A 72,089-nucleotide genomic window follows, 5' to 3' on the forward strand; every position below is an offset into this window, starting at 1 on the left:
TGCCGTATATTAGTGTACAAGGATTCTACATCACATGATACCAGTAACGTATCATCATCAATGCACAGTCCATCTACTTTCTTCAAAAATTCAGTTGTGTCCTTTATAAATGATGGTAGTTCTTCTACCAGTGGCTGTAGTTTAGCCTCCACAAACTTGTTTATATTTTCAAGATAGTTTCCACAACCGGAAATAATCGGCCTACCTGGGGGTGTCATTTGATTTTTATGGACCTTTGGTAATAAATATAACGTTGGTACCATAGGCTCAGAAACTTGGAGTGCTGAAAAAAGCTCCTTGGTAATCACTCCATTGTCCCATGCCGTTTTCAAAACACTTATAAGCTCCGATTTAAATTTGTCCAAGGGATTAAATGTTAGTTTTTTGTAACACCTCACATCTCTCAACTGTCTAAAAGCCTCACTCTCATATAGTGACTTCGGCCAAATAACTATGTCCTCCTCTTTTTTGAGGTATTATTCTTTTTATACACATATTTTATATTTATATATAAAAAATTCTTTCATAATTTTTTCCTTAAGTGCTAAAACAATTTTGTGTCTAAACTTATACTGTGTTCTGCACAGGCTTCTTTCCATAAACCGGAGAATGGACTTCAAGGCCAGAGAGATTTCCTGGCAGGGACAAATCAATTCGGTATTCTCTAGTGGTGATACCATATCAAGTACAGATAATGGTTTACAGTTTAATGATATGTTTAATACTATTAAAACTCTAATATATAAAAGAACCCGATCATGGTGGAGTCGGGCCTTCTTGGAAAATTATATTCAAAGACAGTTGATACCTAGAGGATTGCGGATTCAAGTCACCCCTTCTTTCCCGGTAGATGATGACGAGTTCGTTAAAAACTGGGAAGAGATTTGTAATGGAACATCCAGGAAACTGATGGAACTACTGATCAAATATAATTTGGGAATATTGACCAAAACTGATGCACTTCTGGAGGAGGCATTAACAAGAGCTAAGGCTAACTTTACAGTAGAACAGTTTCAATCTATTAACCTACAAATGGATAAACACATTGACCAATGGGTGAAAGATATTCAAGTGAAGCAATCAAATAAACTCCTGAGGGATCAAAAAGATTTCCTGAATGGGAAGATATACAGATGGCGTAAATATCAACCCAAAGAAAGTGTGAGGGATAAAATCCCATCAACCTCATCCAACCCACAAATATGTGATGTGTCTGGTGCCTCCTCCTCCGCCTTGTCTATGTCCTCAATTATTTCTACACCAAAGCGAAAAAGAGAACCACGCTACACAGCTGCGAAAAGACCATATGGTTATTCTCCAGAAAAATCGAGAAATAATTTGAAGGTAATCAATCTAAGTTCATACAATCTATCATCTACTGAGATTGATATCTTAGGCCGAGGTCTAATGTTTTGCCCAACAGCGCGATTTGATTGCTTTACTGCAGTCAAGGATTTACATTTATTTGCGAGAAAGTTGATATTCAAAAAATACTTTCATAATGAGAATTTGTTACAAATGTTCCCAACAGAGGCGGAGCAGGAGGCACTAACTATTCTACATGAACTGGCACAAGAACACAATGAGACAGAGGAAGGTAAGATCCCTAAGTCAATTAAACCTAAGTCTAAGAAATTTCCACCCTTGTCAGCTTATCCGGCAATTGAGGTATTTGTTAAAACGGTAAGTAGAGAATTTGAAAAGATACCCTTATATCCTAATTTGGATAATCTTAATAGAGAGGAGAGATCGGCTCTAAAAAAGTTGCGGGAAATGGATGATGTAGTAATCAAACCGGCTGACAAGGGTGGGAACATAGTTATTTGGCCGAAGTCACTATATGAGAGTGAGGCTTTTAGACAGTTGAGAGATGTGAGGTGTTACAAAAAACTAACATTTAATCCCTTGGACAAATTTAAATCGGAGCTTATAAGTGTTTTGAAAACGGCATGGGACAATGGAGTGATTACCAAGGAGCTTTTTTCAGCACTCCAAGTTTCTGAGCCTATGGTACCAACGTTATATTTATTACCAAAGGTCCATAAAAATCAAATGACACCCCCAGGTAGGCCGATTATTTCCGGTTGTGGAAACTATCTTGAAAATATAAACAAGTTTGTGGAGGCTAAACTACAGCCACTGGTAGAAGAACTACCATCATTTATAAAGGACACAACTGAATTTTTGAAGAAAGTAGATGGACTGTGCATTGATGATGATACGTTACTGGTATCATGTGATGTAGAATCCTTGTACACTAATATACGGCACACTGATGGGATCAATGCCGTCCGGCACTTCGTAGCAACCTCATCTATGTCTACTCCCATGAACAAACTGGTGGTTCAACTGCTTGAATTTTCGCTATCACACAACTTTTTTCTATTTAAGGGGTCCCTCTACCTACAGCTCCAGGGCACCGCAATGGGTGCTTCTTTCGCACCGGCATATGCTAATTTATTCTTGGGGCTGTGGGAGAGGGACCTCTTTATGTCAGGTCAGATGCAGTCGATGGAGCGTGTCCTTATGTGGACACGCTACATCGACGATATTTTTCTGATCTGGCAAGGATCAGTTGACACTTTGAAGGAGTTTATGAGGGTGTTAAATCTGAACAATTACAATATACATTTGACCTACAGATTTGATCAGAAATTGATTGAATTTCTGGATGTCAGTATTCAAAAGAGGGATGATGGGTGTCTGCATACTAATCTCTATAGGAAGACTACTTCGGTAAATTCTTTTCTCCATGCAACCTCAGCACACCCTCCAGCTATGATCCGGTCCATACCAACTGGACAGTTTTTACGTCTAAGGAGGATCTGCTCTGACGAGACAGATTTTGAAACGCAAGCCAAGGATTTAAAAATGAGGTTCATAGAAAGAGGTTATAGTAAACGTTCTATAAAAAAAGCATATAATCGTGCCAGACATACAACCAGACATCAAGCACTATATTCGAATAAAAACCCTGTCTCTAACCAACTGGTGAGGTACATTACGCAATACCATGGCCAGGCCGACGTAATGCGGTCCTGTATAGCCAAAGCATGGTCAATTTTACGGTCAGATCCCATTCTACATAACTATATTGGGGAGGAACCTAACATCACTTATAGGAGGTCTAGAAATTTTAGGGATTGCCTTGTACAAAGTCACTATATATGCAAGACTACCCTCCTTCCCCCCTTTACATCCTGTCCCAGGACACAAAGAGGTTGTAAGCCTTGTGGGAAGTGCGTGGCTTGTCCCAATATTCAAAGAGCTCAGGAATTCAGTAATTCAAAGGGTACGGTCAGTTACAAAATTAAGCACACTATAAATTGTAATTCAAAGGCCGTTGTATATTACGCGACCTGTCCTTGTTCTCTTATTTACGTGGGACTTACTAGTCGACAACTAAAGATTCGAACCAGAGAACACGTTTTGGGTATTTTGGCCGCTAAGGAGGTTGAGGAGATCTCACTATTGAAAACTATCCCTAGGCACTTTAAAATCCACCATAATTGTGATGCCTCACTTTTGAAAGTGATAGGCATCGATATGATTAAACAAAATGAAAGAGGTGGCAAGGTAAGTATACCCTTGGCGAAAAGGGAGGCCAGGTGGATATGGGTGTTAGACACTGTTTCCCCACTTGGCCTCAATGAGAATTTAAGCTTTGCCCCCTTTCTGTAATCCATTATATTTTAATCAAGGTGTTTTAATAATTTTAGCTTTTTATCTTTTTAATTTTAATATACTTTATATTTTATATTTTATTTATTTTTATTTATATATATGTGGGTATATAATTTTTGTAAAAATGTAGATGTGAATATACAGGTGTATATATACCATATGTACAGATATGAATAGGTAAATTTGTACAGCACTTCATCTCACTTTGAAATTTTGAAATTTTAGATAATATTTACCTTCATCGTAGCTGTCACGGTTGTGGTGTTGGTCCATCTGCAAGTGGAAATTCATCTGTGATTGTACTTACATAATATGCATCTTATACACGGATGGAGGATTTGACCACCATCTTCTGGATCTGAAAAAGGAAGATGAAAATGAATATTGTCATTTGCGTTTGAATATGTTTACTTTAGGATCGAACATTGGACTTTCTTTATGATTAACATTGTTGATCCTGATATATGATATGCTATTTGAAGGTTTATATATAATGTCAGTTGTTACCATTTAGCAACCAATAATTTCTTTTGGAAGACTTACTCTTTCCCCTTCCCCCCCCCCCCCCCCCCACCCTTCCCTCCCATTCCTCTTCCCCTTCCTCCTTTCCCTCCTGTCCCCCCCCCCTCTCTTCGTTTCTTCTCTTTTTTTCCCCCCCTCTTTTTATTTTTAATTTTATCACTATTTACAATTTATTATTTTTTATATATGCTTTGGCAAGGTTGTATATTTTCCAGTCACCTGGAGATGGTGATAGCACTTTTCAGATTAATGTAATTCGGTGGTGTTATACTACCCCTCCTATAATATGATTAACATATATGATAATTTCTTGCATATTTCTGCTCTTCTTCTTTTCTTTTTCTTCCCCCTTTTTTTGACTTATGGGGGCACAATTATTAGGCACATATTTTATTTGTATTTTTTTATTATATTTTCTTCGATATAATGCAGATCATTTTTTGATAGATTACTTTATACCTGTAATTTGTACTATTGTATAAATACTATGTTCGAGGCACTTTTATCCATAAATATCTTTCTTTCTCTTTTTTTCCCTTGTTTTTCCATATAATTTTATATTTGTCTTGGCTCATCCAGTACTTCCTGATACACGTAAATTATTTACTATTTATGGTCGACTCATCAGTACTCCTTATTCTATGTTGTACAAGTATCTTTATTTTCATTTTTCTATATCGAGTGCTATGTTCATCCAGTACTTTCTGATTCATATTGTGGTATAGTATGGTACTGATGTCCTTCCTATATTTATTAGTTTTCCTTTCTTTTTTCTTTTGTCTCCCCTAGTGGTTGCAATTTTAATTGTACAAATTCTCCTTTCCTTTTTGTATGGGACTTATGGGATTAGTTTGCACTTTAATAAGAAATATTCTATATATGATCAATATAGTATTGTATGTCCATCTATTTGGTAATTTCCACCGTATACATTTAGTTTCTCCCTCTGTTTTTCATATAGTCCGATCGGTTTTATCCTATACATCTTTCTGATGTTCTTTATTTGGCTTTACTTACCCACATCAGTATGCCGTTGTTGTGCGCATGCGCCTTCGTCGATTCGCCGTCCCTGCTCTTTGTATCACTGTGGCCTTGGAAACGCCGGGTACTCAGTTCCTGTGCGTCCGACCACGTGATGCGGTGGGCGGGGACTCCCGGATCTGTTCGTCGGCGCCTGCGCCGCACATTACTTCGGCGTCTGACGTCGGCTTACTTTAACAATATATAAACTCCTTGGATCTACTATTTGCCACCCCCTGACGAAGGATTCTAAAATCCGAAACGTGCGTTGGGGTGCGCATTGTTTGGAGCCAGGTGACGCCATTTAGGATACAGGTACTGCCATATAATTCGGGACCATTGTATTATTTTGCACTCAGCACTTTATTCAGTTTCGTTCCCTTGCACATTTGCACGTAGCACTATTGCACATATTTACCATCCACGTATTCAGTTGTGGGAATTTTATTCTATTCTTATCGCACTGCTTATTTTATTGATTTTTTATCACGTGTTACACATTAATTCATTGTCCTATATATGAGTCCCGCTATTAATCTTTCCTTATGTGGCACACCTGAGGCTTATTTATTTTTTATATATTGGTGACTAAGTTATTTATATATTTGTCATCTCTGTTATTGTTTTTAATTCTTTCCAACATGTGCACATGAATATATGTTATTACCAGCTTTAATAAAGTAATTTTAAATCTATATCCTTGCCTTTTAATTCCTTGGTTTTTGGTCTTAAACTCTGGTGGTTGGTACTTGCAGGTTCTAAAAATGTTAAGGCGGATGCCCTTTCTAGGAGTTTTGAGCCTGATTCCCCTGGTGATTCTGAACCTACAGGTATCCTTAAGGATGGGGTGATATTATCTGCTGCTTCCCCAGACCTGCGACGGGCTTTGCAGGAGTTTCAGGCGGATAGACCTGATCGTTGCCCGCCTGGTAGACTGTTTGTTCCTGATGATTGGACCAGTAGAGTCATCTCAGAGGTTCATTCTTCTGCGTTGGCAGGTCATCCTGGAATCTTTGGTACTAGGGATTTGGTGGCTAGGTCCTTCTGGTGGCCTTCCCTGTCTCGAGACGTACAAGTTTTTGTGCAGTCTTGTGATGTTTGTGCTCGGGCCAAGCCTTGTTGTTCTCGGGCTAGCGGATTGTTGTTATCTTTGCCTATTCCGAAGAGGCCTTGGACTCACATCTGTATGGATTTTATTTCTGATCTCCCTGCTTCTCAGAAAATGTCTGTCATCTGGGTGGTGTGTGACCGTTTTTCAAAGATGGTTCATTTGGTACCTTTGCCTAAGTTGCCTTCCTCATCCGAATTGGTTCCTCTGTTTTTTCAAAATGTGGTTCGCTTGCATGGTATTCCGGAAAATATCGTTTCTGACAGGGGGACCCAGTTCGTGTCTAGATTTTGGCGGGCATTCTGTGCTAGGATGGGCATTGATTTGTCTTTTTCGTCTGCGTTCCATCCTCAGACTAATGGCCAGACGGAGCGAACTAATCAGACCTTGGAGACTTATTTGAGGTGTTTTGTGTCTGCGGATCAGGATGACTGGGTTGCCTTTTTGCCGTTGGCAGAGTTTGCCCTCAATAATCGGGCTAGTTCTGCCACTTTGGTTTCTCCTTTCTTTTGCAATTCGGGGTTTCACCCTCGTTTTTCTTCCGGTCAGGTGGAGTCTTCGGATTGTCCTGGAGTGGATACTATGGTGGATAGGTTGCATCGGATTTGGGGACAGGTGGTGGACAATTTGAAGTTGTCCCAGGAGAGGACTCAGCATTTTGCCAACCGCCGTCGTCGTGTTGGTCCTCGTCTTCGTGTTGGGGACTTGGTGTGGTTGTCTTCCCGTTTTGTCCCTATGAGGGTTTCTTCTCCTAAGTTTAAGCCTCGGTTCATCGGTCCTTATAGGATTTTGGAGATTCTTAACCCTGTATCCTTTCGTTTAGACCTTCCGGCATCTTTCGCTATCCATAATGTCTTCCATCGGTCGTTGTTGCGGAGGTATGAGGTGCCGGTTGTTCCTTCTACCGAGCCTCCTGCTCCTGTGCTGGTTGAGGGTGAATTGGAGTATGTTGTGGAGAAAATCTTGGACTCCCGTATTTCCAGACGGAGACTACAATATCTGGTTAAGTGGAAGGGTTATGGTCAAGAAGATAATTCTTGGGTAACTGCTTCTGATGTTCACGCCTCTGATTTGGTTCGTGCCTTTCATAGGGCTCATCCGGATCGCCCTGGTGGTTCTTGTGAGGGTTCGGTGCCCCCTCCTTGAGGGGGGGTACTGTTGTGAATCTGCTTTTGGGCTCCTTCTGGTGGTGGCTAGTGGTACTGGTGACTCGGGTGTGTTTTCTTTCTCAGTTCACCTGTTTTCATCAGTAGTGGGGAGTTCCTATTTATTCCTGCTCTTCAGTCATTGCCTTGCCGGCCATCAATGTAACCAGAGCCTTTCTGTTGCATGTTCCTGCTCCTAGACTACTGATCAGCTAAGTTGGACTCTTAGTCCTAAGTTTGTTTGCATTTTTTGTTCCAGTTTACAGTTATATCAATCTCTGTAGCTGGAAGCTCTTGTGGGCTGAAATTACCACTCCGGTGTCATGAGTTGACACATGAGTCTTAAAGTAATTTCAGGATGGTATTTTAAAAGGGTTTTCAGCTGACCGTGCAGTTCCCTTTTGTATCTTTCTACTATCTAGTAAGCGGACCTCGCTTTGCTGAACCTACCTTCATACTGCGTATGTCTTTTCCTCTGAACTCACCGTCAATATATGTGGGGGGCTTCTGTCTCCTTTTCGGGGGAATTTCCCTAGAGGTAAGCCAGGTCTGTTTTTTCCTCTACTAGGGTTAGTTAGTCCTCCGGCTGGCGAGAGGTGTCTAGGGATAAAACTTAGGCACGCCCCCCCGGCCACTATTAGTTGTGTGGTAGGTTTAGCTCACGGTCAGCTCGAGATTCCATCACCCAAGAGCTCGTCCGTTATTTATGTGTCCTGACGTTCCCCTGCCATTGGGAACCATGACAGGGATGTCTGTATATAGGAGTGGTGTCTGTATATAGGGGGATGTCTGTATATAGGAGTGGTGTCTGTATATAGGGGGATGTCTGCATATAGGAGTGGTGTCTGTATATAGGGGGATGTCTGCATATAGGAGTGGTGTCTGTATATAGAGGGATGTCTGTATATAGGAGTGGTGTCTGTATATAGAGGGATGTCTGTATATAGGAGAGATGTCTGTAGATAGAGGGATGTCTGTATATAGGAGTGGTGTCTGTATATAGGAGTGGTGTCTGTATATAGGAGTGGTGTCTGTATATAGAGGGATGTCTGTATATAGGAGAGATGTCTGTATATAGAGGGATGTCTGTATATAGGAGTGGTGTCTGTATATAGAGGGATGTCTGTATATAGGAGTGGTGTCTGTATATAGAGGGATGTCTGTATATAGGAGTGGTGTCTGTATATAGAGGGATGTCTGTATATAGGAGTGGTGTCTGTATACAGAGGGATGTCTGTATATAGGAGTGGTGTCTGTATATAGAGGGATATCTGTATATAGGAGTGGTGTCTCTATATAGGGGGATGTCTGTATATAGGAGTGGTGTCTGTATATAGAGGGATGTCTGTATATAGGAGTGGTGTCTGTATATAGGAGTGGTGTCTGTATATAGAGGGATATCTGTATATAGAAGTGGTGTCTGTATATAGGGGGATGTCTGTATAAAGGAGTTGTGTCTGTATATAGAGGGATGTCTGTATATAGGAGTGGTGTCTCTATATAGGGGGATGTCTGAATATAGGAGTGGTGTCTGTATATAGGGGGATGTCTGTATATGAGTGGTGTCTGTATATAGGAGAGGTGCCTGCATATAGGAGTGGTGTCTGTATATAGGAGTGGTGTCTCTATATAGAGGGATGTCTGTATATAGAAGTGGTGTCTGTATATAGGGGGATGTCTGTATATAGGAGAGATGTCTGTATAAGGGAGAGATGTCTGTAGAGGGATGTCTGTATATAGGAGATGTCTGTATATAGGAGTGGTGTCTGTATATAGTGGGATGTCTGTATATAGGAGTGGTATCTGTATATAGAAGGATGTCTATATTTTAGTGGTGTCTGTTTATAGGGGTATGTCTGTATATAGGAGTGGTATCTGTATATAGAGGGATCTCTGTATATGGTAGTGGTGTCTGTATATAGAGGGATCTCTGTATATGGTAGTGGTGTCTGTATATAGAGGGATGTCTGTATGTAGGAGTTGTGTCTGTATATAGGAGTGGTGTCTGTATATAGGAGTGATGTCTGTATATGAGGATGTGGCCAAAGTGGCTACCGGGAGGCTGTGTGCTCCAAAGTGGCTACCAAGGATTCCTGCATGCCAAAATGGCTACCAAGGGGCCACAGTTGCTAACAAGGGGCCCCGCACATTAAAGTGGCTACCAAGGGGCCAAATTGGATACCCAGGGGCAGAGCCCTGCATGCCAGACTTGCTCCTGAGGTTCATTGGCAGCTGGCAGCGCTGTTCAAGCACCATGTATTTCCTTCAGGAAATGCCCATCTAGTTATTATTAGGCTTTTTTCCGCAATTAATGTGGCCCAAACCGTAAAACGCACAGACTCCAGTGAGGTGTCATTTCGAAGCCAGCGTCCACGAGAGGTGTGCTAAGGTTTTTTCATGTCGATCGGATTTGTAGTTTTGGTGCAATTTGCATTTGAAAATTGTTTCCCCCTCATTGGAAAGCATTGTTTCAATGCATTTATATAGGGAAATTTTCCCATACATTTATAATGGGCTGGTTTCTGAGGCAATTTCTAAAAATAACTGCCAGCTGGCTGATTAGCTCATTGATATGCGCAGTCAGACACAGTTACTATGCCAACGCCTACGAAACACCAACACACAGATTTTGTCAGATAATATCAGCTCTTAAAGTGACAGCACAGCACAATTCGAAAGCACTATCTGTAGTCTTATTATTATTACTAGATGGTGGCCCGATTCTAACTCATCGGGTATTCTAGAATATGCATGTCCACGTAGTATATTGCACAGCCACATAGTATACAGCGCAGAGCCGCGCAGTATACAGCGCAGAGCCGCACAGTATACAGCAGAGCCGCGCAGTACACAACGCAGAGCCGCGCAGCACACAGCGCAGAGCCGCGCAGCATACAGCGCAGAGCCGCACAGCATACAGCGCAGAGCCGCGCAGTATACAGCGCAGAGCCACGCAGTATACAGCGCAGAGCCACGCAGTATACAGCGCAGAGCCCCGCAGTATACAGCGCAGAGCCGAGCAGCATACAGCGCAGAGCCACGTAGTTATACTGCCCAGTCACGTAGTATATTGCACAGCCACGTAGTATACAGCGCAGAGCCGCGCAGTATACAGCGCAGAGCCGCGCAGTATACAGCGCAGAGCCACGCAGTATACAGCGCAGAGCCCCGCAGTATACAGCGCAGAGCCCCGCAGTATACAGCGCAGAGCCGAGCAGCATACAGCGCAGAGCCACGTAGTTATACTGCCCAGTTACGTAGTATATTGCACAGCCACGTAGTATACAGCGCAGAGCCACGCAGTATACAGCGCAGAGCCGCGCAGTATACAGCGCAGAGCCGCGCAGTATACAGGGCAGAGTGGCCCCGCCCACCAAATCGGCCCCTGAGGGGCCCCGCCCACCAAATCGGCCCCTGAGGGGCCCCGCCCACCAAATCGGCCCCTGAGGGGCCCCGCCCACCAAATCGGACCGAGTGGCCTCGCCCACCAAATCGGCCCCTGAGGGTCCCCACCCAACAAATCGGACCCTGAGGGGCTCCGCCCACCAAATCGGCCCCAGAGTGGCCCCACCCACCAAATCGGCCCCTGAGTAACCCCGCCCACCAAATCGGTCCCTGAGGTACCCCGCCCACCAAATCGGACCCAGAGTGACCCCGCCCACCAAATCGGTCCCTGAGGGGCCCCGCCCACCAAATCGGTCCCTGAGGGGCCCCGCCCACCAAATCGGACCCTGAGGGGCCCCGCCCACCAAATCGAACCCTGAGGGGCCCCACCCACCAAATCGGACCCAGAGGGGCCCCACCCACCAAATCGGCCCCTGAGGGGCCCCGCCCACCAAATCGGCCCCTGAGGTGCCCCGCCCACCAAATTGGACCCAGAGTGGCCCCGCCCACCAAATCGGCCCCAGAGTGTCCCCGCCCACCAAATCGGCTCCTGAGGGGCCCGACCCACCAAATCGGACCCAGAATGGCCCCGCCCACCAAATCGGACCCAGAGTGGCCCCACCCACCAAATAGGCCCCTGAGGGGCCCCGCCCACCAAATCGGCCCCTGAGGGGCCCCGCCCACCAAATCGGACACAGAGTGGCCCCACCCACCAAATCGGCCCCTGAGTGACCCCGCCCACCAAATCAGACCCAGAGTGACCCCGCCCACCAAATCGGACCCAGAGTGACCCTGCCCACCAAATCGGTCCCTGAGGTACCCCGCCTACCAAATCGGACCCAGAGTGACCCCGCCCACCAAATCGGTCCCTGAGGGGCCCCGGCCACCAAATCGGCCCGAGGGGCCCCGGCCACCAAATCGGCCCGAGTGACCCCGCCCACCAAATCAGACCCAGAGTGACCCCCGCCCACCAAATCGGACCCAGAGTGACCCCGCCCACCAAATCAGACTCAGAGTGCCCCCGCCCACCAAATCGGACCCGGAGTGGCGCCGCCCGCCAAATCGGACCCGGAGTGGCGCCGCCCGCCAAATCGGACCCGGAGTGGCGCCGCCCGCCAAATCGGACCCTTAGTGGCGCCGCCCGCCAAATCGGACCCGGAGTGGCGCCGCCCGCCAAATCGGACCCAGAGAGGCGCCGCCCACCAAATTGGACCCAGAGTGGCGCCGCCCGCCAAATCGGACCCAGAGTGGCGCCGCCCGCCAAATCGGACCCAGAGTGGCTACAACTACCAAACCAGCGCCTGAGGAGCACCCAAGTGTGAAAGTCTTGCTGGGGCAACCCGGGCACCATTCCAAACATCTGTAGTTCCTTCAGAAAATACCCATCTAGTTATTATTAGGCTTTTTTTCGCAGTTAATGCGGCCCGATCCGTAGAACGCACAGACTCCAGTGAGGTGTCATTTCGAAGCCAGCGTCCACGAGAGGTGTGCTAAGTTTTTTTCAAGTCGATCGGATTTGTAGTTTTGGCGCAATTTGCATTTGAAAATTGTTTTCCCCTCATTGTAATGCATTTCAATAGGGAAATTTTCCTATACGTTTATAATGGGCTGGTTTCTGAGGCAATTTCTAAAAATAACTGCCAACTGCCAGCTGGCTGATTGGTTCATTGATATGCACAGTCAGACACAGTTACTATGCCAACGCCTACATGAGCCCAGCACAGATTTTGTCAGATAATATCAGCTCTTAAAGTGACAGCACAGCACAATTCGAAAGCACTATCTGTAGTCATATTATAATTATTGCCCCGCTCACCAATTCGGACCCCGAGTGACCACGCCCACCAAATCACACCCAGAGTGACCCGGACCACCAAATCGGACCCAGAGTGACCCGGCCCACCAAATCGGACCCAGAGTGACCCGGCCCACCAAATCGGACCCCGAGGGGCCCCGCCCAAAAAATCGGACCCCGAGGGGCCCCGCCCACCAAATCCTCAACCCTGAGGTGCTACAACTGCCAAATCAGTGCCTGAGGGGCACCCATGTGTGAAACTCTTGCAGGGGCAGCCCGGGCACCATTCCAAACCACTATCTGTAGTTCCTTCAGGAAATACCCATCTAGTTATTATTCTTAGGCTTTTTTTCGCAATTAATGCGGCCCGAACCGCTGCACTCACAGACTCCAGTGAGGTGTCATTTCGAAGCCAGCGTCCACGAGAGGTGTGCTAAGTATTTTTCGTGTCGATCGGATTTGTAGTTTTGGCACAATTTGCGTTTGAAATTTTTTTTCCCCTCATTGGGATGCATTGTCTCAATGTATTTCAATAGGGAAATTTTCCCACAAGGTTACAATGGGCTGATTTCTGAGGCAATTTGAAATGTAACTGCCACCTGGGCTGATTAGCTCATTGATATGCGCAGTCAGACCCAGTTACTATGCCAATGCCTACGAACTCTACATGACCCCACCAGGACACAGGTTTTGCCAGATAATATCAGCTCTTAAAGTGACCCGCCCACCAAATTGGCACCTGAGGTGCCCCGCCCACCAAATCGGACCCCCAGGGGCCCCGCCCACCAAATCGGACCCAGAGGGGCCCCGCCCCCAAATCGGACCCGAGGGGCCCCGCCCACCAAATCGGCACCCGAGGTTCCCCGCCCACCAAATCGGCACCTGAGGTGCCCCACCCACCAAATCGGTCCTGAGGGGTATGCAAGTGTAAAACTCTTGCAGGGGCAGCCTGGGTACCATTCCAAAGCACTATCTGTAGTTCCTTCAGGAAATACCCATCTAGTTATTATTATTTATTATTATAGCGCCATTTATTCCATGGCGCTTTACATGTGAGGAGAGGTATACATAATAAAAACAGGTACAATAATCTTGAACAATACAAGTCGCAACTGGTACAGGAGAGAGGACCCTGCCCGCGAGGGCTCACAATCTACATCACAGCATTGCGGGTCTGGCACTGCAGGAGCCGGATGGGGATAGCTGCCTTCTAACTATAGCACACAAGCACTTTTCAGCAAGATTTGTTTCTTGCTAAAAAGTGCATCTTATCATCCAAAATATACTGCAATTGTTATTTTTTGGGAGCGATATTGTTGTTCCAGAGCTTTTGAGCTAATAATGTGTAAAATGTTTAGTCAGCAAGAGATCACTAGAGGACCATGTGTTTAGTGCCTCCTAGTCAACTTGCTCTGTGAAAACTAAAACAAAATCCCTCATAAAATAATTTTTTTTTTCCTGCTTGATCTTTTTTTCTTCTTAATAGTTGGACAAGTATCGTGGTATTAGACCAGCGATCGGACCGGTGAAAGCAGAAACAAGTATAAAATAGGTAATCAATATCAGATGGCAGGTGGGTGTCTGACACCTGGAACCTCCAGTTACCATTTTTTGGTAGCCGGATGTTATGGACCTGGTGGTTAGGAGCACCCGGAATGACCTGATGGTTAAAATGGAAAACCTGAGACAAGCTCTGAGGAGGTGGTAACTCTACTGACCGCAATCCCTAATCCTATCACACACACTAGAAATAGCCGTGGAGCGTGCCTAACTCTCCCTAGACGCCTCTTCACAGCCTAAGAGCTAACTACCCCTAAAGACAGAAATAGAAGCCTACCTTGCCTCAGAGAAATTCCCCAAAGGAAAGGCAGCCCCCCACAAATATTGACTGTGAATTAAGAGGGAAGTGACACATACAGGAATGAAACAGATTTTAGCAAAGGAGGCCAAATCTTCTCTAGATAGACAGAGGATAGGAAAGGGAACTATGGGGTCAGCATTAAAAACTACAAAAACCACGCAGAGTGTGCAAAAAGACCTCCACACCGACTCACGGTGTGGAGGTGCAACTCTGCACCCCCAGAGCTTCCAGCTAGCAAGGAAATATAGTAATCATAATACCCTTGACCCTAGACCCCAAAGGGGAATGGGTCGCACTCCATTAATTTAGTATAACATACCAATCCTTCTACAGGATCAAGAAGTGCCATAGAAACAATTTGAATACAATAAAACAATTTCTTTATTTAAGTATACAACAAATTAACATAACAAACATGTAATAAAATTGGTGCCTCAAACCAAAACTCCAGGAGGTTTGTGGGCAGAGTGGAGTATAATTTTTAATTCCTTAAACAATCATTGAAATTGCGGGGACATTGGAATTGAGAGTAAGACTGTTGGTCAATCACAATATTGTATGCAGGGAAAGGAAGCAAACAAACCAAAAATTCGGCCGCCACTTTGCAGTAGATGCTGAGATTGAAATTATCTCGCATCAAGCAGACACCCTTATTCCCTCTGAACAGCAAAAGTAATAACACACAGTCAGACCATCTTCATATTACCTGGACTGTAGTCCCACACTTGAATCCACTGCCACGTGTTTAGCCAAACCTCCGGACCCCTACGCACGTTTCGCTGTTGCTTCTTCCTGGGGGTGACACCCCCTACAGTCCAGGTAATATGAAGATGGTCTGACTGTGTGTTATTACTTTTGCTGTTCAGAGGGAATAAGGGTGTCTGCTTGATGCGAGATAATTTCAATCTCAGCATCTACTGCAAAGTGGCGGCCGAATTTTTGGTTTGTTTGCTTCCTTTCCCTGCATACAATATTGTGATTGACCAACAGTCTGACTCTCAATTCCAATGTCCCCGCAATTTCAATGATTGTTTAAGGAATTAAAAATTATACTCCACTCTGCCCACCAACCTCCTGGAGTTTTGGTTTGAGGCACCAATTTTATTACATGTTTGTTATGTTAATTTGTTGTATACTTAAATAAAGAAATTGTTTTATTGTATTCAAATTGTTTCGATGGCACTTCTTGATCCTGTAGAAGGATTGGTATGTTATAGGAAATATCATAATAGCAAGCTGGACTAGAAACATAGCATGTACTGAGAAATATATTAAAAAACCAATGAACAACGAATGAACTAGCAGGGACTTAGCTGCTGCTGGAGTAGACAGGTCATCTGAGAAATCCAAGAGAGATCTGAACCAGTACTGAGACATTGACAGCTGGCATGAACTAACGAGCTGAGCAGAGTTAAATAGGGAAGCCAGCAGAAGCAATAAGCGAGGGCAGCTGAGAAAGCCAACCTCAAAGATCAGCAGTTCCACTCAAAGCCACCAGAGGGTGTCCAAGGACCGAACTCACCAAAGTACCATTCACGACCACAGGAGGGAGCCCGAGAACGGAATTCACAACACCGGATGAAGGTAATTACAGCTCGGAGGTGATCTGCTGTACCCGGCCGTGGCCACTACATTTTCAATAAAGCTTTGTTCATTGATAAGATCTGGCCACAAGAACTATTACCAGTTGACTCGGAGGGCCGCCACGTGTCAGACCCCGAACAATCTGATATTGATTACCTATTTTTGGAAATCGATGCTCAAGGCACCCTGATACAGCTCGGCTCAATGTGAACCTTAAACCATGATACGGACCCTGAACTTTTCAGTAAACCCAGTAATGGCTGAAAAAAAAAAAGATGGAAAGTTTTCGAATGACAAAGCTCGGTTCTAACCCCTGTCACGATGCTCGGAGAAAAGTATTTGAGAGATTGGCGCTTTCTGACGTTTTGGATCTACTGTGAGGCAGTGACTCATGTCACAGATAGGTGTCGCTGTGTGTTCTCCCCAGGTTGTGTATGCAGACGGATGAAGTCCATAGGTGTGCATGGGAGTTACGGATTTCTGATCCGGGTTTTCCATGTGGCTGAAGGCCACAGGTTTGTGTGTGTTAAAAGCCCTGCAGTAAGAGGTATGGGTGTGTCAGGTGTACGTCAGTGTCAGTCTGGTGTGCAGAGCAGAGGCCTGCAGAGCACTGGCTGAGTGCATGGGAGTACAGGCCAGCACCCAGGGCAGCTGAATAGCCTGGCACCCACAGCTTATACAGCGATGCAAGATATCCATGGTACTGGTCTCGGATGTGGACAGTCCTGTGCCCGAAGGTGGATGTCCTGTGCCCGAAAGAGACAGATGTGGACAGTCCTGTGCCCGGAGGTGGATATCATGTGCCCGAAAGAGGACTAGCATGTGTAACGATTGCAAACAGGTGGATATGGTGCCCAGCTGCTATCTGGAGGATACCCTGGGCTGTGTATGGCTGTGTGAGTAAAGAGACTGTAAAAGTCTGTGATATAGTGATGCAGGACACCCACGGGAACTAATCGAAGGGGGCTGGCGTGTGGTGTCTGCAACATATGAGGATGCATGGAGACTGTCATATGGCGTGCGGTCGCCCAGGGAAACTGGACAAGGGAAGTCTGGCCCGTTTAGGGATTGTAAATCTAAAGCCATATGATTTATATTGGTGTGAACTGAACACTGATAATATACCCTGAAGTTATATGCATTTGTGTGAATTGGACTTTAATGCTGTGAGGAAACACATTAAGAGACTTTTGTGTTGGAACTTTGTGGGTCACTGCCTCTTCACTACGTACGGTGCTACTACAATCTTACCATACCCTTACTTTATCTTAAATCCAATAATGATGTGGAATAATGACCGGAACACAAAAGTGAGAAAGAAGCTTTTAAACAAGGTTTTCACTCGACGGTAGAAATTTCATTAGTGTTAATTTTATTTTACATACTGTATAAATGAAAATCAAAATATTAATATGTCTACATGTATTAAAAATGTATGTTCCATGGTGAAGATTCAGCTTCACGGGTTTCTCTTTACTGCTCAATAGCCACAGTACTGTTCATTCATGGTTCCTGGTCACAGTTGAACTATGGTATTTGTAGGGTGTCTAGAAGATCCAAGCTATTTCCACCCCAAAAATAATATTAATGCCTGTTTAAACAGTCTCTGAAGAACCTGTAGTGTTAATATTCTTTTTTGCTCTTCTACCATTTTCCACATTAAAAAAAAAAAAAAAAAAAAAAAGTTTATGGATTATTCTATGACTTCTCTGATAAGGTTCGAAATTTGATTTCCATGTAATACATTTTCCACATAACATCAAAGCTGCTTCTCTCCTGTGTGACTTCTCTCGTGTTTAACAAGACTTGATTTATCTGTAAAACATTTTTTACATACAGAACATGAATATGGCTTCTCCCCTCTGTGTATTCTCTCGTGTATAACAAGATTCGGTCTACCTGTGAAGCATTTTCCACATTCTGAACACGAATACGGCTTCTCTCCTGTATGAATTCTCTGGTGTTTAACAAGATGTGATTTTTTTGGAAAGCGTTTCCCACAATGTGAACATGAATACGGCTTCTCTCCTGTGTGAATTCGTTCGTGTATAAAAAGACTTGATTTATCTGTAAAGCACCTCCCACATACTGGACATGAATACGGCTTCTCTCCTCTGTGAATTCTGTCATGTATAACAAGATTTGTTTTACCTGTAAAGCATTTCCCACAGAGTGAACATGAATATGGCTTCTCTCCTGTGTGAGTTCTCTCATGTCTAACAAGATTTGATTTATATATAAAACATTTTCCACATACTGTACATGGAAATGGCTTCACTCCTTTGTGAATTTTCTGATGAGTTACAAGACTTGATCTATCCGTAAAGCGTTTCCCACATTCTGGACATGAAAACGGCTTCTCTCCAGTGTGAATTCTCTCATGTGTAACAAGATTTGCTTTTTCTGTAAAGCATTTCCCACATACGGAGCATGAATACGGCCTCTCTCCTGTGTGGATTCTCTCATGTCTAACAAGGTGTGATTTATTTCTAAAACTTTTCCCGCAATCTGAACAAGAATACGGCTTCTCTCCTGTGTGAATTTTCTGATGATTAACAAGAATAGATTTTGTTGTAAAATATTTCCCACATTGTAAACATGGATACGGCTTCTCTCCTGTATGCCTTGTTTCACGTATACCAAGGGTTGATTTATGGGGAAACAATTTCCCATGCTGTGAATAGGAATATCTTCCAGAGGAGTGCTGCGTAATAGCTTCATCTTCATATTTATAAGATTTCTTACTGGGATTTTCTGTTCAGATAATAAAATGGATTTTATTATTTTCTTCCAAACACAAAGTAAGCACATTTATAACCTTCCTATTAAAGCAGGGAGTCATCGCTGACCGAGGATGGACACTATTGAACACTCGACTAGCTGACCTGATGTTACAGTCACATCGTGATATAACATTGGGAGGCACGAGACGAAGATTCCAATAAGCTCCCGTTTAGCTCAAACCTTGGATACTCAATTAGAATGTGTGTCCGATACGGTTTTAACGTCCCCTCAAATGTAAAGTCTGAATACACCTTGGGCCAGGTTGGTTAAAATCAACTCTCCTTTGGTTGTGTTAAGAGTTAACCCAACAATATAACTTTTTTTGTGAGCAGTCAACTAGCAATGAATGGCACAATTAGGATAAATAATGGTGGCGTGGAATACGGAAAATAATTGTTGATCTAGCTACGGAGTGGAACTGTACCCGTGCACCCAAACCAGACGGAGTGATGTGTATCTGAACCCTCCTACGGTGGTAGTCTGCCACGCAGAGAGAAGCAGCAGCTACTGGCCCCGGCTTCATCTGTGCAATACACTAAACTAATACTTTAGTGCAGCATTAAAGTGGAACCTCACCCTGAAGAGGACCCATCACGCCTTAGAAAACTGTACAAGCTAGGAAGAGACCAACATATAGCCATTTCTCAAATCTATGTATAATGAGGAAAATGACATATCTCCTCTCTAATTTAGTAATTCATAGTGATGAGCGAACGTGGTTGGATAAGGTGTTGTCCGAGAATGCCGGGTGCTAACCGAGTGCTCAAAAACTATGTTCGAGTCTCCGCGGATGTTTTACTGCCGCAACACACGCAGGGATCGCCTGTTTGTTTGTTGTTGCTGTCGAACAGCCGCGAGAGATGCAGCCGCAGGGACCCAAACATATTATTCGAGCATGCCGAAGACACTCGGTTAGCCCACGAGCATGCTCAGATAACACCCTATCAGAGAATGTTCGCTCACCACTAGTAATACATGCTCTGGGCCTTTAAAGAGGAAGGCTGAAGTCAGTTACATTGGTCTCTCCACCATCTCGCTATCTCGACAGATGTGTGAGACTTCATGCCACGGAGATACCAGAGTGTGTGTGTGTGTGTAAGTAAATATATATATATATATATATATATATATATATATATATATATATATATATATATATATATATATATATATATTTATTATATATATATATATATATAAGAAGGGAGACAAACTGCAGCATGGAGACACAAGGTATCTGTGCTGCTATCGCACTTCACACGGATATATTATATAGATCAGACTGATATGTAATTATGTATGAAGTATTATAAGATGACTTCCTGTGTACTACTGAGGAGGGAAAATACCAGAGCTAAAACGTATGAGTTTTCCAGTCTCTGTTGTAACTCTATATAGCCCTTTACATGCAGCTATCTCCCTTTATTCTTGGTTAGCCCTTTACACACAGCTATGTCCTCCTTTTGAATAATAGCCCTTTCAAAGAAGCTTTATCCTCCTCTTCTTTTACTTGGCCTGTATAATACACAGAGACATTTTATTACATGTCTTGGTGTGAAGTTCAGGATTCTGGAAGTGGGTGAAGAGAAAAGGTCACCCGATTTGAGTTTCATCAAGTCACTGCCCATTTAGATGCAGTGGTATATTATTATATTTCACTTTTGAAAGCATTATCAGGAAAAAAAAATAGGTGAACTGATTCTCCCACTGTATTTTATGGACCAACAACTCAATAAAACTGCGAAACGGGTGAATGAATTTGTTTACCCTCACTCCTGATCAGATCTAAAACCTCCACCGCCCAATCGCTATCGATATCTCCCCGAAACGAGAACTTAACCAGATTTTGCCCTCATTATGACAAAACCTTTTTTTTTTATCACGATCATCATCTGATTTGTTAATGAAATCTATTTAAGAAATGTCCCAGAATGTCATCTTTGGCCATAGTTTATGCTTTTCTTAGAAGTGATTGTTCCATTTTAAGAAACCATAGTTTATTATTACATACTTATTATGATTGCCTCAACGTGACCAGGTGGCTCGTCCCTCATCCACTCATCCTCTGTGTCAACCTCCACTTTAATAATAGTCAGATCTTCACCCTAAAATACCGAATGTAACATGTCAGTGTAATACAGCACAGATGGAAAGATCTAAGATCGACATAAGAAACCAGCAAACCCTGAGAAAATGTTCAGAATTTCCACAGATAGATTTCCTAGAAAACTCAGCTTCATCCATTTCCTTTGTCTACAATCCTCAGCCAACGACTAAGGCTGTGTGCACGGAAATTCTCTCACTTATTTATTTATTTATTTTTTTTTAAGAAGGGCCGATCAAAAAGATGCCTGAAAAATAGCTTAAAGAATTCATTTCTATTGTCAAGCCACTTTTCTGTAAATATGTTCAGTCTTTTCAGCATATTTTTCAATAGATTCCACTGCAAAACTTAAAAAAAACCTTCCATGTTCACATAATCCTTAGGGGTATGAAAACACGACTACCTGCCGATTCTCCGGGACGTGGCGATTTTCCTCCGGACGGTCCTGAGAATACAGAGGACGGGGACATCTCTCGGCAGGAAATCCACCTGTAGGAAACACACACAGCGAGTGAATAGATTGTCTGCATGTGTCCATCAAGTGATGGGTGTAGGATCCCGAAAACTGCTCTTTTATTTTCTTTCACAACCAGTGATGGTCTCCGCTCCTTACACGGCCGCTCATCCTCTATCTCCTCTTCTTCATCATCGTCGTCGTCATCATCATCTATAACCACGACCTTAATATCATTCAGATTTTCATCCTAAGCAAAAAAAATATATATATAATTAAAATAATGTAACAAGATCTTTGGTTGTATTTTGGCGAGAGCTCAGCGTCATCTACCTGACGATTCTCCGGGAGGGTGTGATTTTCCTCTGGAGGGTCCGGGGAATACAGAGAACGGGGACATCTCTCAGGTGGGTTCCTCCTACTAGATCCATCTGTGGGATAAACATTCATTGATTAGAGAACAGCTGCTTTCCATATTTAAAAGATGATCCACACCCTTCTCCCCAGTGGGTGGTCGTTATGAGGGACCAAGAGGTGCGTCACAAGAGGACTTGCATGGACGGAAAGATGCACTGAACTTCTTAACGTCTTGTCTCGATGAAGGCCACCTTCAGAACCAAGAGAGAAGTTCTGCAGTACGTTTCACTCGAGGTTGACCAGAAAGAAGTGAGGAGTGGCCCCAAGTCAATGCTTTTTGGCAGAGTATTTTAGAGACAGAAAATCGTTGAGAAATGAAGATGTAGACTTGGCCTTTGACTTCCTCAGATCTCAGTCTGATCCATGGAGGCCACTCTTTCCAACTTACAGGACTGATCTTCTGCTAAAGTCTTGGTTACAGTGTTTTCTGTTTAATGTTTTTATGTATATATCTAATAAACGTATTTGTATGGGTGAGTGTAAATTGAACCCCTTCTCTATACATTTTTCTTTGGTTTCCGACCATTCAGGCTGTGGTAGATGATTCTCCAAAATTGATGTTGAGATGATGAGATCGTCCAGCCTGTAATCTGACCCTCAGCTAGCTAAAGTCTTCTCCGGAGACATTTTCTGTTTCCATGGTCTTCCTCCCTGTATTATTTCAGACCATGGAGTACAATTTCTCTCAAAATTCTAGAGGGAGCTATCCATTTGACTTCTCTGCTTACCATAAACAACAAAGTAATGGACAAACCAAGAGGAACAATCAATCCAAATAACATTATCTTAACATATAGGTTTGAGAAAAGCATCTTTAATTAAAGACATGTCTGTGGGGTAGGTATGAAAAGACCGACTCCGACAACACAATTTGGGAAAGTTATAGAATGTCCTATAAATGTCTGTTCTGTTCCTGATCTTAGGATCTTGGCTTTTAGTGGAGATGAATCTGTGCTGCACTTTATGCACATGCTCAGTAGTGACCGGGGGAGTGGCGTCGGGAGTCAGGGAAATTGTGGCATCGAAGATTTGGCTTACGACTCCACAGCCCTGATTATAGGGTAGCTATACTTTTAGGTGTGCATGCATTAAAGCACTAATTCCGGCCATCGTTTGAACAAGTATTCTGCATTTTCAACAGTTTTCCCCTCTGCAAGCACAATGCCATGTCTGACTTTGCAAGTGACTGAGCTGGTGGATGTAGACTAGCTACTAAGATGTCTCCCAGTCACTGCTCTTTTTTTCCTTAGTTATGACACAGACAGAAGCAGCAGCAAAGATGAAGTTATAAGGCAGTACTCAGCAGTGCACATGTGAATCCAGCTCGGAGGTGAGATACGTTACATGTTAGAATGCTTCAAACAATCTTCTTACGTCTCCCTTTCCTCACCATATAGTATAATAGGTGTAGCCTGACACCTCACTTTATTAGTATGTTTTCTTGTGCCAGATGGAGCTGTTTTTTTTCAGAATGAATGATAAAGTCAAAAAGGCAAAGGGAGAGGAAGTGGCTGATAAGTGGAGAAAGAAGATGCATTCTCTGACAAAATACAAAGATTCTAATATATATTACCTTGTACTAATGATTTATGCAAAGTTTGGTGACTGTATATAGAGGGCACTCGGGAGCCGAGCTCCCTACACACGTGGCTGATGTCGGCTATATTACCTTGCAGCGGCTGTTAACCATTTAGATGCTGCTGTTAATCTCTGTCTGTGCTGCATTAAAGCCGCCTCACCCAAAGGGTTAGTAGGATCCACCTCTTCAGGTGAGACAAAGCAAGCTTCAGTACGGAGGCCATCCCTGGCCAACAGTAATGATCAGCAAGACTCCTGCAAGTGCCCTCTCACCTGGTGATGTGCGGGGCTGGTCGTCCTCCATCATGACGTCCTCGTACAGATCCTTGTGTCCTTCTAGATACTCCCACTCCTCCATGGAGAAATAGACGGTGACGTCCTGACACCTTACAGGAACCTGACAGACAATGATAGTGTCATTACCCAGAATCCTCCAGTGCCGCCCTGTAAAATGTCCCAGCAGTCACCTCTCCGGTCAGCAGCTCAATGATCTTGTTGGTCAGTTCTAGGATCTTCTTATTGCTCCTCTCATGTATTGGGGCATGAGGGGGAGGATCTGTGATGAGGCTCCGCCCTCCTGACTCATTGAGACGACTGCCGGGAGTCACACAGTCACTTGTCTTCTTCACTATTGTGTAATCCTGTGTGTGGAGACATTATTGTTATAGACACCATATAAAGGTGATGTCACATAATAGAGGATTACAATCTGCCTCCTTCCACCCAATCTTCCGCTATCAACCTACAATCTAGTAATGGAAACCTTTCCGCTGCCCTTACTGACATTGTGGAGGACTTCTACCACCGCTCTAGATGGAGACCTAATCTCCTTAATTCCGCACCATCATACTATGTTCAGTGATTAAACTTCTTGCCTTAGAAAAAATCTGAACGAGGGATCGACAGCTGCCATCAAATCCAACAAGGAGGAGCCGCCCGCCTGCCCACTATCAAGCCGGGAACGGAGAAATGTCTGTTGAGTCTATGGAGTCTGTAGTGTCGATTCCTCGCAGAGTCCAAGCTCCTGCGATCAGCTCCTCATTCCTGGTGTTTAATAGTTTGCTGACCTGTAATTTCCTATTAGTTGCTGGGGAATATGTTTGCGCCATATAAAGATTATTATCCAGAGGACGGCAAACCTTCATGACTAAGAAAACAATTTTCTTCGACAAAGGAAAACAAATTTTCGACTCCAAATCAGAATTAATGTCTGGATCAAAGAGCAACATGGTAACGTTACACGTTCTGGTTACTAGATCACTGATAAACACATCCAGACTAGAAGTGAGAGCATCGAACCATTGCTATGAATTTTTCACAATTTGAAGAACGGTTACGATTCACCTAATCTGGCCTCCGCCATGTTACAGAGAGCATAAGACACAAGGATCACATGACCTAGGTCGCCACCCTCCCCATAATGCCTTGCAGTTACGCCAACCTACACCAATGCCCGCCATTAGTGAGGGAGAAAGACAGGAGTCGTTAGCACCGTGTTAGGCAAAGAACTGCTGCAATTCACTCAGTTTGCTCTTAACCCCTGGAGCTTTTTTCGGTTTTGCGTTTTCGTTTTTCGCTCCCCTCCTTCTCAGAGCCATAACTTTTTAATTTTTCCGTCAATATGGCCATGTGAAGGCTTATTGTTTGCGGGACGAGTTGTAAGAAAATGGGAAAAAAAATCCAAGTCTGGTGAAACGGCTAAAAAGTGCAATCCCACACTTGTGTTTTGTTTGGCTTTTTTGCTAGGTTCACTAAATGCTAAAACTGAGCTGCCAGTATGATTCTCCAGGTCAGTACGAGTTCATAGACACCAAACATGTCTAGGTTGTTTTTTTATTATGGTGAAAAAAAATTCTTTGCAAAAAAAAAAAAAAATTTCCGCCATTTTCAGATACCCGTGGCGTCTCCATTTTTTATGATCTGGGGTCAGGTGAGGGCTTATTTTTTGCGTGCCGAGCTGACGTTTTTAATGATCCCATTTCAGTGCAGATACTTTCTTTTGATCGCCCGTTATTTCATTTTAATGCAATGTTGTGGCGACCAAAAAAACGTAATTCTGGTGTTTCTAATTATTTTCTCGCTACGCTGTTTAGTGATCAGGTTAATGTTTTTTTATTGATAGAGCGGGCAATTCTGAACGCGGCGATACCAAATATATGTAGGTTTGATTTTTTTTTTTACGGTTTTATTTTGAATGGGGCGAAACGGGGGTGATTTGAACTTTTTTTTTTTTCATATTTTTAAAAACTTTTTTTAAAATTTTTGCCATGCTTCAATAGTTTCCATAGGAGACTAGAAGCTGCCACAATGTTATCAGTTCTGCTACATAGAGGTGATGCTCAGATCGCCCCTATGTAGTAGAAATGCAGCATTGCTATGAGCACAGACCACAGGGTGGCGCTCACAGCAATCCGGCATCAACAACCATAGAGGTCTCCATGATTCCTCTAGTTGTCATGCCAACGCACTGCTGACCCCCGATTACGTGACAGGGGTCAGCGGTGTGCATATTTCGAGCTGCCTGGCCAAAAGCGCGCGTTAAATGCCACCGTCAAGAGTTTGACAGCGGCATTTTACTGGTTAATAGGCGAGGGTGGATCTCGTTTCCACCCACGCCTACTGCGGGCACATGTCAGCTGTTCAAAACAGCTGACATGTCCCGGGCTTTGATGCGGGCTCACCTCCAGAGCTCACATCAATGTGGGGGTTCCGCCATCAGACGTACTATCCTGTCCGATGGCAGAAAGGGGTTAAACACCACTCCTTTTCACTAGTGATAAGTGAGTGTACTCGTTACTCGGGTTTTCCGAGCATGCCCTGGTGGTCTCAGAGTATCTTCAGCATGCTCGGAGATTATGTAAGTGTCCCTGCAGCTGCTAGACAGGCTGAATACATGTGGGGATTGCGTAACAATCAGGCAATCCCCACATGTACTCGGGCTGTCTAGCAGCCGCACATCATGCAGCTGCGGGACTCAAACAATCTCCGAGCAGTCACAAATACTCGGAGAACAGCAGAGCATGCTCGGAAAACCCGAGTACTGAGTACACTAGCTCATCACTACTTTTCACTTGTCCAATATCTACTTTTGCTGAATCCAATATTGCTTAATTTTCTGAAAATGTCTAATATTTATAGACCACCCCACTGTCTAAATTCTAGTTTAGCCTGTGGCAGTGCAGACTCACGCCATCTGCCAGTAACAACATGTAAGGCTGTGAAGCAACACTATCGGAACCAGTCACCCGGCTTAGTAGCAGACACAGGTAACAGTTGTATCTAGTAGTTGTGTTACTGCGGAGGAGGCCAAAGGCACCAGGGCTGGATGGCTCCCTTATCTCAATCACAGCAGCAAGATGTTACCTCTGGCAGAGACACCATCATCAGTGCTCAGCCCATTCATTGCAACAGTGAATTTCAGCTGTGGTTCTTTTTTATTTTATCATCTCTGTCCTCATTGACCCCTAGTGAGCTTCCTTCCGGGGGCTGTGAAGATAGGTCTTAGGATGGTGTTCCTGTTGATACATTCAGTCAGTTTGGACCGAAATGAGATGGAAGACATGACTGAAGCTGTGTTCTGGTTGGGGCAGTCATGGTGGTAGTAACATTGGGGGGTAATTCAGAAGTGGGAATGACATTGGGAAAGGTGCCCAAGACATTTTGCAGACTGAGTGAATCGGCAGGGATGATGAAGATGGTAATTATTGAACAGGACCTGGGAACCAAATCAAGGTGACAAAGTGATGTCATGAGAAGAGGAGGATGGTGGCAGTTGGGCAGGTCTTGGTCCCACACCCCCATGGTGCTTACCCACCTCCTCTAGTAGAACACAGGGAAGAGGAGTCATCCTAAGATCAGAGACATGAATCTTCTTGGATCATTTGAAAAAGCCACCAGATTTGTGAGTGTGAACAATATTAGTGTCAACAATGTCATCTCCCATGTTGGGCACATAGAGAAGGATGCTTGCAGGAAAAACTGTTGGAGGAGGACGAGGAACTAGGAAGGTTTGAGATGGAAGACAAGGAGCTTTCACATGCACAGCTAGGAAATGTGGATGACGAGGTGAATGATGATGCCGACGCTGTTGGCAATGACCAAATCACAATGCAGGGTTGAGAATGAAACAACACGGCACTTGTTCACACTGGTGAGAATGGCACGCTGCCTACATGGTAACCTGCAGAATGTTAGTATCACACAAATGACATAGGCTCCTCTCCACCGCTACAAGTGGCCAAAGCCGCAGCAGCCAATACAACGTAAATCTGAGAATGAACCAGCAGTTTATAGTCGCTGAGCCAACCTGACGCACAGCAGCAAATGGTGCAGTCGTACATGGACCTTTCTCTAGCACACATATTGACCTCAGGGACTTCTGCGTCAGAATAATAGACTGATGGCTGGATATGGCCTAGTTTGCCATTAGTATTCTATGTTGTCCAGTCTCCATTGCACTGGAATGAGGGTCAAAATGGATTAGATCTGCCATTATTGACAATGGAGATTGGTAATTTATAACCGGCAAATTAATGCCACTGTGTGACTGATCACCATGTTCCTTACTGTACTGTTAGCCAGGGCTATTGCCCCTACACAGACGGACATCTCTTGCCTTTCCATTTTGTCCAAAACAATACTGCTGGCACTACCGGCCTCACTACACAGCAGCATATCATCTGACTGTCCATCATATTCCATAATACACTGCTGCTACCACTGTCACTACACAGCTGCACATCTCCTGCCTCTCCGTCATGTTCCATACTGCACTGCTGCTACCACTGTCACTACACAGCTGCACATCTCCTGCCTGTCCGTCATGTTCCATACTGTACTGCTGCTACCACTGTCACTACACAGCTGCACATCTCCTGCCTCTCCGTCATGTTCCATACTGCACTGCTGCTACCACTGTCACTACACAGCTGCACATCTCCTGCCTGTCCGTCATGTTCCATACTGTACTGCTGCTACCGCTGTCACTACACAGCTGCACATCTCCTGCCTGTGTCATGTTCCATACAGTACTGTGTACTGATGCCATCACTGTCACTACACAGCTGCATATCTCCTACCTGTCCATCATGTTCCATACTGTACTGCTACCCCTGCCCTACACAGCTGCACATCTCCTGCCTGTCCGTCATGTTCCATACCGTACTGCTACCACTGTCACTACACAGCTGCACATCTCCTGCCTGTCCATCATGTTCCATACTGCATTACTGCTAACACTGTCACTACACAGCTGCACATCTCCTGCCTGTCCATCATGTTCCATACTGTACTGCTACCACTGTCACTACACAGCTGCACATCTCCTGCCTGTCCGTCATGTTCCATACTGTACTGTGTACTGATGCCATCACTGTCACTACACAGCTGCACATCTCCTACCTGTCCATCATGTTCCATACTGTACTGCTACCACTGTCACTACACAGCTGCAAATCTCCTGCCTCTCCATCATGTTCCATACTGCACTACTGCTAACACTGTCACTACACAGCTGCACATCTCCTGCCTGTCCATCATGTTCCATACTGTACTGCTTCTACCACTGTCACTACACAGCTGCACATCTCATGCCTGTGTCATGTTCCATAATGTACTGCAGCTACCACTGTCATTACACAGCTGCACATCACCTGCCTGTCCTTCATGTTCCATACTGTACTGCAGCTACCACTGTCACTACACAGCTGCACATCTCCTGCCTGTCCTTCATGTTCCATACTGTAATGCTGCTACCACTGTCACTACACAGCTGCACATCTCCTGCCTGTCCGTCATGTTCCATACTGCACTGCTGCTACCGCTGTCACTACACAGCTGCACATCTCCTGCCTGTGTCATGTTCCATACTGTACTGCAGCTACCACTGTCATTACATAGCTGCACATCACCTGCCTGTGTCATGTTCCATACTGTACTGCAGCTACCACTGTCACTACACAGCTGCACATCTCCTGCCTGTTCGTCATGTTCCATACTGCACTGCTGCTACCACTGTCACTACACAGCTGCACATCTCCTGCCTGTCCATCATGTTCCATACTGTACTGCTGCTACCACTGTCACTACACAGCTGCACATCTCCTGCCTGTCCATCACGTTCCATACTGCACTGCAACCACTGTTACTACACAGTTGCACATCTCCTGCCTGTCCGTCATGTTCCATACTGTACTGCTGCTACCACTGTCACTACACAGCTGCACATCTCCTGCCTGTCCATCATATTCCGTACTGTACTGCTGCTAACACTGTCACTACACAGCTGCACATCTCCTGCCTGTGTCATGTTCCATACTGTACTGCTGCTACCACTGTCACTACACAGCTGCACATCTCCTGCCTGTCCGTCATATTCCATACTGTACTGCTACCACTGTCACTACACAGCTGCACATCTTCTGCCTGTCCATCGTGCTCCATACTGTACTGCTGCTACCACTGTCACTACACAGCTGCACATCTTCTGCCTGTCCATCATGTTCCATACTGTACTGCTGCTACCACTGTCACTACACAGCTGCACATCTCCTGCCTGTCCGTCATGTTAGATACTGCACTGCTGCTACCACTGTCACTACACAGCTGCACATCTCCTGCCTGTGTCATGTTCCATACTGTACTGCAGCTACCATTGTCATTACACAGCTGCACATCTCCTGCCTGTGTCATGTTCCATACTGTACTGCAGCTACCACTGTCACTACACAGCTGCACATCTCCTGCCTGTCCATCACATTCCATACTGCACTGCAACCACTGTCACTACACAGCTGCACATCTCCTGCCTGTCCATTATGTTCCATACTGCACTGCTGCTACCACTGTCAGTACACAGCTGCACATATCCTGCCTGTCCGTCATGTTCCATACTGCACTGCTGCTACCACTGTCATTACACAGCTGCACATCACCTGCCTGTCCTTCATGTTCCATACTGTACTGCAGCTACCACTGTCACTACACAGCTGCACATCTCCTGCCGGTCCTTCATGTTCCATACTGTAATGCTGCTACCACTGTCACTACACAGCTGCCCATCTCCTGCCTGTCTGTCATGTTCCATACTGCACTGCTGCTACCACTGTCACTACACAGCTGCACATCTCCTGCCTGTCTGTCATGTCCATACTGTACTGCTACCACTGTCACTACACAGCTGCACATCTTCTGCATGTCCATCATGTTCCATACTGACCACTGTCACTACACAGCTGCACATCTCCTGCCGGTCCATCATGTTCCATACTGTACTGCTGCTCCAACTGTCACTACATAGCTGCACATCTCCTGCCGGTCCATCATGTTCCATACTGCACTGCTGCTCCAACTGTCACTACATATCTGCACATCTCCTGCCTGTCGGTCATGTTCCATACTGTACTGCTGCTACCACTGTCAATACACAGCTGCACATCTCCTGCCTGTCCGTCATGTTCCATACTGTACTGCTACCACTGTCACTACACAGCTGCACATCTTCTGCCTGTCCATCATGTTCCATACTGCACTGCTGCTACCACTGTCACTACACAGTTGCACATCTCCTGCCTGTGTCATGTTCCATACTGTACTGCAGCTACCACTGTCATTACACAGCTGCACATCACCTGCCTGTCCTTCATGTTCCATACTGTACTGCAGCTACCACTGTCACTACACAGCTGCACATCTCCTGCCTGTCCGTCATGTTCCATACTGCACTGCTGCTACCACTGTCACTACACAGCTGCACATCTCCTGCCTGTCCGTCATGTTCCATACTGCACTGCTGCTACCACTGTCACTACACAGCTGCACATCTCCAGCCTGTGTCATGTTCCATACTGTACTGCAGCTACCACTGTCATTACACGGCTGCACATCACCTGCCTGTGTCATGTTCCATACTGTACTGCAGCTACCACTGTCACTACACAGCTGCACATCTCCTGCCTGTCCATCACGTTCCATACTGCACTGCAACCACTGTTACTACACAGTTGCACATCTCCTGCCTGTCCATCATATTCTGTACTGTACTGCTGCTACCATTGTCACTACACAGCTGCACATCTCCTGCCTGTCCGTCATGTTCCATACTGTACTGCTGCTACCACTGTCACTACACAGCTGCACATCTCCTGCCTGTCCATCATATTCCATACTGTACTGCTGCTACCACTGTCACTACACAGCTGCACATCTTCTGGCTGTCCATCGTGCTCCATACTGTACTGCTGCTACCACTGTCACTACACAGCTGCACATCTCCTGCCTGTCCGTCATGTTCCATACTGCACTGCTGCTAACACTGTCACTACACAGCTGCACATCTCCTGCCTGTCCATGTTCCATACTGCACTGCTGCTAACACTGTCACTACACAGCTGCACATCTCCTGCCTGTCCGTCATGTTCCATACTGTACTGCTACCACTGTCACTACACAGCTGCACATCTCCTGCCTGTCCATCATGTTCCATACTGCACTGCTGCTACCACTGTCACTACACAGCTGCACATCTCCTGCCTGTCCATCATGTTCCATACTGTACTGCTACCACTGTCACTACACTGCTGCACATCTCCTGCCTGTCCATCATGTTCCATACTGCACTACTGCTAACACTGTCACTACACTGCTGCACATCTCCTGCCTGTCCATCATGTTCCATACTGCACTACTGCTAACACTGTCACTACACTGCTGCACATCTCCTGCCTGTCCATCATATTCCATACTGCACTACTGCTAACACTGTCACTACATAGCTGCACATCTCCTGCCTGTCCATCATGTTCCATACTGACAACTGTCACTACACAGCTGCACATCTCCTGCCGGTCCATCATGTTCCATACTGCACTGCTGCTACCACTGTCACTACATAGCAGCACATCTCCTGCCTGTCCATCATGTTCCATACTGTACTGCTGCTCCAACTGTCACTACACAGCTGCACATCTTCTGCCGGTCCATCATGTTCCATACTGCACTGCTGCTCCAACTGTCACTACATAGCTGCACATCTCCTGCCTGTCCATCATATTCCATACTGTACTGCTGCTACCACTGTCACTACACAGCTGCACATCTTCTGGCTGTCCATCGTGCTCCATACTGTACTGCTGCTACCACTGTCACTACACAGCTGCACATCTCCTGCCTTTCCGTCATGTTCCATACTGCACTGCTGCTAACACTGTCACTACACAGCTGCACATCTCCTGCCTGTCCATGTTCCATACTGCACTGCTGCTAACACTGTCACTACACAGCTGCACATCTCCTGCCTGTCCGTCATGTTCCGTACTGTACTGCTACCACTGTCACTACACAGCTGCACATCTCCTGCCTGTCCATCATGTTCCATCCTGCACTGCTGCTACCACTGTCACTACACAGCTGCACATCTCCTGCCTGTCCATCATGTTCCATACTGTACTGCTACCACTGTCACTACACTGCTGCACATCTCCTGCCTGTCCATCATGTTCCATACTGCACTACTGCTAACACTGTCACTACACTGCTGCACATCTCCTGCCTGTCCATCATGTTCCATACTGCACTACTGCTAACACTGTCACTACACAGCTGCACATCTCCTGCCTGTCCATCATGTTCCATACTGACCACTGTCACTACACAGCTGCACATCTCCTGCCGGTCCATCATGTTCCATACTGCACTGCTGCTACCACTGTCACTACATAGCTGCACATCTCCTGCCTGTCCATCATGTTCCATACTGTACTGCTGCTCCAACTGTCACTACACAGCTGCACATCTCCTGCCGGTCCATCATGTTCCATACTGCACTGCTGCTCCAACTGTCACTACATAGCTGCACATCTCCTGCCTGTCCGTCATGTTCCATACTGTACTGCTGCTACCACTGTCACTACACAGCTGCACATCTCCTGCCTGTCCGTCATGTTCCATACTGTACTGCAGCTACCAGTGTAACTACACAGCTGCACATCTCCTGCCTGTCCGTCATGTTCCATACTGCACTGCTGCTACCACTGTCACTACACAGCTGCACATCTCATGCCTGTGTCATGTTCCATACTGTACTGCAGCTACCACTGTCATTACACAGCTGCACATCACCTGCCTGTCCTTCATGTTCCATACTGTACTGCAGCTACCACTGTCACTACACAGCTGCACATCTCCTGCCTGTCCTTCATGTTCCATACTGTAATGCTGCTACCACTGTCACTACACAGCTGCACATCTCCTGCCTGTCCGTCATGTTCCATACTGCACTGCTGCTACCGCTGTCACTACACAGCTGCACATCTCCTGCCTGTGTCATGTTCCATACTGTACTGCAGCTACCACTGTCATTACACAGCTGCACATCACCTGCCTGTGTCATGTTCCATACTGTACTGCAGCTACCACTGTCACTACACAGCTGCACATCTCCTGCCTGTTCGTCATGTTCCATACTGCACTGCTGCTACCACTGTCACTACACAGCTGCACATCTCCTGCCTGTCCATCATGTTCCATACTGTACTGCTGCTACCACTGTCACTACACAGCTGCACATCTCCTGCCTGTCCATCACGTTCCATACTGCACTGCAACCACTGTTACTACACAGTTGCACATCTCCTGCCTGTCCGTCATGTTCCATACTGTACTGCTGCTACCACTGTCACTACACAGCTGCACATCTCCTGCCTGTCCATCATATTCCGTACTGTACTGCTGCTACCACTGTCACTACACAGCTGCACATCTCCTGCCTGTGTCATGTTCCATACTGTACTGCAGCTACCATTGTCATTACACAGCTGCACATCTCCTGCCTGTGTCATGTTCCATACTGTACTGCAGCTACCACTGTCACTACACAGCTGCACATCTCCTGCCTGTCCATCACATTCCATACTGCACTGCAACCACTGTCACTACACAGCTGCACATCTCCTGCCTGTCCATTATGTTCCATACTGCACTGCTGCTACCACTGTCAGTACACAGCTGCACATATCCTGCCTGTCCGTCATGTTCCATACTGCACTGCTGCTACCACTGTCACTACACAGCAGCATATCATCTGCCTGTCCATCATGTTCCATACTGTACTGCTGCTACCACTGTCACTACACAGCTGCACATCTCCTGCCTGTCTGTCATGTTCCATACTGCACTGCTGCTACCACTGTCACTACACAGCTGCACATCTCCTGCCTGTCCGTCATGTTCCATACCGTACTGCTACCACTGTCACTACACAGCTGCACATCTCCTGCCTCTCCATCATGTTCCATACCGTACTGCTACCACTGTCACTACACAGCTGCACATCTCCTGCCTGTCCATCATGTTCCATACTGCACTACTGCTAACACTGTCACTACACAGCTGCACATCTCCTGCCTGTCCATCATATTCCATACTGCACTACTGCTAACACTGTCACTACACAGCTGCACATCTCCTGCCTGTCCATAATGTTCCATATTGTACTGCTGCTACCACTGTCACTACACAGCTGCACATCTCCTGCCTGTCCGTCATGTTCCGTACTCTACTGCTGCTACCACTGTCACTACACAGCTGCACATCTCCTGTCCATCATGTCCCATACTGTACTGCTGCTACCACTGTCACTACACAGCTGCACATCTGCCTGTCCATCATGTTCCATACTGCACTGCTGCTACCACTGTCACTAGATAGCTGCACATCTCCTGCCTGTCCGTCATGTTCCGTACTGTACTGCTGCTACCACTGTCACTACACACCTGCATATCTCCTGTCCATCATGTTCCATACTGTACTGCTGCTACCACTGTCACTACACAGCTGTACATCTCCTGCCTATCCGTCATGTTCCATACAGTACTGCTGCTACCACTGTCACTACACAGCTGCACATCTCCTGCCTGTCCATCATGTTCCATACTGCACTACTGCTAACACTGTCACTACACAGCTGCACATCTCCTGCCTGTCCATCATATTCCATACTGCACTACTGCTAACACTGTCACTACACAGCTGCACATCTCCTGCCTGTCCATAATGTTCCATACTGTACTGCTGCTACCACTGTCACTACACAGCTGCACATCTCCTGCCTGTCCGTCATGTTCCGTACTCTACTGCTGCTACCACTGTCACTACACAGCTGCACATCTCCTGTCCATCATGTCCCATACTGTACTGCTGCTACCACTGTCACTACACAGCTGCACATCTGCCTGTCCATCATGTTCCATACTGCACTGCTGCTACCACTGTCACTAGATAGCTGCACATCTCCTGCCTGTCCGTCATGTTCCGTACTGTACTGCTGCTACCACTGTCACTACACACCTGCATATCTCCTGTCCATCATGTTCCATACTGTACTGCTGCTACCACTGTCACTACACAGCTGTACATCTCCTGCCTATCCGTCATGTTCCATACAGTACTGCTGCTACCACTGTCACTACACAGCAGCACATCTCCTGCCTGTCCATCATGTTCTGTACTGCACTGCTGCTACCACTGTCACTACACAGCTGCACATCTCCAGCCTGTCCGTCATGTTCTGTACTGCACTGCTGCTACCACTGTCACTACACAGCTGCACATCTCCTGCCTGTCCATCATGTTCCATACAGTACTGCTGGGAAGGAATCCTACTCTGCACAGGGTAAATTATGAGAACAAACCTGAAACTGCTCTTAATGAAAGGATACCCCCAATCGTTTGTTATGAGAAAGCCATTTGCATAGACACTGTATATGTATAAACACCGATAGACATCTTCCCCCAAAAGGGATTATTTTTGGACTGATTTTTAATTTTAAAGGACAACAAGCCTGACTGCAGTGTGTTATTACACAGGTCGCTGACTTCCATACTTCACTGCCATATATACTGATGACACTGACATTACTAAGGCCAATTTTACATTATGGAGCACTTAATTCATGCAGAATCGAACCGGAAATACTTTTCAGGAAATTTGCTCATCTCTAATCCTGATCCTACTGAACTCAGTGAATTCATCATGACAACTTTGTGGAGCAGCAAGCTATATATTCCCACTACTCTTACAGTAAAGAATTACTGTATATACTCGAGTATAAGCCGAGTTTTTCCACACATTATTTGTGCTGAAAAAGCCCCCTTGGCTTATACACGAGTGAGGGTCCCAGAAGACAGAGAGGGGGCAGTAGCGGCTGAGCCGCGGGTCACAGGAGGCAGGGTGGGGATGAGGAGTCATGCAGACCAGGATGGGGATTAGGAGCCATGCAGACCAGGATAGGGATGAGGGAGCCATGCACACCAGGATGGGGATGAGGAGCCATGTAGACCAGGATGGGGATGAGGGAGCCATGCAGACCAGGATAGGGATGAGGGAGCCATGCAGACCAGGATGGGGATGAGGGAGCCATGTAGACCAGGATGGGGATGAGGGAGCCATGCAGACCAGGATAGGGATGAGGGAGCCATGCAGACCAGGATGGGGATGAGGGAGCCATGTAGACCAGGATGGGGATGAGGGAGCCATGCAGACCAGGATAGGGATGAGGAGCATGCAGACCAGGATAGGGATGAGGAATACATGCAGACCAGGATAGGGATGAGGAGCCATGCAGACCAGGATAGGGATGAGGAGCATGCAGACCAGGATAGGGATGAGGAATACATGCAGACCAGGATAGGGATGAGGAGCCATGCATACCAGGATAGGGATGAGGAGCCATGCATACCAGGATAGGGTTGAGGAGCCATGCACACCAGGATGGGGATGAGGAGCCATGTAGACCAGGATGGGGATGAGGGGGCCATGTAGACCAGGATGGGGATGAGGGAGCCATGCATACCAGGATAGAGATGAGGAGCCATGCAGACCAGGATAGGGATGAGGAGCCATGCAGACCAGGATAGGGATGAGGGAACCATGCAGACCAGGATAGGGATGAGGAGCCATGCAGACAAGGATAGGGATGAGGAGCCATGCAGACAAGGATAGGGATGAGGAATACATGCAGACCAGGATAGGGATGAGGAGTCATACAGACCAGGATGGGGATGAATATGAGGGGGCCATGCATACCAGGATAGGGATAAGGAACCATGCATACCAGGATAGGGATGAGGGCGCCATGCATACCAGGATAGGGATGAGGAGCCATGTAGACCAGGATGGGGATGAGGAGTCATGTAGACCAGGATGGGGATGAGGGAGCCATGTAGACCAGGATGGGGATGAGGAGTCATGTAGACCAGGATGGGGATGAGGGAGCCATGCATACCAGGATAGGGATGAGGAGCCATGCATACCAGGATGTGGATGATGGGGCCAATAATAACAGGATGGGGATGAGGAGCCATGTAGACCAGGATGGGGATGAGGAGCCATGTAGACCAGGATGGGGATGAGGAGCCATGTAGACCAGGATGGGGATGAGGAGCCATGTAGACCAGGATGGGGATGAGGAGCCATGTAGACCAGGATAGGGATGAGGAGCCATGTAGACCAGGATGGGGACAAGGGGACAATGTATTCCTGGCTTATACTCGAGTCAATAAGTTTTCCCAGTTTTTTATGCTAAAATGAGGTGCCTCGGCTTATACTCGAGTGTATACGGTATATGCCTCCTTGTTATAGCTACAGTCTAATATGGAGGTCGGACTGTCAATAAAATTCATCTCCAAACCATATTCTGGCCACCTGATCATTTTGGTTTCTTTCCTACAACCAGGGCTGTGGAGTCGGAGCCCATTTTGGTGGAGTCGGTGTCATGGAAATTGAGGAGTCAGAGGTTTGGCTTACCGACTCCACAGCCCTGTTTACAACATAAGTAAACGTGAATGGATTAAGATGACACCTAACAGACCAGACTGGTGGTCGATCTTCACGCGTTCTGTGGTTTTGTACATTTACGTCACTGGGAAGGTCTGGGAGCGGTTATGTACAGGACACTGGGTGGCTCCTGATACTGACAATTACGTATAATTCCCTTTCCTAGGATTCACTTTAAATAACAAAGACAGCAATATAGAAAGGTTTACCTCTCCGGTCAACAGGTAGATCATCTCCAAGGTGAAGTTTAGTAATCTTTTGGTGATCTCATTCTGTTCCTTGTCCATCCTTGTGGGTCATTCAGAAGGACTTTTGGACGGGAAAATGAGAAAACGGAATGAACCAGAGGGATCTAGTCCTGCAGGCACCTTTATGGAAAAAGGAGAGGCCCCGATTCACAGAGAGGACAACATCATTTGTGAAATGCAGAACCTCGCTTACTGAGCAGAGGAAAACAGGCTGCCCCGGTATAAGAAGCCAGAAACGGGGGACTGATATTTCTGAAAAACTGCAGACAATATGCCCCGGTGCATCTAATGTGCACACAATGTGACGGCTTCACTGAGCCAGGTGGGCACAAAGACCGGCCTGAGGGCCACACCACCACCGGCCTCAATGACTGACAAGCATCCAAGGATAACGCCAGAACAAGTCTACCTTGGGAGAAGACCACTTGGTTCACAGAGCTTACAAAGTACATACATCTGTTCAGATGCAGGAGAATGAGAAATACCTGGCAGGGTGCGTCCGCCCCTCAGGGCGAAGATTAAAGTGAGAATCTTTACAAAAGACAGAGCTTCTAGATCTACGAGAGGAGAAAACCCCCGAGGTAGTGAAAAGTCAAAGATCCTGGATCAGGGGCATCGACCAGACTGTCACAATGAGGCAATCACCATAACAAGCAATATGGAGTTCTGGCCAAGATGAAGGTTAAATCAAAAACCTCCTCAACCAGAAACGGCCTCGTCTTCTTCAGGTGTCACAGGACGAGAAGGCACTGAAGGAGAGGAGCAGCCATTGTCACTGAGGTTCTAGAGGGTGACTGGTTTGTTAGACGTCCCAGGAAGCCCCACACGGCACAGGACTATAATAAGGTCAGTCATGACTAGTGACAATGTGCGCTTAGTCCAGCTCAGAGGGGTCAGGACTTGGGAGGACAAGCTTGGGAGGAGGCAGGAAAATGAGTTACAGTCTGGAGTCAGCCACACAGGGTGCAGTTGGTTATAGTATTGCACCTGTTACAAGCAAAAACAGTTCACTACGGAGCCGGAACAGGACGTCTCGCTCCCGAGATCTGAGATATCAGGATGAAGGAATAAAACCATCCAGGAAAAGAGGGAAATTCCATAATATTCCAGGAGGTAAATCATCCCCTGGCGCTCAAGGTGAGGGGGACGGAAGAAGGGCGGAGAGGGGGACGGAAAGGGGGTGGCGAGGAGGACGGAACGAGGAGGACGGATGGAGGGCGGTGAGGGGAACGGAATGGGGACGGAGAGGGGGGCGGAAGGAGGGGCGGCAAGGGGAACGGCGGCGAGGGGGACGGAAGGAGGGCAGCGAGGGGGACGGAAGGAGGGCGGCGAGGGGGGGACGGAGGAGGGGCGGCGAGGGGGACAGAAAGGGGGCGTAGTGGAGGACGGAACGAGGATGACGGAAGGAGGGCGGCGAGGGGAACGGAATGGGGACGGAGAGGGGGGCGGAAGGAGGGGCGGCAAGGGGAACGGCGGCGAGGGGGACGGAAGGAGGGCGGCGAGGGGGATGGAAGGAGGGCGGCGAGGGGGGGACGGAGGAGGGGCGGCGAGGGGGACGGAACGAGGAGGACGGAAGGAGGGCGGCGAGGGGAACGGAATGGGGACGGTGAGGGGGCGGAAGGAGGGGCGGCAAGGGGAACGGCGGCGAGGGGGACGGAAGGAGGGCGGCGAGGGGGACGGAAGGAGGGCGGCGAGGGGGACGGAAGGGAGGCGGTGAGGGGGACGGAAGGAGGGGCGGCGAGGGGGACGGAAGGAGGGGCGGCAAGGGGGACGGAAGGAGGGGAGACGAGGGGGACGGAAGGAGGGCGGCGAGAAGGAAGGGAAGGCAGTGAGGAGGGCGGTGAGGGGGATGGAAGGGAGGCGGTGAGGGGGACAGAAGGAGGGGCGGCGAGGGGGACGGAAGGAGGGCGGCGAGAAGGAAGGGAAGGCAGCGAGGAGGGCGGCGAGGGGGATGGAAGGGAGGCGGCGAGGGGGGACAGAAGAGGGCGGTGAGGGGGGACAGAAGAGGGCGGTGAGGGGGACAGAAGAGGGCGGTGAGGGGGACAGAAGTGGGGCGGCGAGGGGGGACAGAAGAGGGCGGTGAGGGGGGACAGAAGTGGGGCGGCGAGGGGGGACGTTGGAGCGGCGGCGAGGGGGGATGGAAGTGAGGCGGCAAGGGGGGACAGAGGAGGGTCGGCGAGGGGGACAGAAGGGAGGTTGGCGAGAGGGACGGAAGGAGGGCAGCAAGGGGGACGGCGAGGGGGACTGAGAAGGTGAGGGGGACGGAAGTAGACACATAAGGTACCAGTGAGGGGGCAAGAAGTGGTGAAACATCGATGCTCTGGATAACACACCTCGCTGCTGCTTCGGCCCCACTCTTGAGGAGGTTACTCCAGATTTGGGGTTCTGGCCCTCGTTTCCCCCTTTTACCTCCAGAGCTGCACTCTCCGTCCTCTCTCCTCCCCGGGGCTCTATGGTCCTATCACCTTCCTCATAGCCGGGGGCTCCACAGCGTCACGTGATGCGGGAGATTCCTCTGCAGTTTGTTCTTTCACCTCCTGCAACTGTGGAGCGGAAGAGCTGAAGGACCTGCGATGACGTCATCAACGCGCGACCCGTGTGGGCGGAGTCTAGCCGTGAAGCGTTTAATAGGTCGCGGCTACAGGACCTGAGATGATGTCACCAGCGTGTGTCAGTCACGTGGGTGGGCGGAGCGCAGATACAGGTTACTGAGGAGGCGGGAATGCTGAGACTTGTAGTTTATCACAGCCTGGATACGATGGGAGTCATTGTCCTCCTGATACATCTCCGCGTAATATCCACTGGTGTCATATCCCATAATAACAGCCTGGACATGCTGGGTTTTTCCCTTATCCCCCTCACTAGCTGGGCCTGCTGAGACTTGTAGTTCTTTCCTTTACCTCTTGACTAGCTGGGCATGCTGGGAAGTGTAGTTCTCTGTATCCCCCCTGACTAGATGGACATGCTGAGACTCGTAGTTCTTTCCTTACCTCTTGACTAGCTGGGCATGCTGGGAAGTGTAGTTCTCTGTATCCCCCGACTAGATGGACATGCTGGGAGTTGTAGTTCTTTCTGTATCCCTCCTGACTAGCTGGGCATGCTGGGAAGTGTAGTTCTCTGTATCCCCCGACTAGATGGACATGCTGGGAGTTGTAGTTCTTTCTGTATCCCTCCGGACTAGCTTGGCATGCTGGGACTTGTAGTGTTCTCAGCATTACTCTTTATGACTAGCTGGGCCTGCTGGCACTTGTAGTCCCTCCACCTCCCAGTAGCCCGGGGATGACGTGCTGTTGGTCTTCTCCCCCAGTGGCGGCTCTGTGACCGGGGGGCTCGCGGCGTCTCCTCCGTGGAGCGGGGTCTCTTAATGTGACGTCTTTGCAGCCTCGTCTCACAGGCGCTGTAATTACACTGGTCTACAAAAAAAAGAAAATTCTGGCCTGGACTTTAAGAACAGTTTTAGACTAATTTGAGGGCGCTGAATTCAAATCTCATCTTATAATTGCTCTATCACATCACGTTTTTGCGCTATAGGTATACAGCCCATAGTCAGGAATTCCATGATAAATATAAGTAGTGTATGGAAAGTGGCGGTTTATACGGTTCACTAAGGTAAACTTAGTTTTCATTTAGTCTCCTAATGTGAGAATATCTTTGCTTTCTTTGAACATGCATAATTCCCATTTGTTATGATAACACCCTTGTTTTCTGTGCTACTGGGACAGTAGAGCTACAGCAGAGCATTGGGTGAAAACTGAATGGCCTCAGCGACAGAGTTTGGCGTCTGGCGATAAGAATGTCATCCATGATCCTCTAGTGGATAGGAAGGACATTGTCTTTCCTCCCTTACACAGAAAACTTGGATTGATGAAGCAGTTCGTCAAAGCTCTCAATCACAGTGGAGAATGCTTTAACTATATATGTTCAACTGTTCCTGGTCTTAGTGAAGAGAAGAAAAAGGCTGGAATATTTGATGGACCTCAACTAAGAACACTTATGAGAGACCCAAATGTTATCACATCAATGAATGAGACAGAAGAAAGAGCTTGGAATGCATTTTGTAATGTGGTGCAGAATTTTCTAGGGAATAAGAAAGCCGACAACTATGAAGAGATTGTGGAAGAGCTACTAATGAGTCTGCGACATCTTGGATGTAGAATGAGGATCAAGATTCACTATTTACACAGCCATTTGGACTTTTCTCCTGAGAACCTTGGGGATGTGAGCGAGGAACAAGGGAGCGTTTTCATCAGGACATTAAATCAATGGAAGAACGGTATCAAGGCCGGTGGGACTCACATATGATGGCTGACTATTGCTGGAGCTTGATGAGAGACAACCCAGAAGCTGTACATCACAGATCAGCCAAGAAAAGAAAGTTCAAATAACTGCCATTTATTCAGTCGCCATGACAGCACAACGAGAGAGGGGATCCGCCCTTCAGGGACAGGAAACCTACAGACATAAAAGGGCGGTAAATCTCCCTCGCATCAGTTGGTTTCCTGTCCCTGACAGCGGAACCTCTTCAGGCAGGCCTTAAGAAGAAGGTCGAAGATTTGAAGAAATCCCACTCCTGACAGGCCGATGCAGGTAGTGGGGGTCCCCTATCTCAGCCTGGTCAGGAGGCTGGAAGCACCACACGGCAGGGGAACTGTTAGTGTCGGTGGCAGCAGGAGGAAGCAGCCTGCATAACAGGGGGCTAGCTTCCATTGTGGTCTACAGAGTCGCGCGTACCTGGTAAGTATAGGGGTCTCCTCCTGGGTGGCCGCGTCTGCTGGGGCCTCTGCGGTCTGTCCGCACTTCCCGGGAGAAGTGGGCGTCGGTCCGGGAAACGCTGACATCCTCGGTCGCGCATCGCTTTGCAATGCTGCAGTCGCGACCGGAAGTGTCGCGGCTGGGCGGCGCAAGCTGATGACGCGACGGGGATGCGCAGTTGCGTCCTTCCGGCCGATGGCAGCGCTCCGGCGTCTCTGCCGGCTTGGTCCCGGGAGAGGCGGCAATGGCGGCGGGGCCCGGGGGGTAGAGCGGACCCTATTGGAGGTACCAAACTCACCACCTCGTCATCCTGCTGACCCCCATCTGGGGGCGGTACCCTGGGGGCATAATTTAAGCGCTGCATGAGGGCCGCAAGGTGTTCCTGGCCATTTCTTTTTCATAATGGAATCGCCAAAGAGAACTTCGCAGCAGCAGCAACTTCTACAGGAATCAGAGGAGCCTCTGGTGATCTCCCAGCGACGATCCAGTGGCAGCAGTCGCGCTGGTGGAGTTAAAAGGGCTCAGAAGTCAAAACCGCATAAGTCCTCAAGCCGTAAAGAATCTCCGGATAGAAAAGACCCCCCAACTACGGTACCATGCAGGGCTGGGAAAGTGATCTACGTGAAAGTTTGCTTACTGATTATTGTCCCTCCTTATATTCCCTCTCTCCTTACTAGGGGAGAAAATGCTTTACTAAATCCAAGCATAGGCAGTGTGCCGAGTGTGCAGAACCACTTCCTGATGGCCATAAAAGAACATTATGTAGATCCTGCATACAACACCTAATTGAGGAGGAGGCCCCTGACCTTACTTCCACGCTAAGACAGATGGTTAGGCAAGAAGTGAGAGGTACCATGAGATCGCATAAAATGGATGCCAAAAAGAAAAAAGAAGTGACATCCCCAGTCTCTGTTATAGATTCGGACTCGGGTGAACTGAGTTCTGACTCTCTCCCATCATCTTCCTCATCAGAGGACATGGAATCTAGTCGAACCTGTTTGTCGCTCGATAGGATCAACCACCTGGTCAAAGCAGTCAACAACACAATGGGGATTGAGGAGTCTCAGTCAGAGTGTTCTATTCAGGACATAATGTTCAGAGGTCTGGATCGGAAATCCCGAAGATCCTTTCCAGTAGTGGATAAAATCAAGTCACTAATCTCAAGGGAATGGAAGATACCCGAAAGGAAAGGGGCGCTTCCTCCAGCTTTCAAAAGGAGGTATCCCTTCGAGGAAGAAGCATCATCCTCGTGGGACAAAGTTCCGAAACTGGATGCGGCAGTGGCCAAGGCGTGCAAAAAAACCTCTCTTCCATTTGAGGATTTAGGGAATCTGAAAGACCTACTGGATAGGAAAGCTGACGTTTTCCTTAAAGGTGCTTGGAAAACATCAGCAGGTTCCCTAAGCCCAGCAATCGCAGCCACTTGCACAGCTCGGTCGTTGATGGTGTGGCTGGGCCACTTAAAAGATCAGCTCAAGGATAAGATTCCCAGAAATGAAATCTTAGCTTCTATGCCTATAAAACAGGATGCTGCAGCTTTCCTTTCGGATGCGTTGGCGGATTCTGTTAAACTTGCCGCCAGATCTTCTGCCTTGTCTAACGCAGCCCGGAGAGCGCTGTGGATAAAATGCTGGCCAGGAGACTTACAGGCCAGGTCGAAATTGTGTAGCATTCCCTGTGAAGGATCTCATTTGTTTGGACCAGTACTGGATGAACTACTGGATAAGGCCGGAGATAATAAGAAATGATTTCCTTTCTTAGGAAGACCCTTTTATAGACGAGACTATAATAGAGGGTGGTCTAACCACAGAAGATCTAACAGAGAGTCAAACAGAGAAACTACCAGATATGACAGCACCAGGAGAAGAGGTAGAGGATGCATGTTTAATTCCTCTCGAGAGTTTAAAAAGCCACAATGACTGGCGAACCAGGTAGGGGGTAGACTTTTAGCCTTCTACCCTGCCTGGATACAAATCATTAATAGTCCTTGGATTCTAAGCATCATTGAAGCAGATCTGAGATTCGAATTCTATCAGGTTCCTTGGGACAAATTCAAACTGACACCCATCCGTTCTTCCCTTGCAGAACAATTGGCTTTGGAATCAGAAGTTCAGGAACTTCAACAAAAAAAGGTTCTAATCAAGGTGCCCGTAGAAGAAAGAGGTAAGGGGTTCTATTCCCCTTTGTTCCTGGTCAGGAAACCTGACGGATCCTTTCACACCATTATCAACTTAAAAAGTCTCAACAACTTTTTGTTAGTTCCATCCTTCAAGATGGAATCTGTGAAGACGGCAATAAAGCTTCTTTTTGAAAATTGCTTCATGGTTGTCTTAGACCTTAAAGACGCCTACTACCATGTCCCAATACATGTAGATCATCAAAAATTTCTTAGGGTGGCGGTTTCACTTGCTGGCACAGAACATTTTCAATATCGGGCACTTCCCTTTGGTGTCGCAGTTGCACCCCGTGTATTTACTAAGATCATGATAGAGGTTATGGCGCACCTGCACGAGCAGAACATATTCATAATTCCCTATCTGGATGATTTATTGATTGTGGGTCATTCAGAATCACATTGTAAAGACCAATTGGAGAAGGTGATAGCAGTATTGCACAGATTAGGATGGATTATTAACCGTAAAAAATCCCGTTTACAGCCCTTGAAAATGCAGGAATTTCTGGGTCTAGTTATAGACTCTAGTCGGCAGGAATGTCGCCTCCCAGATTCGAAAGTGGATAGTATAAATCAGCTTGCCATGAGGGTGATTAATAATCCTTTAGTCTCTGTAAGGCCGGAGACACACTGGTGCGAGATACGGCCGAGTCTCGCTGGTTAAAAGCAAGCTGTGGCACCTGCACTCCGGAGCGGAGCGTGCAGCTCCATGTATTGCTATGCAGCTGCACGCTCCACTCCGGAGTGCAGGTACCACAGCTTGCTTTTAACCAGCGAGACTCGGCCGTATCTCGCACCAATGTGTTTCCGGCCTAAGAGGTGCCATGTCACTCTTAGGGTCTCTTACATCTTGTATTCCGGCGGTTCTCTGGGCCCAATATCACACCAGAACACTACAGTGGGATGTCCTACATAACTCTCGCCGACTAGGGGTTCATCTTGACAGCAAATTCTCGTTATCTATTGAATCCATTCATTCACTAAATTGGTGGACTCACGTTTCAAACTTACGTAGAGGAGTTCCCTGGACAAATCATATTACTAGAATAATAACTACTGATGCTAGCCCCAAGGGATGGGGGGCGCACTTGGAAAATAATTGGGCCCAGGGGCTATGGTCCCAATCGGAACAAGACTCGTCTTCCAACCTAAAAGAACTTTTAGCGGTAGAACGCACTTTAAACAGCTTTCTTATACCCCTACAGGGTGGTCACGTCAGGCTGTTCTCGGACAACCAGGTAACCGTGGCCTACATTAATCATCAAGGGGGTACGCGGTCCAAATCATTAATGGAGGTCGCGGATGGTATTTTCCAAGTGGCCGAGAATCACCTACTTTCTCTCACGGCACTTCATATAAAAGGAAAGCTCAACACCATGGCCGACTATCTAAGCCGCAACAAGCTCAGACAGGGGGATTGGTCTTTAAACCCGACCGTCTTCAATCAGATCGTGCATTTATGGGGATGTCCAGAAATAGATCTCTTTGCCAACCGAGGAAACAAAAAACTACTCCAATTCTGCTCCCTAAATCCAAGAGACAACCCGTATGCAGTGGACGCTCTCCTAATACCATGGCGCTTCGGTCTCGCATATGCTTTCCCCCTCTAAACCTAATTCCAATAGTTCTGAGGAAGATTCGGGAAGACAGGGCCCGGGTAATCTTGATAGCCCCATTCTGGCCCAGGAGATCGTGGTTTCCTTGGCTGAGGAAGATGTCAGTCACTCAGCCATGGATTCTCCCAGAATTGCCAGATCTCCTCTCTCAGGGCCCAGTACTCCATCCACGAGTAGCCAACTTACACCTAGCAGCGTGGAATGTGAGAGGTCGTTGCTAAGGGGGAAGGGGTTCTCTAGACATCTGGTAAATACACTTTTAAAAAGTAGGAAAACCTCTACAACAAACATCTATGTCAGGGTTTGGAAAAAGTTCTTATCAATTTCAGGAGCACAGATTGACCAGAAACCTTGTATTAATCAAATTCTAGAATTTTTACAAAAAGGTTTTGACTTAGGCTTAGCCACTAGCACTCTTAGAGTTCAAGTGTCGGCTCTAGGGGCGCTATACAATTCTAATTTAGCCAGCAATTACTGGATATCTAGGTTCTCCAGGGCGGTTACTAGATCCAGACCTATTATTAAACAAAAGATAGTTCCGTGGGATCTAAATCTTGTACTGTCAGCTTTCACGCAAGCCCCGTTTGAACCTATTGATACTATTCCAGTTAAAATCCTGTCGATTAAAACAGCCCTCTTAGTTGCTCTCACGTCCGCAAGAAGGGTTTGTGATCTACAAGCATTATCTAGACAACCGCCATACATGCAGTTTAGAGAGGATAGAGTCATTATAAAACCTAATCCCCTTTACCTACCAAAAGTTGCTACAAAATTTCATAGGCTACAGTAGGTGGTTCTACCATCATTCTGTTCCAATCCCGCTAATGATAAAGAACGTAAATTTCATTCCTTAGATGTAAGAAGATGTCTCCTTAAATATATTTCAGTTACAGATACCTGGAAAAAAGATAACTCCCTTTTTGTATCTTACCAGGGAGTTAGAAAGGGTCTTAGAGTATCTAAAAACACTTTAGCCAGATGGATCAGGGAGGCGATTTCTCTGGCTTATACAGCAGGTGGCATGGAGATCCCAGAGGGTATAAAAGCTCACTCCACTCGAGCTGTAGCATCATCCTGGGCGGAGAGATCCGAGGTGTCGATTGAAGACATATGTAAGGCGGCCACATGGTCTTCTCCATCTACCTTTCTTAGACACTATAGACTAGACCTGGGTGGCTTCTCCGACCTCACGTTTGGGAGAAGGGTACTTGAGGCTGTTATCCCTCCCTAGTCTTCCTTACTTCTCTGAAAGTCTCTCGTTGTGCTGTCATGGCAACTGAATAAATACGTACGCTACTTACCTGGTAGCAGTGTTTTTTCAGGAGCCCATGACAGCACCCTTATATTCCCTACCCTATTCTTTCTCGGATGGCTCAACACTCTCGTTTCCCTTTAAAATTATATGTTCACTTACATAATTGTGCCAAAGTTTATGCTGTTTCCGTGTTACTAACCAAGGTGGTCCTCTCATGCTCTGGAACTAACTGATGTGGGGGAGAGGTGCCGCCCTTTTGTGTCTGTAGGTTTCCTGTCCCTGAAGGGCGGATCCCCTCTCTCGTTGTGCTGTCATGGGCTCCTGAAAAAACACTGCTACCAGGTAAGTAGCGTACCTATTTGTCAGTCATCTGTGTGCCATATATATGTGTTTTTAGATTTTGTAGTTTAATTCTGTAAGTATATTTGATTTGCTGTACATAGACTTTGTAATCTTTGTTATTCCTTGCTTAAATATATACAATGTAGTATCGAAAATCATGTGTTTTTATCATAAAACATTAGGAGCAATTTTCATCAAAAATTGAAAATATCTCGAAATCCTGATGTGATAGCCAAAAATGGAGTTCATATTCGTAATCAGCAGCCACAATTGACTTAAAATATGTTTTAAAACCTTTTGCCAGAAAAATTGTGTTGACCAGTGTAATAATAAATAATAATAATGATGGGAAGAGACTTGTAGTGCACCCGGTAGACACCAAGAGGTCACATGGTCAGAGCTGCTGTCACCTGGGGGAGAAGACGACCAGAATGTCGCCATGATCGGCCATAGACCTAATAGCTGCACCGCGCCCAGAATTACAGCCCAAGGGGGTTACAGGGAATCCGCCAGCAGGTCGTCACCACCTAATCTGAGAGCAGCGGACACAGACCCTGACTCCAGCGATGTCACTCACTAGGCTGCTGGCTGCAATTTTGATAACATCACTGATTTATCAGCAGGAGATTATCACTAGGAGACTAGTGGTCTCCTGCCTCCTAGTCCTCCTGCTCTGTTTAACCCTGCCTCAACATTGAGTGGCAGTTTTCTGCCTATGCACAATGTACACAGCTGCTAATCAGTGGTGTAGGTTGTTGTGAATTCCGTTCTGGAGCTCCCTCCTGTGGTTGTTAATGGTACTTTTGTGAGTTCTGCCCTTGGGCTCCCTCTGGTGGTTTCGAGTGGAACTGCTGCTCCTTGAGGTTAGCTGTAGCAGCTGCCTTCACTAAATGTCTTGCCTGGATTTGTTATTTAAACTGGCTCTGGGCTTTAGTTCATGCCAGCTGTCAATGTTCTTGGTTGGATTTGGTTCTCTCCTTGGATTTCTCATATGGCCTGTCCTTTTCAGCAAAAGATAAGTTTTTGCTAGTTCTTTGTTTGTCCATTTGCTTTGGACTCTTGCTCAGCTATTTATGTCGCTTTTTGTCCAGCTTGTCATTATGTTATATTCAGGCTAGCTGGAAGCTCTGGGGAAGCAGATTTGCCCCTCCACACCGTGAGTCGGTGTGGAGTTCATTTTTGTAAACTCTGCGTGGATCCAGGTCATAACAGTACAGCTGGCCCAACTTGTGTTAAATGCATCTCAAAAGAGGGAAAAGAAAGTTCTGAGTCATTTTTTTTTCCTTTGCAGCTTGTTTTGTCCTTTTTTTCCCCTTAATCTCTGGGTGGTTCAGGATTCTGGTGCTGATATGGAGGTTCAGGGTCTGTCTTCGCGTGTGGATCAACTCGCTGCAAGGGTACAGGGTATCCAAGATTATGTTGTTCAGACTCCGGTTCTAGAACCTAGAATTCCTATTCCTGATTTGTTTTCTGGGGATAGATCTACATTTTTGAACTTTAAAAATAATTGCAGATTGTTTTTTGCTCTGAGACACCGTTCCTCTGGTGACCCCATTCAGCAGGTGAAGATTGTTATTTCTTTGCTGCGTGGCGACCCGCAGGACTGGGCATTCTCCCTTGAGCCAGGAAATCCTGCATTGCTCAATATTGACGCATTTTTTCAAGCGCTCGGATTGCTGTATGACGAGCCTAATTCTGTGGATCAGGCAGAAAAAACTATGTTGGCCCTGTGTCAGGGTCAGGAAGCAGCAGAAGTATACTGCCAGAAATTTAGAAAGTGGTCTGTGCTCACAAAATGGAGTGAGTATGCCCTGGCAGCAATTTTCAGAAAGGGTCTTTCTGAAGCCCTAAAAGATGTTATGGTGGGGTTCCCCACGCCTGCTGGTTTGAACGAATCAATGTCTTTGGCCATTCAGATTGATCGGCGCCTGCGCGAGCGCAAGGTGGTGCACCATATGGCAGTGTCCTCTGAGCAGAGTCCTGAGCCTATGCAATGTGATAGGATTTTGACTAGAGCAGAACGGCAGAAATTCAGACGTCAGAATGGGCTGTGCTTTTACTGTGGTGACTCTACTCATGCTATTTCTGATTGTCCGAAGCGTACTAAGAGGGTCGCTAGGTCTGTTACTATTAGTACTGTACAGCCTAAATTTCTCTTGTCTGTTACCCTGATTTGCTCATTGTCGTCCTTTTCTGTTATGGCATTTGTGGATTCTGGCGCTGCCCTGAACTTAATGGACTTAGAATTTGCCAAGCGTTGTGGTTTTTTCTTGGAGCCTTTGCAGAGCCCTATTCCCTTAAGGGAGATTGATGCTACACCATTGGCCAAGAATAAGCCTCAGTACTGGACACAGTTGACCATGTGCATGGCTCCAGCACATCAGGAAGATTGTTGTTTTTTGGTGTTGCATAATTTGCATGATGTTGTTGTTCTGGGTTTTCCATGGTTACAGGTACATAATCCAGTGCTGGATTGGAAATCTATGTCTGTGACTAGTTGGGGTTGTCAAGGGATACATAGTGATATTCCTTTGATGTCAATTTCCTCGTCCCCTTCTTCTGAAGTTCCTGAGTTTTCGTCGGATTTCCAGGATATAGTTGATGAGCCCAAGTCCAGTTCCCTGCCTCCTCATAGGGACTGTGATTGCGCTATTAATTTGATTCCTGGCTGTAAGTTCCCTAAGGGCCGACTTTTCAATCTGTCTGTGCCAGAGCATGCTGCTATGCGGAGTTATGTAAAGGAGTCCTTGGAGAAGGGGCATATTCGCCCGTCTTCATCACCGTTGGGAGCGGGGTTCTTTTTTGTTGCCAAGAAGGATGGCTCCTTGAGGCCCTGTATAGATTATCGCCAGGGGTGGGATTCAGCCGGTACGACCCGGTACGGGGCAGCCGTTTACTAAAATTTCTATCTGCCAGCGTTCCGGTAATTGAAAATGGTTACCACGCCCCCGGACCGCCTCCGGACCGCCCCCGGACGGGTTGCTGTGCTGCTGGTGGGGATTGTTCACCCCGGGAGGAGCGGGACCCGATCGTGGAAGAAGGGGTCCTCCAGGCTGTGTGACCCGATCGCGGCAGAAGATAAGAAAAGAAAAAAAAGTTCACTCACCTCACCGCCGGGTTCCTCCGTCCAGCAGCAGCCTATCAGCTTGCGATCCCGGGACGAGCCTCCTACACGGGACGACGTGACGACGTCACTGTACACGTCGTTCCGTGCAGGGAGCTTTCTCCGGCACCTCGTAGGCTGCGGCTGGGAGCGAGAATACAGGGAGTGAGAAGACTGCAGAGAGAGAGGAGAAGACTGCAGAGAGCGCCGTTTGTAAGTATGGGAGTTCAAACATTTTTTTTTTTGCATGGGGCAGTGTGGCTATTGGGGGCGCGGGCGCTATGACTATTGGGGGCACTGCCGTGGCTATTAGGGGGCACTGTGACTTGGGGCTATTAGGGGGCGCGCTGTGACTATTGAGGGCACTGTTGTGACTATTAAGGGGCACTATGGTGGCTATTAGGGGGGCACTATTACTATTGGGGCAGTGTGGTGGCTATTAGGGGGCACTGCGACTATTGGGGGCACTGCCGTGGCTATTAGGGAGCACTGTGACTATTGGGGGCACTGTGGTGGCTATAAGGGGGCACTGTGGTGGCTATTGGGGGGCACTGTGGTGGCTATTGGGGGGCACTGGTGGCTGTTAGGGGGCACTGTGGTGGCTATTAGGGGGCACTGTGACTATTGGGGGCACTGTGGTGGCTATAAGGGGGCACTGTGGTGGCTATTAGGGGGCACTGGTGGCTATTAGGGGGCACTGTGACTATATACTTCCTCTTTAGTCAGACCCTCTGACTTGTTTGTTCAGAAAGTGCGAGTTTGTTTTGGTTCATGTTCAGCCGTGAAAAGGAGTGATGGCACTATCCCTTTAGGGCTCCCGCACACGAGCGACTTTGCCGTGCGATTATCGCAACGGCACGGCTCTAGAAATCCAGGTGTGTTGCACGGAGTGGCGCGGCTCACCTGAGCCGCAAGTCCCGGACCGGCCGCCCGGCTCCCCCAGGCTCCGATGTGTTTACATCGGAGCCCGGGGGAGCCGCGCGGCCGGTCCGGGACTTGCAGCGCGGCTCAGGTGAGCCGTGCCGCTCTGTGCAACACACCTGCCTCCAGGGCAGGATTTCCTGAGCCGTGCCGTTGCGATAGTCGGAAGAGAAAGTCGCTCGTGTGCGGGAGCCCTTAATGTTTAATGAAAATTACATTTCTATACCTCCTGTGTAGTCTGTCGTGTGTACGCTACAAATCAGTAAAGGGGAAGCCCGATTTAACTAAGGATGTTGTGGACTGATCAGCTAAAGCACCTTGTACACGGACAATTGTCCTGTGCAGTACATTTGCTTTAGTCGTTTGTTTCTTTGAATGACTTTAATACCGTATGTCACAACGTATTCTTGTCATTAAGGGAGACAAACTGCTTCCAAAAATATGAATCGTGCCACTGGGCGTGGCTTATTAGTATGGGCGGGGTTATTGAAAATGGGCGTGGCCAAAATTCCGGCCGCCGCGACTTAGAGGACCTGTTGTTAAAAATTTGAATCCCACCCCTGATTATCGCCTTCTCAATAAGATCACGGTCAAGTTCCAGTACCCTATACCTTTGCTTTCTGATTTGTTTGCTCGGATTAAGGGGGCTAGTTGGTTTACTAAGATCGACCTTCGAGGGGCGTATAATCTTGTTCGTATTAAACAGGGTGATGAATGGAAAACAGCATTTAATACGCCCGAAGGCCATTTTGAATACCTTGTGATGCCATTTGGGCTCTCTAATGCTCCATCTGTGTTTCAGTCCTTTATGCATGATATCTTCCGGAGTTATCTGGATAAATTCATGATTGTATATTTGGATGATATTTTGGTTTTTTCCGATGATTGGGAGTCTCATGTGAAGCAGGTCAGGATGGTATTTCAGGTCCTTCGTGCTAATGCGTTGTTTGTGAAGGGGTCTAAGTGCCTCTTTGGAGTTCAGAAGGTTTCTTTTTTGGGTTTCTGTCATGATCTCTGCAGGCAGAGATCATAGCAAGCCTATAAAGGGACAAGCTCTCGGAAGATGGAACTATACTGACCATGAACTAAGCCTGCCGCGCAACTAGAAATAGCCAGGTAGCATTTCCTATTTATCGCTAGATGCCCAGCTCTGGCCTAAGACCTAAATAGCTAGCAGAGGGAAATATAAGACCTGGCTCACCTCTAGAGAAATATTCCAAAGAAGACAGTAGCCCCCCACATATAATGACGGTGAGTTCAGATGAAACTACAAACGCAGCAGGAAAATAGTCTTAGCAAATTTGAGGTCCGCTTACTAGATAGCAGAAGACAGATAGTATACTTTCATGGTCAGCAGAAAAACACTAACAAAACACCATCCAGAGATTACCTTAAACTCTGGCATTAACTCATAACGCCAGAGTAGCAATCCCTGATCAACGAGAGCTTTCCAGACACAGTAACAAAACTTCAGCTGTGAACTGGAACAAATAGGCAAAACAAAACATGGACAAAAGTCCAACTTATCTAGTAGTTGTCTAGAAGCAGGAACAAGCACTGAGAGGCATCAGATAACATTGTTGACCGGCAAGAAACCACCAGAGAAATGAGCTTAAATAGCGACACCCACTACTGATGGAACCAGGTGAAACAGGAAAGAGGATGACAAGTCCAATTCCACAAGCGGCCACCGGGGGAGCCCAGAATCCAAATTCACAACAGTACCCCCCCCTCAAGGAGGGGGCACCGAACCCTCACCAGATCCACCAGGGCGACCAGGATGAGCCCTATGGAAGGCACGAACAAGATCAGAAGCATGAACATCAGATGCATTGACCCAAGAATTATCCTCCTGGCCGTAACCCTTCCAGTTGACCAGATACTGGAGTTTCCGTCTGGAAACACGAGAGTCCAAAATTTTCTCCACAACGTACTCCAACTCACCCTCAACCAACACCGGAGCAGGAGGCTCAACTGAAGGTACAACAGGTACCTCATACCTGCGCAATAACGACATCCGAAAAACCAGCAATAAATCGGCGGTAAAAGTTGGCAAAGCCCAAAAATCTCTGAAGACCCTTAAGAGAGGAGGGCTGAGTCCAGTCACAAATAGCTTGCACCTTGACGGGATCCATCTCAATGGAAGAGGGAGAAAAAATATACCCCAAAAAGGAAATTTTCTGGACCCCAAAAACGCACTTAGACCCCTTCACACATAAAGAATTAGACCGCAGAACCTGAAAAACTCTCCTGACCTGCTGGACATGAGAGTCCCAGTCATCAGAAAAAATCAGAATATCATCCAGATATATTATCATAAATTTATCCAGAAAATCGCGGAAAATATCATGCATAAAAGACTGGAAAACTGAAGGGGCATTAGAAAGACCAAAAGGCATGACCAAATACTCAAAGTGGCCCTCGGGCGTATTAAATGCGGTCTTCCACTCATCCCCCTGCCTGATCCGCACCAAATTATACGCCCCACGAAGATCAATTTTAGAGAACCACTTAGCACCCTCTATACGAGCAAACAAATCAGTAAGCAATGGCAATGGGTATTGATACTTAACAGTAATCTTATTCAGAAGCCGATAATCAATACATGGTCTCAAAGAGCCGTCTTTTTTTGAGACAAAGAAAAACCCAGCTCCCAAGGGAGAAGAAGATGGACGAATATGTCCCTTTTCCAAAGACTCCTTTATATATTCCCGCATAGCAGCATGTTCCGGCACAGACAAATTAAACAAACGACCCTTTGGATATTTACAACCCGGTATCAAATCTATGGCACAATCGCACTCACGGTGCGGAGGTAACGACCCAAGCTTGGGTTCGTCAAAGACGTCTTGATAATCAGAGAGGAACTCAGGGACTTCAGAGGGAATGGACGACGAAATAGAAACCAAAGGTACGTCCCCATGAATACCCTTACATCCCCAGCTCAACACAGACATTGCTCTCCAGTCCAAGACTGGGTTGTGAGACTGCAACCATGGCAATCCCAGTACCAAATCGTCATGTAAATTATACAGCACCAGGAAACGAATAATCTCCTGGTGATCCGGATTGATACGCATGGTTACTTGTGTCCAGTATTGTGGTTTATTATTAGCCAATGGGGTGGAGTCAATCCCCTTCAGAGGAATAAGAGTCTCCAAAGGCTCTAAATTAAAACCACAACGATTGGCAAAGGACCAATCCATAAGACTCAGAGCGGCGCCAGAGTCAACATAGGCGTCCGTGGCAATGGATGACAAAGAGCAAATCAGGGTTACAGACAAAATAAACTTAGACTGAATGGTGCCAATGGAAACAGACTTATCAAGCTTCTTTGTACGCCTAGAGCATGCTGATATAACATGAGTAGAATCCCCACAATAGAAACACAATCTATTCTTCCGTCTAAAATTCTGTCGCTCGCTCCTGGACAGAATTCTATCACACTGCATACTTTCTGGCGTCTTTTCCATAGACACCGCCAGATGGTGCACCGGTTTGCGCTCCCGCAGACGCCTATCAATCTGAATAGCCATTGTCATGGACTCATTCAGACCTGCAGGCAAAGGGAACCCCACCATAACATCCTTAACGGCATCAGAGAGACCTTCTCTGAAAGTTGCCGCCAAAGCGCACTCATTCCACTGAGTAAGCACAGACCATTTACGGAATTTTTGGCAGAAAACTTCAGCTTCGTCTTGCCCCTGAGATAGTGCCATCAAAGTTTTTTCTGCCTGAAGTTCCAAATGAGGTTCCTCATAAAGCAAGCCCAAGGCCAGAAAAAACGCATCCACATCGCGTAACGCAGGATCCCCTGCTGGCAATGAGAAGGCCCAATCTTGAGGGTCACCCCTGAGCAAGGAAATCACAATCCTAACCTGCTGAGCAGGGTCTCCAGCTGAACGAGACTTCAGGGACAAATAAAGCTTACAATTATTTCGGAAATTCTGGAAGCTAGCTCTATTCCCTGTGAAGAACTCCGGCAAAGGAATTCTCGGCTCAGATACCGGAGTATGTACCACAAAATCTTGTAAATTTTGTACTTTCGTGATGAGATTATTCAAACCCGCAGTTACACTCTGGAGATCCATTATTGTCAGGTGCACACAGAGCATACAGAGATTAGGAGGAGAGAGAGAAAAAAAAGACTGCAGCAAGGCAGACTGGAGGAAAAAAAAAAAAAAAAAATTCCAGCAGACTTCTTATAACTCTCCTTTCTCAACCTGGGTCTTTAACACTTTACCGGCCGGTCAAACTGTCATGATCTCTGCAGGCAGAGATCATAGCAAGCCTATAAAGGGACAAGCTCTCGGAAGATGGAACTATACTGACCATGAACTAAGCCTGCCGCGCAACTAGAAATAGCCAGGTAGCATTTCCTATTTATCGCTAGATGCCCAGCTCTGGCCTAAGACCTAAATAGCTAGCAGAGGGAAATATAAGACCTGGCTCACCTCTAGAGAAATATTCCAAAGAAGACAGTAGCCCCCCACATATAATGACGGTGAGTTCAGATGAAACTACAAACGCAGCAGGAAAATAGTCTTAGCAAATTTGAGGTCCGCTTACTAGATAGCAGAAGACAGATAGTATACTTTCATGGTCAGCAGAAAAACACTAACAAAACACCATCCAGAGATTACCTTAAACTCTGGCATTAACTCATAACGCCAGAGTAGCAATCCCTGATCAACGAGAGCTTTCCAGACACAGTAACAAAACTTCAGCTGTGAACTGGAACAAATAGGCAAAACAAAACATGGACAAAAGTCCAACTTATCTAGTAGTTGTCTAGAAGCAGGAACAAGCACTGAGAGGCATCAGATAACATTGTTGACCGGCAAGAAACCACCAGAGAAATGAGCTTAAATAGCGACACCCACTACTGATGGAACCAGGTGAAACAGGAAAGAGGATGACAAGTCCAATTCCACAAGCGGCCACCGGGGGAGCCCAGAATCCAAATTCACAACAGGTTTCATTTTTTCTCCCTCGGCTATTGAAATGGACCCTGTTAAAGTCCAGGCCATTCATGATTGGACTCAACCCACATCTGTAAAGAGCCTTCAGAAATTTTTGGGTTTTGCTAATTTTTATCGCCGCTTTATTGCTAATTTTTCCAGTGTGGTGAAGCCTCTGACCGATTTGACGAAGAAAGGCGCTGATGTGATGAATTGGTCCTCTGCGGCTGTTGAGGCCTTTCAGGAGCTTAAACGTCGTTTTACTTCTGCCCCTGTGTTGCGTCAGCCAGATGTCTCTCTCCCTTTTCAGGTTGAGGTTGACGCTTCTGAGATTGGGGCAGGGGCCATTTTGTCTCCGAGAAGTTCTGATGGCTCTTTGATGAAACCGTGTGCTTTCTTCTCCAGAAAGTTTTCGCCTGCTGAGCGTAATTATGATGTCGGCAATCGGGAGTTGTTGTCGATGAAGTGGGCATTCGAGGAGTGGCGACATTGGCTTGAGGGAGCCAAGCATCGCGTTGTGGTCTTGACTGATCATAAGAATCTGATTTACCTCGAGTCTGCTAAGCGGTTGAATCCTAGACAGGCTCGATGGTCTTTGTTTTTCTCCCGTTTTGATTTTGTGGTCTCGTATATTCTGGGATCTAAGAATGTGAAGGCTGATGCCCTTTCTAGGAGTTTTCTGCCTGATTCTCCGGGAGTCCTTGAGCCGGCTGGTATTCTCAAGGAGGGGGTGATTCTTTCTGCCATCTCCCCTGATTTGCGGCAGGTACTTCAGGAGTTTCAGGCTGATAAACCTGACCGCTGTCCAGTGGGGAAACTGTTTGTTCCTGATAGATGGACCAGCAAGGTAATTTCTGAGGTTCATTGTTCAGTATTGGCTGGCCATCCTGGGATTTTTGGTACCAGAGATTTGGTTGCTAGGTCCTTTTGGTGGCCTTCCTTGTCGCGGGATGTGCGTTCTTTTGTGCAGTCCTGTGGGACTTGTGCTCGGGCCAAGCCTTGCTGTTCCCGTGCTAGCGGGTTGCTTTTGCCTTTGCCGATCCCTGAGAGGCCCTGGACACATATTTCCATGGATTTTATTTTGGATCTTCCTGTTTCCCAGAAGATGTCTGTCATCTGGGTGGTTTGTGACCGGTTTTCTAAGATGGTCCATTTGGTACCTTTGCCTAAGTTGCCTTCCTCCTCTGATTTGGTTCCATTATTTTTTCAGCATGTGGTTCGTTTGCATGGTATTCCGGAGAATATTGTGTCTGACAGAGGTTCCCAGTTTGTTTCTAGGTTTTGGCGGTCCTTTTGTGCTAGGATGGGCATTGATTTGTCTTTTTCTTCGGCGTTTCATCCTCAGACAAATGGCCAAACGGAGCGAACCAATCAGACCTTGGAAACCTATTTGAGATGCTTCGTGTCTGCTGATCAGGATGATGGGGTGACCTTCTTGTCGTTGGCCGAGTTTGCCCTTAATAATCGGGCTAGTTCGGCTACCTTGGTTTCGCCTTTCTTTTGTAACTTCGGTTTTCATCCTCGTTTTTCTTCGGGGCAGGTTGAGCCTTCTGACTGTCCTGGTGTGGATTCTGTGGTTGACAGGTTGCAGCAAATTTGGACTCATGTGGTGGACAATTTAACGTTGTCTCAGGAAAAGGCTCAACTTTTGCTAACCGTCGTCGGTGTGTTGGTCCCTGGCTTCGTGTTGGGGATTTGGTCTGGTTGTCTTCTCGTCATGTTCCTATGAAGGTTTCTTCCCCTAAGTTCAAGCCTCGCTTTATTGGTCCTTATAAGATTTCTGAAATTATCAATCCGGTGTCTTTTCGTTTGGCCCTTCCAGCTTCTTTTTCCATTCATAATGTGTTCCATAGATCTTTGTTGCGGAGATATATGGTACCTATGGTTCCCTCCGTTGATCCTCCTGCTCCGGTGTTGGTTGAGGGGAAATTGGAATATGTGGTGAAGATTTTGGATTCTCGTTTTTCGAGGCGGAAGCTTCAGTATTTGGTCAAGTGGAAGGGTTATGGCCAGGAGGATAATTCTTGGGTTGTTGCCTCCGATGTCCATGCTGCCGATTTGGTTCGTGCTTTCCATTTGGCTCGTCCTGATCGGCCTGGGGGCTCTGGTGAGGGTTCGGTGACCCCTCCTCAAGGGGGGGGTACTGTTGTGAATTCCGTTCTGGAGCTCCCTCCTGTGGTTGTTAATGGTACTTTTGTGAGTTCTGCCCTTGGGCTCCCTCTGGTGGTTTCGAGTGGAACTGCTGCTCCTTGAGGTTAGCTGTAGCAGCTGCCTTCACTAATTGTCTTGCCTGGATTTGTTATTTAAACTGGCTCTGGGCTTTAGTTCATGCCAGCTGTCAATGTTCTTGGTTGGATTTGGTTCTCTCCTTGGATTTCTCATATGGCCTGTCCTTTTCAGCAAAAGATAAGTTTTTGCTAGTTCTTTAGTTGTCCATTTGCTTTGGACTCTATTGCTCAGCTATTTATGTCTCTTTTTGTCCAGCTTGTCATTATGTTATATTCAGGCTAGCTGGAAGCTCTGGGGAAGCAGATTTGCCCCTCCACACCGTGAGTCGGTGTGGAGTTCATTTTTGTAAACTCTGCGTGGATTTTTAGTTTTTAATACTGACCGCACAGTATCCTTTTCTATTCTGTCTATCTAGTTTAGTTTTGGCCTCCTTTGCTAAAATCTGATTTCATTCCTGTGTACGTCATTTCCCTCTCCACTCACAGTCAATATTTGTGGGGGGGCTATCTTTCCTTTTGGGGTTTTCTCTGAGGCAAGATAGCTTTCTATTTCCTTCTTTAGGGGTAGTTAGTTCTTAGGCTGTGACGAGGTGTCTAGGGAGAGTCAGGAACATCCCACGGCTATTACTAGTGTTGTTGTTAGGATTAGGAACTGCGGTCAGTAGAGATACCACCTCCTCAGAGCTCGTCCCATGTTGCGTTTTAGCCACCAGGTCATATCAGTGTGGCTCCTTAACCACCCGGTCATAACAGTAGGTGGGGTTATGCAGTGATCAGCATTCAGAGCTTTGCAGCAGAGAAAACAGGGATTTTATAAAAAAAAATACAGCAAGCAGCACAGTAAGTGACACGTCACTGTAATCGGGATCTCTGCCCCTAGATCATGCTGCTGTCAGATTACATAGAAAAGCCTGCGGGTATAAAACAAGTTCCTGCAGTTCTACTTTAAAGTTGAAAAAGCAAAACAGAATGAACAAGGTCTGATTAGGTGTAAAAGTCTCCACAATCAGTGATGGTTTGGGGAGCCATGTCATCTGCTGGTGTAGGTCCACTGGCAGGGCCGTATTTAGAGTTCATGCCGCCCTAGGCACTTTTCGTGCTGCCTCCCACATTGGTGAGTATGACTAATGCAGACACTGTCGGCAGTGACTTGGGCTACTTTCACATCAGCGATTTTTACCATTTGCGGCAGATCTGGCAGTTTTTCTGCATCTGCCACGTAACGCGTCACGGCAACACTGCCTTCAGCCTCATCCATTCCCTGTGGGACTTGCGGACCTGTGCGGCGCTTGCGGTTTTGCCGCGATCCAGTAAATGCAGTACTTGCAGCAACGGAAAAAAAATGCTGCCAGCAGTGGTTTTTTTGTCTCATCGTAAGTGCAAAACCGCAAGTGCTGCACATGTCCGCAAGTCCCATAGGGAATGAGTAAGGGGTCCAAATCTATGTATATGCCCATGTAGCTCTTTCAAAGACAATTCCAGCAATATTTTTACATTTTCAGTCCACTCATCTGAAATCCGTTTGCATACATATGCAAATGAGGGAGTAGATCTGTTGCTCCAGCTCTATACCCGGTCAGTGCCACCTCTTCCTGATTAACTTACAGCTTTTTTCCAGAAGGAAACACAGAATAGAGGCCGTCAGTGAAGCAAAAGGAGGTGGCACTCTGCGGGAAATAGAGCTGGAGCGATAGAGGGTTAAGATCCACCATAGTCGTTAGGCATTATTTATATATCGAAATGCTGATTTCTGAATAAGGCTACTTTCACACTAGCGTCGGCCCATCGCAGTGCGTCAGCCCGACGTACCGACGCATACTGTGAAATCGCAGCACAACGGGGGCAGCGGATGCAGTTTTACATCACATCCGCTGCCCCATTGTGATGTCCGAGGAGGAGGGGGCGGAGTTCCGGCCGCGCATGCTCGGTCAGAAATGGCGGAGACGATGCACAAAAAAACGTTACATGTAACGTTTTTTGTGCCGACGGTCCGCCACAACACGACGCATCTGTCGCACGACGGTTGCGACGTGTGACAATGCGTCGCAATGCGTCGCTAATGTTAGTCTATGGGGAAAAAACGCATCCCGCAGACAACTTTGCAGGATGCGTTTTTTCATCTAAACGACGCAATGCGACGTGCGTCGTACAGCGCAAGTGTGAAAGCAGCCTTAGGGAGAAAGGGACTGACCATATAAAAGGTATTTATGTCTTTGAAAGAGTTAGGCCGGCGTCACACTAGCGAGTTTTACGGACGTATGAGAGGTGCAGAAAATACGGATTGCATACGGTACAATGATTCTCTATGGGGCAGCTCCTATCAGCCGTATTTTACTGATCCGTATTATACGGTCTTGTACGGCCGTTGAAAATCGCAGCATGCTGCATTTGTCACCGTATTGCGCAAAAAAAAAAATCGCCAATGAAATTCTATGGGGGCGAGAAAAATACGGATTACACACGGACCAGCAGTGTGACCTGCGAGAAATACGCACCGGTGTTAGAGAGAAAAGCCAGTAATTCAGTGCGGTGTACAGTAAAATCACACTGACAGAATGGAATAGAATAGGTAGAATAAATGTCTACACATAGATATATATATATATACATATATGTCCCTATTCTATCAGTTAGACACATATATGATATTTATATTTCATACAGCGCTAGATATCATAAAAGCCGGTAAATCAATTGCCGGCGTTTTCTTTCTCCTTCACGAACCCGACATGATATGAGACATGGTTACATACAGTAAACCATCTCATATCCCTTTTTTTTTTTTTTGCATATTCCACACTACTAATGTTAGTAGTGTGTATGTGCAAAATTTGGGGGCTCTAGCTATTAAAATAAAGGGTTAAATTGCGGAAAAAAATGGGCGTGGGCTCCCGCGCAATTTTCCCCGCCAGAGTGGTAAAGCCAGTGACTGAGGGCAGATATTAATAGCCTAGAGAGGGTCCACGGTTATTGGCCCCCCTGGCTAAAAACATCTGCCCCCAGCCACCCCAGAAAAGGCACATCTGGAAGATGCGACTACTCTGGCACTTGGCCTCTCTCTTCCCACTCCCGTGTTGCGGTGGGATATGTGTCATGGTTCCCAATGGCAAGGGAACGTAAGAAACATATAAATAACGAACGAGCTCTCGGGTGATGGAAACTCGAGTTGACCGTGAGCTAAATCTACCACACAACTAACAGTAGCCAGGGAGCATACCTACGGCTTCCTATATGCCACGCGCCAGCCGGAGGACTAACTACGCCTGGTAGAGGAAGAAACAGACCTGGCTTACCTCTAGGGAAATACCCCAAAAGATGATAGCAGCCCCCCACATGTAATAACGGTGAATTAAGAGGAAAAGACATACACAGTATGAAAGTAGATTTAGCAAAGAGAGGTCCACTTACTAGATAGCAGAAGGATACAAAAGAGGACTTCACGGTCAACTGAAAACCCTTTCAAAAACCATCCTGAAATTACTTTAAGACTCCTGTGTCAACTCATGACACAGGAGTGGCAATTTCAGTCCACAAGAGCTTCCAGTAACAGAGAATAACAAAAACTGCAAACTGGACAAAAGATACAAAACAAAAGGACAAAGTCCACTTAGCTGATCAACAGACTAGTAGCAGGAACATGCAACCGAAGGCTCTGGTTACAATGATGACCGGCAAGGAAATGACTGGAGAGCAAGGCTAAATAGGAAACTCCCAAACACTGATGGAAGCAGGTGAACAGAAGAAGCAAAGTGCAAACAAGTCACCAGTACCACCAGCAACCACCAGGGGAGCCCAAAAAGCGGATACACAACAGATATGGGGTAATGAAGGGTTAATGTCACTTTGCTATTGTAAGGTGACATTAAGCCAGATTAATAATGGAGAGGCGTCAATTATGACACCTATCCATTATTAATCCAATAGTACGAAATGGTTAATAAAACACACACACATTATTACAAAGTATTTTAATGAAATAAAGACACATGTTGTTGTAATATTTTATTATACTGGTAATCCACCTGAAGCCCCTCGTCCTGTAAAAAAGGTAAAATAAAAAATCAACAATATTCCATACCTTCCGTCGTTCCTTCAGTCCCACGATGTAAATCCATCTGAAGGGGTTAAATCATTTTACAGCCAGGAGCTTTGCTAATGCAGTCGCTCGTGCCTGTAAAACTTGGTGAATGAATGTAATGCAGGGGAATGTCCTGTAGTTACCTTGAGTTGCGGTAATGCGCCCTCTGCTGGATGTCCTCATATGAAAAGTTCCCACGCTCGAGTTCATATGAGGACATCCAGCAGAGGGCGCCTCACCGCAACTCAAGGTAACTACAGGTCATTCCCCTGCATTACATTCATTCACAACATTTTACAGGCACGAGCGACTGCATTAGCAGAGCTCCTGGCTGTAAAATGATTTAACCCTTTCAGATGGATTTACATCGTGGGACTGACAGAACTACGGAAGGTATGGGATATTGTTGATTTTTGATTTTACTTTTTTACAGGACGAGGGTCTTCAGGTGGATTACCAGTATAATAAAATATTACAACACCCTGTGTCTTTATTTCATTAAAATACTTTTAAATAATGTGTGTGTTTTATTAACCATTTCGTACTATTGGATTAATAATGAATAGGTGTCATAATTGACGCCTCTCCATTATTAATCTGGCTTAACCCCTTAATGCCATATGACGTACTATCCCATCAAGGTGACCTGGGACTTAATTCCCAGTGACAGGATAGTACGTCATAGCCGATCGGCCGCACTCACGGGGGGAGCGCGGCCGATCGCGGCCGGGTGTCAGCTGACTATCGCAGCTGACATCCGGCACTATGTGCCAGGAGCAGTCACGGACCGCCCCCGGCACATTAACCCCCGGCACACCGCGATCAAACATGATCGCGGTGTGCCAGCGGTACAGGGAAGCATCGCACAGGGAGGGGGCTCCCTGCGGGCTTCCCTGAGACCCCCGGAGCAACGCGATGTGATCGCGTTGCTGCGAGGGTCTCTTACCTCCTATCCCTGTAGGCCCCGGATCCAAAATGGCCGCGGGGCTGCATCTGGGTACTGCAGGGATTACTTCTGGGTGCAGACCAGGCTCTGGTAAGCCTGCAGCGCTCTAAGTTAGATCGCCGATCTGACAGAGTGCTGTGCAAACTGTCAGATCGGCGATCTGTGATGTCCCCCCCTGGGACAAAGTAAAAAAAAAAATTTCCACATGTGTAAAAAAAAAAAAAAAATTTCCTAAATAAATAAAAAAAATATATATTATTCCCATAAATACATTTCTTTATCTAAATAAAAAAAAACAAAAACAATAAAAGTACACATATTTAGTATCGACGCGTCCGTAACGACCCAACCTATAAAACTGTCCCACTAGTTAACCCCTTCAGTGAACACCGTAAGAAAAAAAAAAAAAACGAGTTAAAAAACAACGCTTTATTATCATACCGCTGAACAAAAAGTGGAATAACACACAATCAAAAAGATGGATATAAATAACCATGGTACCGCTGAAAACGTCATCTTGTCCCGCAAATAACGAGCCACCATACAGCATCATCAGCAAAAAAATAAAAAAGGTATAGTCCTCAGAATAAAGCGATATCAAAATAATTATTTTTTCTATAAAATAGCTTTTATCGTATAAAAGCGCCAAACATAAAAAAAATGATATAAATGAGGTATCGCTGTAATCGTACTGACCCGAAGAATAAAACTGCTTTATCAATTTTACCAAACGTGGAACGGTATAAACGCCTCCCCCAAAAGAAATTCATGAATAGCTGGTTTTTGGTCATTCTGCCTCACAAAAATCGGAATACAATGCGATCAAAAAAATGTCATGTGCCCGAAAATGTTACCAATAAAAACGTCAACTCGTCCTGCAAAAAACAAGACCTCACGTGACTCTGTGGACCAAAATATGGAAAAATTATAGGTCTCAAAATGTGGAGACGCAAAAACTTTTTTGCTATAAAAACCGTCTTTTAGTGTGTGACAGCTGCCAATCATAAAAATCCGATATAAAAAATCGATATAAAAGTAAATCAAACCCTCCTTCATCACCCCCTTAGTTAGGGAAAAATAAAATTAAAAAAATGTATTTATTTCCATTTTCTCATTAGGATTAGGGTTAGGGCTGGGGCTAGGGCTAGGGCTAGGGTTGGGGCTAGGGTTAAGGCTACAGTTAGGGTTGGAGCTAAAGTTAGGGTTAGGGTTGGGGCTAAAGTTAGGGTTAGGGTTGGGGCTAAAGTTAGGGTTAAGGTTTGGATTACATTTACGGTGGGGATTAGGGTTGGGTGTGTCAGGGTTAGGGGTGTGTCAGGGTTACCGTTGGCATTAGGGTTAGGGGTGTGTTTGGATTAGGGTTTCAGGTAGAATTGGGGAGTTTCCACTGTTCAGGCACATCAGGGGCTCTCCAAACGCGACATGGCGTCCGATCTCAATTCCAGCCAATTCTGCGTTGAAAAAGGAAAACAGTGCTCCTTCCCTTCCGAGCTCTCCCGTGCGCCCAAACAGGTGTTTACCCCAACATATGGGGTATCAGCGTACTCAGGATACATTGGACAACAACTTTTGGGGTCCAAGTTCTCTTGTTATCTTTCGGAAAATAAAAATTTGGGGGGGCTAAAAATCATTTTTGTGGGAAAAAAAAATATTTTTTATTTTCACGGCTCTGCGTTGTAAACTGTAGTGAAACACTTGGGGGTTCAAAGTTCTCACAACACATCTAGATAAGTTCCTTGGGAGGTCTAGTTTCCAATATGGGGTCACTTGTGGGGGTTTCTACTGTTTGGGTACATCAGGGGCTCTGCAAATGCAACGTGACGCCTGCAGACCAATCCATCTAAGTCAGCATTCCAAATGGCGCTCCTTCCCTTCCGAGCTCTGCCATGCGCCCAAACAGTGGTTCCCCCCCACATATGGGGTATCAGCGTACTCAGGACAAATTGGACAACAACATTTGGGGTCCAATTTCTCCTGTTACCCTTGGGAACATACAAAACTGGGGGCTAATAAATCATTTTTGTGAAAAAAATATATATATATTTTCACGGCTCTGCGTTATAAACTGTAGTGAAACACTTGGGGGTTCAAAGCTCTCAAAACACATCTAGATAAGTTCCTTAGGGGGTCTACTTTCCAAAATGGTGTCACTTGTGGGGGGTTTCAATGTTTAGGCACATCAGTGGCTCTCCAAACACAACATGGCGTCCCATCTCAATTCCAGTCAATTTTGCATTGAAAAGTCAAACGGCGCTCCTTCCCTTCCGAGCTCTGGCATGCGCACAAACAGTCGTTTATCCCCACATATGGGGTATCAGCGTACTCAGGACAAATTGCACAACAACTTTTGGGGTCCAATTTCTTCTCTTACCCTTGGGAAAATAAAAAATTGTGGGCGAAAAGATCATTTTTGTGAAAAAATATGATTTTTTTATTTTTACGGCTCTGCATTATAAACTTCTGTGAAGCACTTGTTGGGTCAAAGTGCTCACCACACATCTAGATAAGTTCCTTAGGGGATCTACTTTCCTAAAATGGTGTCACTTGTGGGAGGTTTCAATGTTTACGCACATCAGGGGCTCTCCAAACGCAACATAGCGTCCCATCTCAATTCCAGTCAATTTTGCATTGAAAAGTAAAATGGCTCTCCTTTCCTTCCGAGCTCTGCCATGCGCCCAAACAGTGGTTTACCCCCACATATGGGGTATCAGCGTACTCAGGACAAATTGTACAACAACTTTTGGATCCATTTTCTCCTGTTACCCTTGGTAAAATAAAACAAATTGGGGCTGAAATAAATTTTGTGTGAAAAAAAGTTAAAAGTTCATTTTTATTTAAACATTCCAAAAATTCCTGTGAAACATCTGAAGGGTTAATAAACTTCTTGAATGTGGTTTTGAGCACCTTGAGATGTGCAGTTTTTAGAATGGTGTCACACTTGGGTATTTTCTATCATATAGACCCCTCAAAATGACTTCAAATGAGATTTTGTCCCTAAAAAAAAAAATGGTGTTGTAAAAATGAGAAATTGCTGGTCAACTTTTAATCCTTATAACTCCCTAACAAAAAAAAATTTTGGTTCCAAAATTGTGCTGATGTAAAGTAGACATGTGGGAAATGTTACTTATTAAGTATTTTGTGTGACATATCTCTGTGATTTAAGGGCATAAAAATTCAAAGTTGGAAAATTGCGAAATTTTCAACATTTTCACCAAATCTCCATTTTTTTCACAAATAAACGCAAGTAATATCAAAGAAATTTTGCCACTATCATGAAGTACAATATGTCACGAGAAAACAATGTCAGAATCGCCAAGATCCGTTGAAGTGTTCCAGAGTTATAACCTCATAAAGGGACAGTGGTCAGAATTGTAAAAATTGGCCCGGTCATTAACGTGCAAACCACCCTCGGGGCTTAAGGGGTTAATGTCACCTTTCAATAGCAAGGTGACATTAACCCTTCATTACCCCATATCCCACCGCTACACGGGAGTGGGAAGAGAGAGGCCAAGTGCCAGAATAGGCGCATCTTCCAGATGTGCCTTTTCTGGGGTGGCTGGGGGCAGATGTTTGTAGCCAGGGGGGGCAATAACCAAGGACCCTCTCCTGGCTATTAATATCTGCCCTCAGTCACTGGCTTTACTACTCTGGCGGAGAAAATTGTGCGGGAGCCCACGCCAATTTTTTCCGCGATTTAACCCTTTATTTTACAAGCTACAGCTCCCACATTTTGCACATACACACTACTAACATTAGTAGTGTGGAATATGCAAAAAAAAGGGGGATATGAGATGGTTTACTGTATGTAATCATGTGTCATATCCTGTCGGGTTTGTGAAGGAGAAATGAAAAGCCGGCAATTGAATTACCAGCTTTTCAGCTATCTATCGCTGAATTAAATATAAATACAGAATATATATGTGTGTCTCAATGACATATATATATATATATATATATATATATACACTGTATATACGCTGAGTGTGACGCCGGCCTTAGAGTTTGTCTTTGAAAGAGCTACATACATGCACATATAAAAAGTTTGAAGGGGTGAAATCCTGCAGACAGACTGCCTTTAAATAAATCCAAAAAATAATTTGTTAATGATTTTATTGGTTTATGTGCAAAAGGCAACAATAAGGTGCTAATAAACAATGCTACATTATAATATCAATAACAATAATATATTATTGTTATATACAGTATATAATAGCAATTAACAATAAATAATATTAACATACAAGAACTAGTGCAAGTGTAAACTTTCTTCTTAACCTTGCTTATCTTCAAAAACGTGGTGAAAACAAATAATCAAAATTAATAAAAATATAGAGCAGGACCCAGTGCAATTGGTAATAAGGAAAGTGTGCATTTTTTACACATCTTTGCATTCTGTGATGCAGATGTTTAAAACTTTTTACGGCGTGCTCTTTGGGCTGCAAAATGGTCAATGATTTTGTCATAATTCAGCGACCTTACAAGATCACTTTCAATGGCCAACATTGCAAGAGCATTTAGGCGATCTTCACGCATGCTAGACCTCACATAATTTTTAATTCGCTTTAATGCAGAAAACGAGCGTTCTGCTGAACAGTTAGTTGCTGGTGTGCACAGAAACATTCTCAAAGCAATATCCACATTTGGATAAATGTTATGAAGGTCGTCTTTACGAATTTTCCTAAGGATACTCAAAGAATTATATTCTTCCTCCAGAGTCAAAAGGTGTCCACGCAAGTGTAGGCATTCTTCCACAAAGTCAGTTGCCTCAATGTCTGTTTTGTAAACCTCTCCAAGTTTTTCAGCTTGTTCCCTCATAGAAGAAGCTTCTAGTTTGGTTAAATTTGGCAGAAATTAAATTTTTCGAAAAACTCCTCATAGGCTGACTTTCTCCGTTCCAGTTCCGATATTAGATTGTCACAGATGACAATGTAGGTGTTTACACGGAAATCTTTTGTAGGTCTTCTTGACTTTCAGTAGTGTTGCGCTTCCTTTTCGAAGATCATATTCTTTCACACTTGATTTAGCCATGGCACTCGACTCAAATGTGTCAAACATCTCCCTGATCTGCTTCACAAACTGCACAAGAGAATCATACAGTTCTATTACTAAACATATATCTATATCTATTTGTTGTAATTTGCGAATAACAGCTTGAAATCTTTCCAAAATGGACCCCCAAAAGTGTGCCATGAATACAGTTTCAAGTCGTTGCAGTTGACTAAGTAGCCCATCAGCAGAACATCGTGTAGCAGCTTTTTCACTGTTGTCTTCGGAGATTGCAGACAGTGCATTTAATATGTGTTCAAAGTCCTTGTTCAAACTGCGACCGGCCTCCTCACGAGCAGACCAGCGTGTCTCTGACAATCTTGTTACAGTTAAAGTTCCTGGATCTGCAGATAATTCTTTTTGTAAAACATCCCAACGGTTTGTGGAGGCTGTAAAAGTTCAAAGAAAGAACACGCTTCCTTACAGCTCTCAGCTGCACATGTACCAATTAAATTCAGGGAATGTGCAGAGCAGGGAATATAGGCAGCGAGTGGGTTAATTGGCTTAATTCTTGCTTGCAGACCACTGTAGTGACCAGAGACGTTGTTGGCATTGTCATATGACTGGCCTCGACAATTTCTGATGTCCAAGTCAAAATGCTTCAGTGTGTTAATCAGCGCTTCTGTCAGCCTTTCTGATCGATGGCCTGGATTTGGTATGAAGAGTAGAAAACGTTCCATAGGTGTCCCATCATCCTTGACATATCGTATTATAAAAGCAAGCTGGTCAACATGTGAAATATCAGGAGTTGAGTCCACACTGATGGAGAAATATTTCTCAGTTTTGATCTCTTTGATGATATTTTTTGTGACTTCATCAGCCATTACATTGATAAATTCCTCACATGTGGCAAACGATAGGTATGATGTCTTTCCTTTACCCGGGTTCCCAAAACGAGTGACATGATCAGCCAGGAAAGGGTCATACTCTGCTAGGACTTCCAGAAGCATTTTATGTTTGGAACCAAAGCGGTCATTACTCCCTCCGAAGGCAAGTCCGTGTGCACCACGTGCCCTTACCACAGACACAACTCTTTTCAAAACATTTCTCCAATAATTTATTTCACAAGTCAGTTCCTCAGTAAGCAGTTTATTTATTTTTCCCAATTTGCTTCCCCGTGTATGAAAAGCAAGTGCACATGTTTTATGCTCCATGTTCATGCTCATGTTCATTTAGTCTTGTGCCACAATTGTTCCAGTCATTAAAACCAACTAGTGCAATAGCTGCTTTGCCACCAAATAGTCGACATGGGGCACAAAAAAGCCTGCCTGTACTTTCAGAATATACCAGGTAGGGACGGGTTTGCTTTTCATCATTCACTAGCTCTTTTTCAAACATATTTTGGGTCAGCATCCTGTACTTGGTGCCAAACTGCTTTCTTGATTTGCAGAAGTCAGCATCCATGTTTTGATTAAAGCCATTGATGGCCACATCATCTCTTGTAGCATTATTTAGCAGCCATTCTGCGGGATCATTACTAATCCCTGGAAGTACAGCGGATTCATTTACACTTGAAACATCTTCTGCAGGAGGGTCAGTCTCCTGATGAACACTGGAACTCCCAGGCTCCTGTCTGGTATCTTCACGGACATCAATAACTTCTTCTCTTGTTTCTGGCACAGTGCTACTTGTGCTAGGTGTTCCAGGCTTCGAAAAAAAGCATCAATTTTCACAGCTTTTTCTGTCTCTTTTGCAGTTCGCAAAGTCTTTTCCTTAGCACGTTTACGATACTCGGCCCCGCTCAGTTTCTTCCTGCTGTCGCTCATTTTGGAATAATATAATTGTATTTGTTGGATGCTATGATACTGAGATATATAGCACTACAGTAAAGAGTAGCACACTGAGAGGAAACCACTGAAAAAAAAACGCAAGATAATTACTTTTCCACGTGAGCCCAATTGAAGAAAAAAATATGAAGGATGTTCGCCATTATTAAGCAGCAATGGGTTTCAAGCAATATGGGAAAGAAAAGGGATCACTCTGCTGCCAAAAAATGTTGAATAATGCAATGCCTTGGATAAGGTATGAAAATATCAGATATTTCACGAAAAAAGTACGTGTGATCATTGTACCGTGAAGAGATTTGTGGGTAATACACAGCACAGACGGGTTCATAATGAAGGTTTCTGCCATACAAATTCATCAGTTTT

General features: G+C 46.0%; 1 protein-coding gene across 7 annotated transcripts; it reads right to left on the reverse strand.

Moving 5' to 3' along the window:
• Positions 1–17,433: 17,433 nt before the first annotated feature.
• Positions 17,434–41,118, reverse strand: LOC143783127 (uncharacterized). 7 transcript variants are annotated; one of them, XM_077271421.1, is made up of 10 exons: positions 40,928–41,117; positions 38,480–38,638; positions 23,908–24,081; positions 23,714–23,837; positions 21,779–21,876; positions 21,605–21,695; positions 21,395–21,480; positions 20,899–20,992; positions 18,003–18,857; positions 17,434–17,918 (listed from the first exon to the last, which is right to left on the reverse strand). In XM_077271421.1, exons 2-10 carry the CDS (start codon positions 38,555–38,557, stop codon positions 17,863–17,865), a joined length of 1,656 nt encoding a protein of 551 aa, XP_077127536.1. In that variant the 5' UTR covers positions 38,558–38,638; positions 40,928–41,117; the 3' UTR covers positions 17,434–17,862. The 7 variants fall into 7 exon arrangements, with proteins under 7 accessions (XP_077127536.1, XP_077127535.1, XP_077127539.1 ...); XM_077271420.1 differs by having other exon boundaries at positions 40,852–41,117; XM_077271424.1 differs by lacking the exon at positions 38,480–38,638 and having other exon boundaries at positions 40,852–41,118.
• Positions 41,119–72,089: the final 30,971 nt, after the last annotated feature.

This window comes from Ranitomeya variabilis, chromosome 6 (assembly GCF_051348905.1).
Source record: "Ranitomeya variabilis isolate aRanVar5 chromosome 6, aRanVar5.hap1, whole genome shotgun sequence".
Lineage (NCBI taxonomy): Eukaryota > Metazoa > Chordata > Amphibia > Anura > Dendrobatidae > Ranitomeya > Ranitomeya variabilis.

Bases quoted from the DNA above. Each gene is read 5' to 3' on its own strand.
- LOC143783127 (XM_077271418.1), bottom strand. From the start codon at position 38,557: ATGGACAAGGAACAGAATGAGATCACCAAAAGATTACTAAACTTCACC. The intron at 21,877-23,713 runs GTGAGAGGGCAC...TTTATCCCACAG, and splicing joins CCAGCCCCGCACATCACCAG to ATGGATCTAGTAGGAGGAAC. The intron at 18,858-20,898 runs GTATGTAATAAT...TTATCTGAACAG, and splicing joins CGTTGAGGCAATCATAATAA to AAAATCCCAGTAAGAAATCT.